The sequence below is a fragment of the Eumetopias jubatus genome, unplaced genomic scaffold (genome assembly GCF_037043125.1).
Source record: "Eumetopias jubatus isolate StellerSeaLion01/CBP00866 unplaced genomic scaffold, mEumJub1_p1.0 scaffold_9, whole genome shotgun sequence".
Taxonomy (NCBI): domain Eukaryota; kingdom Metazoa; phylum Chordata; class Mammalia; order Carnivora; family Otariidae; genus Eumetopias; species Eumetopias jubatus.
Window position 1 is genome coordinate 25414863 of NW_028274815.1, and position 71860 is coordinate 25486722.

A 71860-nucleotide genomic window follows, 5' to 3' on the forward strand; every position below is an offset into this window, starting at 1 on the left:
GAATGTAGATGACATTAGCTAGACAAACTCTCAGCAGAGTGTGACTTACAGTACATTAAATCTCTAGACTTGAAATCAGTTAAGATGAACATAGCCTTAATTCTCCGAGCACCATATGCCAATTAACATTTTTTGAGTATGAACTTGATATTTTAAAACAGTTTTAACATAAACATTGCCTGCAATAGGACAATGGGGGGTACATGCTTCATTCAAAAAAATAGGTATGATGGGAGGGGAGGAAGAGGAGTTGTCTGGTTGCATATTTCTATACCCTAGTTTACTAAGTGAGAGCAGAACGGATGGGTTGAAGATGAGAGAGAGAGGAACAGAAGTGTTCTTCTAATGGGGGTACATGCCAGCTTGCCTGGTGGGTCCAAGAAGACTGATGAGGGGGCTTTAGCAACCCCAGCCTCTGGGGAGAAGCTCACTTAACTCATCTGACAAGGCCTTCACTTGTTCCAGGGACAGCTTCATTGCCCAGAGGGCCAGATGAACAAGGAGGGAATTTTCTGCTGGGTTGGACGTTGGCCAATAGTGAGAGTCTCTTTGCTAACCTGGGAATGACGGAAATCCTGGAAGAAAGTAACTTTGACTTTGCAGTAGCAAAATAAGGGAATGCTGGGCGGAGTTGAAATGTGCCTTGGGCGGGGGGCGCCTGAGTGGCTCAGTTGGTTAAACATCTGCCTTCGGCTCAGGTCAGGATCCCAGGATCTTGGGATGGAGCCCTGCATCAGGCTCCCTTGCTCAGTGGTGGATCTGTTTCTCCCTCTGCCCCCTGCCCCTGCTCATGCTTGCTCTCTTTCTCTCTCTCTCTAACTTTCTCATTCTCACTCTGTCAAATAAATAAATAAATAAAATCATTAAAAAAAAAAAAAAGGAAAAACAAATGTGCCCTGGTCTCAGGAAAGCGGATTTCAAAAGGGTGAAAGGATCAACAGGTCAGACAATAAGCCTTTTATAAAAAAATATAGGTCATGATGTACTAGAGATTATAACAAGATAATGTTAATTATCTGCTTTCCAGTAATCCTGATGGGCAAGAAACTAGAAAAATAGTGGATAGCAGGAAGAACTGGGTTGAAGACAACGTTTACAAAAGTTGGGACAAGAACAAACAAAGGAAGACATGAAGCTGAAAGAGCAGTTTCTCTCAGTCATTTGGGAAACTGTTATTGTGTGGTTCCTCTATGCCAGGCTTTTTCCTACGTGCCAAGGAGATAGCGACAAAAAGACATACTTAAGCTTACAGTCCAGCAGGGAATACTGACATCAAGCAGGTAATTAAAAGTGTGTTGAATCAGCAAACTACAGACAGAGGGGAACTTCTTCAGCTTGACAAATAGTATCTCTGAAAATCCCACAGCTAACATTATCCTTATTGGTATTTTCTCCCAAGATTGGGAACACCAAGCAGACAAGGGGGTCTACTTCCTTCACCTTTAGTCACCATTGTCCTAGAAGTTCTAGCCAAGAAAATTAGATAAGAAAAATAAAAAAGCCATCCAGATTGGAATGGAAGAAATAAAAGTACTTGTAGTTCTATAGATAACATGACTTTGTAGATATAAAATCCTAAGGAATCCCCTAAAAACCATTAGAACTAATAATTGACTTCAGCATGGTGGCAGAATATAAGATCAATGTATGAAAATCATTTTTATTTCTATACGTTAGCAATGAAAAATCTGAAAATGAAATTATAATAGCATCAAAAATATAATACTTAGGAATAAATTTAACAAAGGAAGTGCAGGACACAAACAATAAAACATTGCTCAAAGAATTTAAAGAAGATCGAAAACAATGGAGAGAAATCTCATGTTCATCGCTCAAAAAGCTTTAGATTATGAAGTTGGCAATACTCCCCAAACTGATCTACAGATTTATGTAATTGCTATCAAAAGCTCAGCTACTTTTTGCACAGCAAAAGAAACAGTCCACAAAACCAAAAGACAACCGACAGAATGGGAGAAAATATTTGCAAATGACATATCAGATAAAGGGCTAGTATCCAAAATCTATGAAGAACTTATCAAACTCAACACCCAAAGAACAAATAATCCAATCAAGAAATGGGCAGAAGACATGAACAGACATTTTTCCAAAGAAGACATCCAAATGGCCAACAGACACATGAAAAAGTGCTCAACATCGCTCGGCATCAGGGAAATCCAAATGAAAACCTCAATGAGATACCACCTCCCGCCAGTCAGAATGGCTAAAATGAACAAGTCAGGAAACGACAGATGGTGGCGGGGATGTGGAGAAAGCGGAACCCTCCTACAATGTTGGTGGGAATGCGAGCTGGTGCAGCCACTCTGGAAAACAGTATGGAGGTTCCTCAAACAGTTGAAAATAGAGCTACCATACGATCCAGCAATTGCACTACTGGGTATTTACCACAAAATACAAATGTAGGGATCCGAAGGGGTACGTGCACCCCAATGTTTATAGCAGCAATGTCCACAATAGCCAAACTGTGGAAAGAGCCAAGATGTCCATCGACAGATGAATGGATAAAGAAGCTGTGGTATATATACACAATGGAATATTATGCAGCCATCAAAAGGAATGAGATCTTGCCATTTGCAACGACGTGGATGGAACTGGAGGGTGTTATGCTGAGTGAAATAAGTCAATCAGAGAAAGACATGTATCATATGACCTCACTGATATGAGGAATTCTTAATCTCAGGAAACAAACTGAGTGTTGCTGGAGTGGTGGGGGATGGGAGGGCTGGGGTGGCTGGGTGATAGACATTGGGGAGGGTATGTGCTATGGTGAGTGCTGTGAATTGTGCAAGACTGTTGAATCACAGATCTGTACTTCTGAAACAAATAATGCAACATATGTTAAGAAAAAAGAAAAAGAAGAAGATAGCAGGAGGGGAAGAATGAAGGGGAGTTAGTCAGAGGGGGAGATGAACCATGAGAGACGATGGACTCTGAAAAACAAACCGAGGGTTCTAGAGGGGAGGAGAGTAGGGGGATGGGTTAGCCTGGTGATGGGTATTAAAGAGGGCACATTCTGCATGGAGCACTGGGTGTTATGCACAAACAATGAATCATGAAACACTACATCAAAAACTAATGATGTAATATATGATGATTAACATAACAATAAAAAAACAAAATCTCAGCTACTTTTTTTTTTCTGCAGAATTTGTCAAGCTGATCCTAAAATTCATATGTAAATGCAAGGAACCCGGAATTACCAAAGCAATCTTGAAAAAGAAAACCAAGCTGGAAGACTCAGACTTTCTGATTTCAAGACTTACTACAAAACTATAGTACCCAACACAGTGTGGTACTGGCATAAGGATAGATGTATAGATCATGGAAACAGAACAGAAAATTCAGAAATAAATCCTTACATTATGATAAATGGACTTTTGAAAAGGTTGCTAAGATAATAAGATGGGGCCAAGAAAAGTCTTTTCAACAAGCGGTGCTGGGACAATTGGATATATACTTGCAAAAGAATGAAGTTGGACTCCTATATCACACCACATATAAAAATTACCTCAGAAAGGATCGAAGACCTAAATATAAAAGCTACACTATAAAACTTTAGGAGAAAAACACAGGAGTAAATATTCATGATCTTAGATGAGGCCATGATTTCTTGTATACAACACTGAAAGTGTAAGTGACACAAGAAAAAAGTAGGTAAATTGAGCTTCATCAAAATTAAAAATTTGTGTTCTATAAATGATATAACCAAGAAACTTAACAGACAACCCATAGAATGGAAGAAAATGTGTGCAAATCACATAGGTGATAAGGGACTTGTAACTAGAATGAATATATAATATATACATTATCTATCTATCTATCTATCTTACAAGTGGGTAACAAAGTTAAATAAACCAATTTAAAAATGAACAAAGGACCAGAATAGACATTTCTCCAAAGATGTACAAATGGTCAGTAAGCACTGAAAAGATGCTCAACATCATGAGCAGTCAGGGAACTGCAAACCAAAACCACAATGAGGTATCACTTCACACTCTCTAGGATGGCTATAATAAAAATTACCGACAATAGTAAGTGTTGGCAAGGATGTGGACAAGTCGGAACTCTCATTCCCTGCTGGTGGGAATGTAAAATGGTTCAGTGGCTCTGGAAAACAGTCCCTGAAAATGTTAACATACAGTTACCAAATGACCCGGCAATTCTACTCCTAGGTATACACACAAGTGAAACGAAGGCACACACCCATGAACAAACCTGTATACAAACATTCACAGCAGAATTATCCCCAATAGGCAGAAAGTAGAAACAACCTAAATAAATGTCCATCAACAGATGAATGAATCAAAGATGGTATATTTACAAAATGAAATATTATTTGACACTAAAAAGAAATCAAGTCTTGATACAGACTACCACATGGATGAAAGAAACTGGTTACAAAAGACCACGTGTTGTATGAGTCCAATTATGTAAACTGTCCAGAATAGGCAAATCTATAGATTCAGAAAGCAGATTAGTGGTTTCCCAGGACTCGAGGGGCGGGGCAAACATAGGAACTAACTGCTATTGGGCATGGCTTTCTTTGTGTGGTGATGAAAAATGTTCTAACATTATATTGTGGTGATGGTTGCACAGCTCTGTGACTAGACTGAAAACCACTGAACTCTGTATCTCAAATGGATAACCTGTATGATGTGTGAATTACATTTCAATATGACCCTAAAAAAATGTAAGGAGTAGGCAACAACAACAAAGAGTTTTGAATGTTATGATCAGGGTTTTGTGATAGTGAGTAAATAATACGAGAACCCAGTGGGGTTAAGACACAAGGGATCAGGACTCATGTAACTAACCCCAGGGCTTCGCAGACAATAGGGCCAAAGGACACGAGGTTGGGGAAAGAATGAAACATTGGAGGGAATAAAGGGAATGTTGGCATGGTAGGGATAGAGCGCAGGAAAGAGGAGAGATACAAGGTATGGTTAGGGAAGTGGGCAGCGGCCAGATGAGACCGGCCACGTTCATGACTTCAGACTTTTCCCAAATAGTAATAGGAAGACATTGAAGGGTTTTAACCTGGGGAGTACAGTGATTGGATGTGAATTTTAAAAAGTGTGCTTAGACTGCAGAAATTGACTCAAGCAAAGTGGGTGGATATAGGAGAATCAGATAGGGAGCCAATGCAAAAGTCAGGGAGAGAGACGATGTCTGAAAAATCCAAATTGAAGAAGTTTGAGGGGAATGTGGGAGGTGAGGATGTGGAGACAATTAGCTCTTGTATGAAGTTTGGCTATAAAGGGAGGAGATGGAGTTGTGGCTGGAAGGGAATAGGAGATGGAGGAAATTTAAGAAGATAAGCATGTTTCAATGGGAATTGGAAGACTCCAGAAGAGAGCGAGCGAGAGAGAGAGAAAGAGAGAGAGAGATTTAGTATTCAGAACCCAGAGGACAGAACTCATTCTATCGGGTCCTTGTGAAGGGGGAAGGTAATGAGATCCAGAACATCCTCAGAGACATATGCCCCCTAGCATAACAGGAGAAGGTGGGAGATGGTTATAGATGAAAGTGAGTTTGTAGATTTGGAGGCAGAACTTCTTTACGTCCTGCCTCCAATTCTGCACAGCAACCCATCAGCCAAGAGTGAGTAGATCTGCTTTAAGAGTATGATGTCAGAGGGCCGTAATTAATGAGGAAGACAAGGGAGCACTCTTAGGGATGATGACAGGCATTAGTGAAAGAGACTGAAACACACATAACCATACATCTTTTATTATACTTCCTTCTTACATAATGTTCAGAAAAGGAAGTGTCGAAAAATTAGTTAGGAGGGAATTGGGACCCTGTGTAGGAGAAAGGATAATGAGAAAGAGTCCAGTTATTTCAAAAGTTCAAACTCCAGGTCCTGCATGTTGAATTAGCTTAGAATCATTCCTGACATTAGAAATCGTGCAGATTGGAATAGGAATCAGGCAGAATGGAAATGGGAAATACTCACATGCCCTATTTTTAAAAAGAAATGAAAGGGGAATTCAAGAAAATACAGGTGAATCTAATTAACTTTGATCTCTGCAATGTTTGTTAACCTGTGTTCAGTAAGAAGCACCAAGAGTTCATCAGGAAATATTTATGCTAAAATATTATTTCTTTATGGAGAGAGTGTCTGCCTCTTGATTTCGAGGTACACAGTTGGGAGATTAAACAAATGCTGTTTACAAAAATTACTGGGTCCCTGAATATGCTGATCACAGGACCGCTGCATAGCAGAACTGTGTATTCCAAAGGGACACTGGCATATAGAAATGGTCGCCAATAGGTTTTACACGAGAATCAACAGGACTAAGTAAAAAGAGAGGCCTCGGTGAGACAGCAGAGCTATCTGCAAGAATGTGAAGGTCTGGCTTGTCTAGTCTTTTTTTCTACAGTGGTCCAGAGTAGAACTTGAAGCATGGGGGGAAAGTTTCAGGGAAGTAGATTGTTGCCTCTAGACAAAAAAAAATACCTAGCACCTAGAAATGTCCAATCATGGGGAGCACAAATATTGAGCAGCCCAGTCCTGGGAGATTCTGGCAGACTGTTGGGGCTTCTGCTACAGTAGTGTAGGGGGTGGGCTATGTATCTCTAGGGTCTGTTCCCTGAAAATAAACGCATAGAAGAAATGTGACATGGGCATTAATTTTTCAGCACACTCATGCTAGAGGTATAGATGCTGATGCCTACAGATGTGTGAACAGCTGCATAGTGAGGCAATGGTAGATCTGAGGCTGGACCCAGCTCTCATCTCCCCAGGGTCTTATCATTTCTGTTGCTCCACACATTAGCCTTTCTTGTGATGAGTGATTGCCTTTCCTCTTTGGAATTTCAAATTAGGAATTCTAGAATGAAACTGGGCTGCTATTTTATACCACATACAAAAATCAACTGAAAAAGGATTCAAGACCTGAATGTAAGACCTGAAACCAAAGAACTCCTACAAGAAAACATCGGGAATAAGCTCCTTGACATGGATCTTGGCAATGACTTTTTGGATTTGACACCAAAAGCAAAAACGACAAAAGCAAAAATAATCAAGTAGGACTGATAGACATTTTTCCAAAGAATACATACAAATGGCTAACAGGTACATGAAAAGGTGTGGAACATCATTAGTCATAAGCAAAGTACAAATTGAAACCACAATGAGATATCATCTCACACCTGTTAGAATGGCTGTTATAGAAAAGACGAGAGCTAATGTGTTGGCAAGGATGTAGAGCAAAGGGAACGCTTGTGCACTCTTGGTGGGAATGTAAATTGGTGCAGCCACTCTGGAAAATAGTATGGAGTTTGCATCTGCAGAAGCAAAAAATTAACAATAGAACTATCATATGATCCAGCAACTACTTCTGGGTATTTATCTGAAGGAAACAAAAGCACTAACTCGAAAAGTTATGTGTACCTCATGTTCACTGCAGTGTGACTTACAACAGCCAAGACAAGGAAAGAACCTAAGCATCCATCAGTAGATGGATGGATAATGAAAATGTATTTTATATACAAAGGAATATTACTCAGCCATAGAAAAGAAGGACATCCCGCCATTTGTGACAACATGGAGGGACCTTGAAGGCATTATGCTAAGTGAAATAAATCAGAGAAAGAAAAATACTGTATGATCTTACTTATATGTGGAATCTAAAAACAAAACGAAACTCACAGACACAGAGACTACATTGATGGTTGCCAGAAGTGGGGGGTGGGGGTGGTGGGCAAAATGGCTGAAGGTGGTCCAAAGGTACAAACTTCCAGCTATAAGATAATTAAGTCCTGGGGATGGAACGTACAGCACCGTGGCTACAGTTAACAATGCTATATTGTATTTGAAAGTTGCTAAGAGAGTAAATTATAAAAGTTCTCATCACAAGGGAAAAAATGTGTAACTATGTGTTGTGATGGATGTTACCTAAGCTTATTGTGGTAATCACTCCACAATATATACATATATCAAATCATGATATTGCACACCTAAAACTAATGCATTGTTAAATATCAATTATAGCTCAATAAAAAATAAATGAATTAATAAATAAGAATTCTAAATCCCTCACTCGTGACTTTCAGGCCACACTCTTTCATAAATGTCCACTGGTCATTCCACCCATGGTTTGAATGAAGCCTGCAGCATTGGCCTTGAAATTCAGAGGCCCTGAGACCTTGAGCCCTGGCTCACACAGATAAGGGCTCTGTAACCTCTAGGGAGGCTGCTCCCAGGGCAAGAGTCTTGTGTGCAGTTCCTGAAGGAGACAAGGCGTTGTGCTCCTAGAAGGAAATGATTCTAGAACTGCCATGTCTTACCTGGACTCTGGGGTCTGCTCTACTCCTCGCTTCAGTTGTACATGACCAGGTTCATCCACTGAGAAATAAGCATCATCATTATGACATAGCTTAAAATTTGTTCGCTTAATACAGAGCAGGGCAAATGGTACCCCCTTCCTTGAAAGATCTCAGTCTAGTCTCATCAGACATTTCCAGATAATTCCAACCCAGCGGGGGGGTCTCAAAGCCCCCATCACAGCATATCTTTTGCTACTCCCTGAGTAGCTAGGCAATGAGAGGGATAGCTGAGGTTGACCAGCTGGCTGGGCCAGGAGCCTCTTTCTAAAGCTCACTAGGAGTAAGTTTAATGTACAGCGAGCTCAGCAGGTGTTCTTCATTCCCTCTTGGATTTATGACTCCCACATAATCCTCTGCTTTACTAAGCTATTGGAAAAAAAATAAAATCTGTCTGCCAAGATCCTAAAGCAGCCTTGGCAGCCAGCAATATATAAAGGCAGTAATTGGAGGCGGGCGGGGGGCAGCAGCTTGGCTGGCCTTTGACAGACTATCCAATATCCTCAGGAGAAAAATTCCCCCTGGAATCAGGAGAGGAGAGGTGGCCTGGGACTTTGTCCTGTGTCTGGGAGAGGAAAGTACCTCACCCTCACCTCCATTTCTGTCAGGTAGAGTCGTTTTCCATCCCTGGAGAGGTTCCGGAAAGTCTCTAAAGAGGAGGAGAGGAATCAGGACAGGTCAAGGAAGATAAAAGCAAATACAGTGATTCCATGTAAAGTACTCTCTCACTCTCCACAGTGTGCCTAGCCTCCCTCCTGTCTCTTCCCAGCCACACCCCACACCCGTGGGACAGTTCTCTGTGACCACACTGGCCCACACACGCCTCTCCCTCTTCTCGTAGCCTTGCACTCTGCACCCTTCCACATACAGCTGAGGGGATGTATGGGCCTGTCTTATCAAGTATTCTATGGGCACAGTTTGGGGGAGCCCCCCTCCTTGTCCAGCTGAGAATTTTCTGGAGGTTTATGCCTCACCCTTCTCTTTGATGCTCCCAGGCCTCTGTTCTCTCAGTCTGTATTAACTGCCTGGCTCAGAGCTGTGGGGTTTGCAGAGGTACCTCACGCCAGGGATGGGATGAGGCTTAGGATGAGGCCAGACCCCACTTCTACCCCCAACACAACACTTGAGCTATATTATAGCTTGGCGTTTCACATAGGATTTCACTGGGAAAAAAAAGGGGGGGGGAGGCTGCTAAGAAGTGTCCAAACGTCTGACCTACATAGTTGAACTTCTGGAGCCTTGGGAAAGCTCCCCCTCTGCCCCCACCTATTCACTTGTGTGTGAATTCCTTCAGCAGAGACCCTAATCATTCATTGCAAGACTATAGTGTAGGTTTAAACGGTAAACAACATGAAGAGGGGACGCAGTGTGTTAAATTAACCTTGATCCTAAAAGATGCACTAAATAGGGTGATGAGGAAATGAGAGACCTGGGATAGGGGAATGTCCTGGACAGAAAGAGTACAGAAGGGATGCAGGGGGCCTAGGCCGACTATACCATTACACAGGCTAAGGTTGGCTCTGCCTCTTGGAGCAAGGGCTCCTCATGCAAGACTCCAGCCCACCCCGCTGCTGAGGCCTTGCCTAGGCCTGGGGCAGGAGTGTGTTCCTGATCCCCTCCTATGTTTCTTGGTCATTGTGACGGTCTCCAGGATGTCACCCAGGTGACACTTACTCGCCATGGCTTCAAGTCGCAACAGGAGGCAGACCAGGCTAGGGAAGCTGACCCTGCCGCTGTTGTCACTGTACCGGAGGGTCATGAGATCCAGCAGCTCACTGCTGATGGAGGTCCCTGCAAGGAAGTCTGGGCCAAGGGGTGGGTTAGTGAGCAGGAGAAAGCTGGTAGCAGGTCCGGTCCTCTGACATGCAAAGTCTGACAAACCCGCCTGGAGTGGTGGCCTTCCACCACTGTTTCCTATTTAGTCTGGCCCAGGGGCCCGTTCACTCCACTTCATATTTTTAATGGTTCTCTTGTTGCCTCCTTCTTCTTGGCTGCTGGGCCCCCAGTGACATTGTTGTGGAGTTTGGCCAGATACCAACTCCAGATACTCAAGACACTGACTGCTCTGGGGATACTTCAGCCTTCATAATCATCGGATAATTCCATGTGAACAGGGAGCTTCCAGGACACCTGGAGTTTGCTCCTAGCCCTGCATCCATCAGGCCTCTCTCCGTTGGTGACCTTGTGAAACTACCTTGTTTCCTAACCCCATGACTGCATGTGGGTCTTAGGTGTGAACGCTGCTAGTGTGAGCAAGTGTCGTCCCTGGAAGTGGGAGATTCAGTCCTAAGTTGGGGGATTAGGAAAGAGACTGGTCCTCAGAGAGGAGACCACAGTCAGAAGGTGGCCACAGGTGGGTGAGACACAGGCACCTTGCTCTCTTTGGGACTGGTTGTCCTACATGTCTAGTTATGAGGTCCAGGAGGCACCAACCCCACAGCAGACAAGAGCAAACTGGCAAATGGCTGTGCCTGCAAGCTTTGGGGGGCAAGCAGACCTTGCAAGCCAAACCATCCATCGAGGGGGTGAGCCTGGTGACCTGTGGGCCTCATGCACCAGAGATATTTGGTGTCTCCAGCAGCATTAATAAAATAAGAATTCGAATGCCTTTAGATAGGCCAAGCACTCTCCAGCTCCGCCACATTCAAAAATCACCCTCTTTTCTTATGGTCAGCTCCATGGCCCCTTTCAGTTATCTGCTTGGTCTTTGAAAAGTTTTTAGTCGCATTCCAGCTATTCTCTGTCTCCCTTTTATTATTCTGGAGTCATCAGTGTGGTCTCCTATCAGATTCTGTTTTTTCTGTAGCTATTTGGGGGCTTTCAAAGTGCGGTCCAAAGAGCATTGGCCTCACATAGAAACCTCTTAGAAATACAAATTCTTGAGCCCCACCCAAGCCCTCCTGAATCAGAAGTTTTGGGTGAGGGGTGAGGCTCATCAAGCTGTGCTTTAACAAGCTTCCAGAGGGTTCCGGAGCACACTCAAGTTTGGAGAACCACTGCCCTCTGGTATGAAGGCCCGCGGGAGGGAGAACTGTGGAGCATCTCCTTCCAGTGGTTACCTGGGGGCACTCTGATCTCACATTTTCTCAAGGAAGGTGGCAGTTTTCTGACTTAACCTTTGTGTGATCCATTTCCCCCACCGGTATAGGGCAGATCATGACTCCTGATCACAGAGTAGTTGAGACAATCAAATGAGATGACATGAGTCCAAGTTCTCCCTGAACCCTGAAGCTCTTAGGCATCCTACGGTATCCTTATCATCATCCTAGGACTGAAAGCTCTTGCCTTCTTGAAGCAGACAGATGACATTTGATTTCACTTAGCTACAAACCCTCTGTGAAGAGAGTGCATCCACCTGCTCATGAGGGTTTAACCCTGACAGCCCAGAAGTTGAGATGGAAGTGTCTCTAAGGCAAGCTTAAGTTCTGGGAGGGTATCAATGATGTGAGGTTATTTTCACACAGTTAGAGTTGTTTGGAGACAGAAGGCAATTGGGAAAATTGACTGGCACACAAGAACTCAGGTTGTGGAGAATGGAGTCTGAGTTCTGAGCCCGGAGGCCCAAAGAGGCTGGTGTTCCCCGGGGAGGACACGGAGCCTACTGCTCTGCTCTCTCCTGACCGTCCAGCTTTGCTGCACCAGCCTTGCCTACTGCATGGGAGGCGTGTGCACCTCTCTCTCTCTTACATACACACAGCCCACCATCACCACGGCCCCAGTCATGACGACTCCGAGGGGCCCCTGCTTTACCTGTACGCTTTATAACCTTCCACAAATCCAAACTCAGGAAAACTCCAGAGCGATCCTGGGTGTTCTGGAAAACACTCTGATTTGGGAAAGGAAGCAAGAAGTCCATGTGAGTGCCCTCGCCCATCTTAAAGAGGAAGTCCTGGGGAGAGAGAAGCCCTGGAAATCCCTTTTCCACCCCAGGAAACTGCTTCAATAAACCTTGAGTGGACCCGGCTGAGAGGCAGCTCAGCTAAGGCCCCAGGGAGGCAGCAGTGGGAGGCACCTGGTGAAGCCGACCACCCTGGCCGCCCGCTGTGGGGCTGTGGGTTCCTCTCCCAGGCCTGCACCTTCCTCTCTCCCAACCTCCTTTGTGTCCTTCCCCACCTCCTAGACTGGGCTCCCGACACATGGCAGCTTCCTGCGTCCGGGAGGTGTAGAGCTCTCTCAAGACTTTGCATAGGGTGGTGGTTAAAAGCACAGAATTTGCAACCAAACCACTGGGTTTAAATGCTGGCTTGACTATTTACCAGCTGTGTAACCATGGGCCAGTGACTTCATCTTTCCAGGCCTCAGTTTCCCCACCTGCAGTGCAGTGCCAATTACAGTACCTGCCTCATAGGATTGCTGCTAGGGGTCAATGAGCAAATGGTTAGGAAGAGCTTAGGAGGGTGCCTTGCACGGTAGTGAGTACATGTAGCAGGCAGGTGGGGACCGCGTCCTGGGTCCTGGCCCAGCTGCAGGAGGTAGCAGCCCTAACACAGCCTTGTACAGGGTGGCTCTCCTGCACCCCGGACTTTTCCTGCTCTCCCTGGTTCTCACCCGAGCCCTGATCAGCCCTGCACTTCCCGGGTGAGAAACAGAAGCTTGGGCAGGTGACTTGCTGGGAGGAAGCATGCAGCTGCCCCACGACTGGACTTGGGGCTCCCCGGTTGGGCCTGTGCTCGGCCGCCCCACAGGAATTGTTCCAAGGCAAAATACCCCCAGCAGGTGTGTGACCCACCGATTCCTGGGGGCAGTGACTACTGTGAAATAGCAGCCCAAGAATGTTTTCCGGCCTCATTTGGCTTTTGGTGAGTATATAGAAAGCCCTCCATTGGGAGTCCCTCACTCATTCGGTAATTCATGACTTTGGTCATTTGTTGGGCCTTTTTGAGTGCCTGCTGTGTATGAGACATTAAGAAAGGCGCTGGGGGAAGCAGATGAACATGAGGGCGCCCCTGCTCTGCAATCTAATGGGGTGGGGGGGCAGATCAGCCCTTACAATGCCCTTTGAGACTGCTAAGTCAGGGCCTAGGTGATACACCCTGGGATAGACCCACGAGAGCACCTTATCTTTTACTGCAGGCTCAGGGGGATGTAACCGGGCCTGGGGGCAGGCGAGGCCTCCCAGGGAAGATTCCTGAGGCTGGACAATCAGGGTGCTTTGTCCTGGCGGGGATCCGAGTCTCACAGCTGGGGGCTGAAGGAGCGAGTGGAAGGAGTCCAAGGGCTCCTCCTGGACCCCACACCAGGGTCCCAGCTCCAGGGGCTTGTGTACAGCTCTGATGAGCTTAGACCTTGTCCTGAGAACAATGGGGAGGCCACAGGCCACATCTGTGATCTTGTTGTACCTGGCAGATAGGACAGGAATGAAATGAACAAGTGCGAAGGGGGAATGTCTCAGGGAGCCGGGGGAAAGGGGGCCTGCGGGGGCTGATGCTGGCTGGTGGTCTTAGCTACCGTCCTTGGTGACCCCTCTCTCCTTCAACCTCCTAGAGTACCCTTCACCCTGCCACTTGCTTGGGCATTGCCTCATGTCTTCTAGTAGTACGTGTAGTCTCCCTGAACAAAATGTGAGTCCTCTTGAGGGCAGGGCTGGGTTCCTCTTCTTTCACGCCCCTCAACCTATGCAGGTAGGGCACCCAGTAGAAATTTGCTAAATGGGACACAAAGAGAAAATGCCAGTACCTGGCAGTGGACAAGCCGGCCCCACAGCCTTGCAAACTCCTCTTGATCAAGCTGCCCATTCACTTTCAGCTGGAGGGGAGTTAAGAGTGGACCATGCAGCGCAAGGGGGGCAGAGGCCCTGCCGACAGAGCCAGGAGCAGTTCCATCCATCAACTAGTAGCACCATCAGTCCAGTCTCACCTGGACCTGGCCCCACCACAACTGGCGTCCGCTGTGTCTGCAGGGGCCTGGCTTAGCTTCATTTTACAGAGGAAAATGGGCAACTAGAAGAGGAAAGAAGCCCTGAGAAAAAGGGGCCAGTATCACGTGCATCCAGGGGAAGAGAGAGCCCGAACACAGCCTGCACCGGGTGGAGTGGGGCCCCTGGCAGGGAAGAGTGGGGAGGAGCAGGAAGGGTCACTGCAACCCCTGAAGCAGCATGTGGGTGCAGCTGAGCGGGGAGAAGGCGGTGCAGCTGAGTCGAGGGAAGGCGGTACAGCCAGCCCTGGTCACCCCATAGCAGTACAATGGGTTTAATGAGAGCTAATTTGAGGAAAAGAAGCTATCTCTGAGCTGCTGCTGCAGGGGAGCGGTGGGTGGGCGGGAGGAAGGGTAGAACAGACCTGTCTGCTTTGCAGGGCTCTGACAGACACCACCTCCCCCGGGGTGACCCGCCCTGGGGTTGTGGGGAGCCATGGGGCCCTTCTGATTCATCTGTGGGGGATGGGCAGTGTCTCCAGGTGATTCCAAACCAGGGCCAGCAGAGACAGGGCTTGATTTACGATTTCATCAAGAAGAGCTCTTGTTCGACAATGGTGGGCCTCCCATTCCCAATCGGGCCTTGTTAACAGTGAAGGAGCATGATCGGTCTCACTCCAGGGAGGTTGCATACACTGAGGGGAGGGTCACAGGGTGCAGCTGGGAACCAGTCTCTCCGGGGCTGGGCAGGGTAGAAATAGCTCCTTGGAGGTGGCAGTCAGGACAGGAGTCAGGAGCCCGGGGTTTGATTCCCAGCCTGGCCACTGGTGCCCATGGACAGCTCCCTCCTCCTGCCCTGACCTCCGCCGCCGTGGCATGGTAGCACTAATGGGGTACGGCTCTCTGTAGACCCGGGCATTTTCTCCAAGTTCCAGTGGTTGTTCTCTTTACTGAATTGGGGCTTGTTGAACAAGGGATTTAGGGAAGACTCATCCAGGGTAAGGGGAGGGTGAGAGGAAAACAGCCCCCACTGGCGCTGCCAGGAGGCAGGGCAGAATGATGTTAGGACACAGATTTGGAGGCTGCAAACTCTTCAAATCCAGGCACAACTTTGGACTGGCTGTGGGATTACTTAATAAGCTGCCTAGCCTCTCTGAACTCCTCTCTCACCATGCGATGGATCATACTTCTTACATCATAGGGGTCATTGCAAGGACTACAAGGAAAGTATATATCCCAGGACAATTCTTGGCGTGCCAAGATGCTTGATAAATGATAACCATTGGCATTGTTGCTACGGTTGTTCGGGAGAGGTAGTGAGTTAGCATAGAATCCACAGGAACCCAGGCTCTTGGGTGAGCCCTTAGAACCAAAGAAGAGAAAACACCGCGAGTGAAAAGCGTTCCTAACGTCCTAATGAGACCGCCAGGGAAGCTCAAAGAGCGGACGGGCTCGTAGAGCTGCCAGAGGAGGGGAGGGAGGACTACAAAGGGTACATCCATCAGAGCCACGACGCTCCGGCACTCATCCAAAGAGAACGTGTCCCCTGGAGTTCCTGGGGGTGGAGAATGGGAAGGATGGACATGTCGGGGGTGGGGGTGACACTAGACTGGCTCAGCAGTGGGGATGAGGGTGGGGCTGGTAGGCCTGTGGGGTCTGACCTTACCTTTCAGGAACTCCTGGTTGAGAAGGCTCTGAAGCTGGGTGGCATCCATGTTCAGTCCCTGATCCAAACAAGGGAGGAACGCAGAAATCCCATCAGTGCTCAGGAGCTGAGGGGCACACCTGCCTTCCTCTGTAGAAGTGCTCAGACTTCCAAGCCCTCGGTTCCCACCCAGTGCCCATCTAGCCTGTCATGAAGCCTTTCCCAGTTGCTCCAGGTCATGGCGATGCTCCCTCCCTGAACGTCTGTAGTGCTCATCACTCCTGACATTTGATACCACGTGTGGGTTGCCTTGCATTTCTCTCTTCCTTTACTATTGGACAGAAAGCAGTAGTTGCTTCCTCTCCACCATACCTAGCACTCGGGAACCCCTCGGGAGAAGTGTTGAATGAATTGACTCAGCCCTGTAGGTGTGTTTTCCCATCTGCTTCCAGAAAAGGATGGAGAGAAAATAGGACTATTGAGAGTGTGTGTGTGAGCATGAGCATGTGTGTGCGCACAGAGGAGATGAAAGTGCCAGGAATCTAGGCTAAGAGAAGCTGATCTAATTGAGCACATTACTTAGCATTAGTCTTCCTAGCCACTGAAGCATAAAGGAAGACAAGGTTTCCCTTGGATTAAAAACGGGAAGCAATGGAGGTTGAGGGGAGAGAAACTTTTCCGAGCCTGAACTTCTGAAGTTGTTAACTGCATTCAGTTTTCCCCCAGGGACATTGAGCAGCTTTATGGGGGGGCATCTTCCATGATGATTCCACAGAGAAGCAGAGCTGTGCTGCGCGTGGCCATTTCTCACATGCAGGCTGGTAAAAGCTGAGGGGGTGATGTGACATCAGCACTCTGGGAGAGCTTCACGTGGGGGAAGGAGCCAGAGTGAGGTCCCTCAGCAGGTGGCTTTGCAGAGTGGGACTGGGTCAGGAGGAAGAAGGGCTCTCTTTGGGTCCTTCTGAGAATAGGCACCCCACAGACCCACAGACGTGCTGTCCTCGGGGTTGGTTGGCCTCACCATCTGACTGAAGGCAAAAGCAGCCCCACAGCCTGTCCTCAGGGGAGAACCCCTTTTATTGCCCCTGAGAAAAACATGCTGCCAGTGTTTGAAATGGGCCCTCAGGCCATCCCTCCAACATCTCATTGGCTGGGTTACATCAGGACAGTCACACTGTGTGCCCACTATCAACATGGCACCTAACTTGCAGAACAGTTGGCAAGGAACTCTAACTTATGTGGAGTCACCAACTAGAATATAAGTAGCTTTGGGACATGGACCATGTCTCCCTTCTGCATGTCTCTCCACCCTAGGACAGTCCCTGACCTGGACCACAATGTTTGAGGAAATGAGGATAGGAATGGAGATGAAGATTGCCTTAAACAAATACCCAAAGAATTGCACGTCTGTCTCTACCACCTCAACATAAGATTCCATGAGGACCGATGCTTTGCATTCCCAAAGCTTAGTGTGGTGCTTGGAATATTTGGTACATGTTTGCCAATTGAATAAATGGATAGATGGCCATGACCTGACTCAGAGGCTGAGCACGTCCTTCCTTTCTCCCAGGCAGACCCTGGGTTATAGTACCATCACCACTGTCACGGCTGATGTAGGTAAGTCCCGGTAGTAATAGCGTGTCATTGAGTTCACTTAAGGCTAGTTAAACAGATACAAGAGATCATGAGAGAGGACTCAGTGAGTGCGTGCACAAACATTTTGCTTTCAACTTTCCTTTGAGGATACAGCCTTTGAGGACAGTTCACAGGTTGTGGAAAATGATGCCAGGTTGGCCCTGTTCAAGGGTGCTCAGCCAGGGGGTGAAAAGGGGGTGCAGTCCAGTCTGTTCCACTTCAGAGCTGTGCACCTTCGCACAGAGCTGCATGTGTCTTTTAATTCCTACAAAGGCCCCGTCTAGGCTACCAGTTACCCTCTATGAGGAGACATTTGGTGGTTGTTTGGAAAAACCCTGATTAGAGGGAATCTACCATTTGTCATATGACAAATTATAATTTTTATTTCAGATGTGCAGGAGCATGAACTATGTTGCGGATTTTGCCATCTGCCCCTGAAGGAAGCCGGGTCTCAGGTATCCTCATTAGGTCCTGCTGATTGCCTCGGGGCAGTAAACTTAGTTTGGACATCTGCTCTGGGGAAGCTAATGTGTTTTAATTCAATGCAGATTGACTGAGCACCTTCTCTGGGCCAAGGACAGTGATAGATATTGGGGACAAGGAATGCATATAATGCCATCCCTGCCTTTGGGAGCTCACAGACTGGAGATAATCATCTGGGCATGCCTTGTCTTGCATCAAGTGAAGTGCCTTCTGAATCAGCCCAGATGTGGACCTGAATCCTGGGCCCATGTTGATTTCAAGGAGGTCCATATTGAGTGGCTCCTTAAAACATATTCCCCTCACGACAGGCACATTCTTCATTTCTCCTTGCTTTTCCCTCTGGGACCAGGCTGCCTGAATAATTTCCTTTTAAGCTGCCTCCTAGTTACCCCATTAGCCCTCTGAATGCCTGACATCCTTCCTGTCCTTGGCCTCTGCCTGGCCCAAGACTGGCATGGTCCACATGGTCATATCTATCTATCACTTTGCCCTTCCCAAACCAACATGACTATTAATGGCAAAAGGCCCATTGTGCAGAGCACTTGGCAGCTGTTTTTATCCTGGCAAGTCAAGGAGTTCTTTATAACGGTTTATTAAACCATTAAGAAAATCCTTTGTGCACATAGGTGGCTTGGCAGGAAAAACACCGCTGGTGTTTTCTGAAGCTGGCTGGCTCCCAGGAGGAATGATGCCAAGGAGGTGGCAGAGCAGAAGGAAAGATTTCAGGGGATATTGCCAGTTATTTGTTTAAAGATTTAAAATACCCCCCACCTCCATCATTAGCCCCTCCCTCACCAAGCTCTGCATTCCAGCCCAGATGTCACCCAGTTAGGGTGCCACTTCTATCCAGGGCTTGGTAACCAGATCCTTTCTGGAGACATCCAAGGAGAGAGGTTGACAAAATGACCCACCAAGTCACTTTTCTTCTCTGTATCCTGATAAGGGCCTGGTAGCTCCATCACTCATCCCCGTGCTAAGTACTCTACCTGTTGAGCATATCTGTGGAAGATGCTTTCTTGGGAGCCATTTTCCAGAAGACTTGCCTGGATCAAAGGGAAAAGAGTCAATATCAAATTTCTGCGGAAAGAAGCTATCTGTCTGGCACAGTGAAGGCACAAGAACCACTCCCTGCACCTGGATCTGAGTCAGAGGCTTCACCCAGCAATTGGATAAAACTTGTAGGGGAATGAGAGCACCAAAGTTTGTGGAAGGAAGATGACTGGTTCCAGCCTGACCTTGGAGGCTTGGTCTTTTCCCCCCTGCCCTGCCCCTTTGAGCCATCATCAGCCCATTTATGGTGTCTCTGTTTTCATTGGTCAGTGCTGAGGTAAGAAGGAGACAGAAGTTCTTGGGGATAGGATGTGGCCAATGAAGCTGGCCAATCAAGCCTTCACATACCTACCTTTGGAGCTGTAAGGTTGAAATTGCTGCCCAGATTCCTAGAAAAACAGGGAAATAGTGTGACAAGGATGAATGGCTCACTATTTAAAGGAAGCCTGTATATGGAGGACACCCTAGGTGGCACTGGACATTTACACCAAGGATCTGAGTGAAGGGCCCTCAGCACAGTGGGATGTGACATGGGCAGCTATGACAGTCAGCAGACAGGTAAGCCTCATAACCACTTGTCCAGTCTTTTGACTGGCCACCATCTGGTCTTCAAACTATTTAGCAAATCGTTCCTTTCACAACCAGATACACATGTACAGTGACCCCCATTGCCAAGGCAGCAGATAAGCTTTGTCTTATGTTCCAACCTTGGTGGTACAGTGGCTATCTGGTATGCTGGACTGAGGCACCATCCGTGCTCACCTGTTAAGATGCCATGATTATAGCGATGTCTGCCTCAGGCCCAACAGCGTATCAGGGGCCCAGCAGGATGTGTACTTGTTGATCCCAGTCTTGACCACGGACTTAGCACTCAAGACTCGCCATGACTGTCCTCTGTCTTTCAGTCTCCCCGGTCTTTCGGTCTCCCTGATGTACCCCACCCCACCCCCTGGTCACATTTCAGACGACTGCCATGCATGCCATGTATGATCTTCCTGGGCATATGGCTGACATCGCTTACCTATACTCCCTGTGCATATGGCTGACATCGTGCTCATCCACTTCCCTCATGCTTTTTTTCTTCTACCTGCACTACCTTTTCCTTTAAGCATTAGACTATGTTTTCTATCAAGGACTAGTTCAAATGCCATTTTCTCCAAGAGGCCTTCCTCAACCCCTCTTGCCCGAGGTGGATCCGTCTCCTCTGTCTTCCCATGTGACTTTGCACTTCTGTTGAGCAATGGCTCCATCCTGTTCATGGTCTACTTGTTGGTTCGGACTCTCTCGCCACCCTTTGTGATGAGCTTCTTGCAAGTGAGGCCCATGCCATGTCCCCTACTGACACAGTACCTGCTGCACAGGATGACACAATGTGTTTTTATAAAATTAAGTGGAATCAAACATTTAGAAGCCCAGCGTTTCTCTACCTGTCACCATCGGGCATTTTCAGGAAGATTCGGAGCAAAAACTCAACTGCTTCACTGTGGGCCGAGGTGACCACCACGTAGGTCCCAGTACTCAGACTGAAGTACTTTGTGAGGTTGCTCTTGGTTTTAAAAGCTATGCCCTCGATAGCATTTCTGAATTGAGAAAAGAAGGTGGGTGGCAACCTCTTCCAGAAGGGCTGGAACTGGAGGAAAACATGAAGATGGTCAGAACACCCCCTGTGAGCATGGGCCCAGCCCCCAGAAGAGACCCACCACCTTCCAGACCCCTCTCCATTCATCAGAACAGCATTACAGGCCCTGAAAAGGGAGATAGTGCTTACCTGGATTTTCAAAATGCCACAGAATTCAGACTGTCATTTAATATAGATGCTGACACCACAACGAATGCAAAAAAGATATGGTACATGGTTTTATCTCATTAAGTCCCATAGTATCCTGGGTTTGGGTGTTACTCTCTCTGCTTATAAAGACTTCCATGGAAACCAGTGAAATTGTTCTGACACTGAATTACTTTTGGAGCCCCTGACGCCCCTTCTCTCCTGAACCTTTTACAGTACTCTTTGGACTGTGTAGCTCAGAAGAGTTGGACTCCTCCCTTCCTTCCATTTTGCCTCCCAGCAGAGCCCTGGAATTCCTTCTCATTGGAGAATAATAGGCTTTGATCATTTTCCTTTTATTTCAATATTTTCTTAGAGATAAAACAATAAATATAATGCAGTTCCCATTACCAGATGTCACATACGTATTACATAATAAAAACCCCTTACTAAATAAATTTTCCCCAATACTGTCGAGCACGGGGATTCCATTTAGAGTGGTTACGCAGCATGAAATGATTATTTGTGAGCTCTGCCTTGGGGAGAAACAGGGAGAAAGGGAGAGTTTCTTTTCAGAGGGTGGGAACAAGGCTGGGCTACAAGATGAGACAGGAGATAGGTCACTGTCCCAGGTATGCAGCGAGGGCTGGGTGCAACCTCCAAAGTGACTTTGCTGATGTTAACAGTGGCCCTAGCAGGTTTGGAGCCTGACTTGTGTGAGCCTTCTGGCAAAAGCAACGATGAGAACAATTCTTCTCCAGAAAGCCAGTACTGTCCTGTGTCTCTGGGTATGTATGTGTGTAAACACATGCATGTGCACATGGGGAGACATTATGTACAGAGGATTGTGTGCTTCCTACAGTCCAGAATTTCCCTGCTTCCCTGCTCTCCTGCCCTCCTCTCCACTGAACTCCTGAAGCCTTGTCCAGGCTCCCTATCCTCTAGCACAGACTTGCTCAGTGGCAGCCAGAAGTGTGAGTATGTGGCATGATGGGAGGCTCTTGGTCTAGTGCACAGAGACCTAGCATCAAATTAACACAGGCCTACTTGCACACAGACCTGACCCTGTAGTTCTAGGGATGGGGCTTGTGCCTTTTCTTGGGTCAAATTCCCACTCCTCACTCCAGCTCTGGAGATTTGTTCCTTGCACTTGAGTGCCTCCCTTGAAGCCCTTCCAGAAATTCTACTCCCATGACCAGGGTGCTGGAAATGAAAATCAGATCCTAAACCCAGCTCTGTGGCTGGGCCACTGGTGTCAGTGGCCTCCTTGCTGCCCAATTTCTTCCTGGGCTTCTGAGTATTCCCTGCTTAGAGAACCCCTGTCCTGGCCTCTGTCTACCTACTGGGGGCACCCCTGGAAGGCCCGGAAGAGCTTCCCTGGAACCAGAAGCATGCTAGAGGTACTACCTGTTGGCTGTGGCTACATCCTTGGTCCCCAGGCACATGCACCTCCCCCAGCAGCCACAGCCCCCATCCATTTAAGGGGTCTACATGCTTGCAACTCCATCTGTCCTCCATCCTGACTCTTAAATCACCCTGTACCAACGCCGAGCCAGAATATCTGCTCAGGAGAGGTGGCTATTTGGTTGAAAGAGGAGCTAGATATGCCCTGAAGGTGCATTTGCAGAGCAGGCAACCTGTTTGTGGTGGATTCAGGGGCTGACAAAGAATATGAGGCTAAAGTCCCCCTAAGATGCCATTAGCTCTGCTTCTTACCTTAAATAGGAAAGAACTGGCTGCATCAGTCTTATCTGTCAGAGGCCAGATTCTCGAAGATGGTTTCACGGTTGCAGCCCCTCTTAGATTTCAAACCAAAGAACAGCTCGAGGGGTCCAACATTTAGAACAGCACAGCAAAAATATGTCCTGCACGGTTGATCTATTTGGAGATTCTAAGTTTGTATCTGTTACAGGACAGAGCAAGACTGAATTTGCAGCCGCCGAACAGCAAGAGACGTGCCAAAGTTATAGGTGTTGGAAGAGGCGCGAACAGTTACCAATGCACAGCAACAGAAGCATGAGAAGGTGCTGATTCATACCTGAGGGTCGACCTATAGGGCAGAAAAAGAAAGGCAGGTTCAGGAACTAAACAAAAACACAAAGGCAAGCAGATCCCAGCAGCCCAGCTCAGGGCCTTGCGTTCCTTCTTCCTACGGTCAGCCTGTTCCCTGCACACCCCACTGGATGGGAGCATTACTCATTCCCTGGGCAGAGATGTGAAAAGAAAACCTAACCTGTTGTAGGCTATAGGGAGCTCAAGGGGGAAGGAAACGGAGGAGGAGAGTCTGCGTTTGTCAGCTCGGCCACATGCGGTTACTGTTTGTAGCAATGATGATAAAACCAAGGGCAGGGCGAGATGTCAATAGGGCGGGGGTAAGAGGGAACCTAGATCAAATGTCAGTTTCCCAGCATCAGGCGCTCCAATGCGAGGAAATGTTTTTTATTCCATCATGCCACTGTAAAATATGGCGGGAATTTGTTCTAGGCCTCCCGGTGTTTGTAGGGATGTATGTGTGCATCCAAATAGGGAAATACCTACATTCTGTCTTTCCACGTGGCAAAAGGAAGCACTGAGGATGCAGTTTTTAAGCCACTCTGCCATCTGCAAGGTGCTTCCCTGTAACCCTGAAAGCAGACACTAGGACCCTGTTTTATGGATGTGAAAACGGTCCCAGCAGTCTAAGGAGCAGAGGTCGGAATAAAGCAAGCTGCTTTGCTTCCTTGGTGATTAGGACCCACTGCCCAACACTGTCTTCCACTGTTGGTGTGGGTTTTGGTTCTTTCCCCCTGCTGATCCCCCGGCCCTCTGCAACCATGTGTATAGACCACTTGATTTGCCCAGGCAGATTTTCTGGAGACCAACAGTGAGCTGGAAGGGAGGTGGAAAGTCCCAACCTTGGCAGGGGGGATCTTTGGGGTGAAGATGAAATGGCTTGTCCACCCCCTTGTCCTTTTCCTCTGCCTATTCGGACACCACCCGTGTTTGTTGTGATGGAAGACAGAGCGGTGCTCCCGTAGGAGTTGGGAGTCACAGGACCATGTCAGGGCCAGAGCAAGCACCATACAGAGCGGTCATACAAGCAGCACATACCCACAAACCCCATCAGAGCCCTGCAGACTTTTGAGAATCTGGTGGCTGGCAGGCACATAGCATATCTCTTAGCTGAAGTGTGAAAGGCACCCAAGTGTCTCTTGAGTTGCCATAGTCTGGACAGTTCTTTGGTGTTTAATTCAATCAGGATCCTGAAAGATCCACTGGGACCTCCAGGGAGCCTGAGGAGACCTCGGGTCTTAGTGCCTTTTTAGCAAAGTGTACGGCTGAGAAAAGCATCTCTGGCTGAAAAGTAGATAAATGGGCTCGACAGCATTTAAAAATAGGTAGGATTACAATCGTGCCAGGCTCCTGAACTATAAAAATTGGGGGCAAATCAGTTAACACAAGGCTGCTGTGATGCCCAGCTCTGGGGCGCCAGGCTCATAGATGGCAATGTGAACAGCATCCCCAGTTGTGCCCTGGGGCAGCCCTCTTCCCCTCTCTGGGCTTCTGTCTCTCATCAGAAGAGGGCAGTAGTCTTCATCGGGAGAGAGCAGCAGGACTACCTGGGCTGCTACTCTCTCTTGCTGAGAGACAGAACTAGTCAAACCTGGCTGGGTAGACCAGATGCCTCAATTCCTCCCCAGCCCCTCTCTTCTGTTCTTCTCGGAGGTGAGTTAGTAGACGCCAAGGACAAGAGTCCTCTCAGAAGGCACCTGAATCACTTGGGATTCTTGGCTGGAAGCAAGGAAAACAAATCAGGGTGGGATGAGCAAAAAGCCATTTACGAAAAGTCTAGAGAATGCAGCTGGGAAAGTGGGTGGGAAGCAGTGGGGACAGCTACACAGCTGGATGCCAGCCCAGGATCTGCCTCCACTGCTGCTGCCGGGCCCCAAGATTTGCTGTGGATAATCCCTTGGCTGGTCCTACCTCAAAAGTCCAAACCCAGAGTGACCGAGATTGTGGGGATGGGGGAGGCAGACATGAGAAAAGCATCTGATTGGACAAGCCTGGCTCACACATCTACCTCTTTGCATCCAGGGGCTGCGGAGAGGAAATATTTGGCCTCTTTGGTTGCTGCAGTGGGAAACTAGGCCCTGCCTTCCACTAAGTGGAAGAGTGTTCAGGTGCCTGATGGGGAGGGCAATGACAACAGTCCATTGCTGCATCTTTCAGTGTTCTTTGATGGCCTCAGCAGGTCTCAGGCCCCTCAGAAGTACTGTGCCAAACCCCAACCATTTCTTTCCATTCATTTCACGCAACTGGGAAGTAGAAATGTGCTCAGCCTGTCACACGTGGGCTGACCTATGGTTCTCACTGTTGCTTTAGGCTCAGTGAACAGGAATGAAGATTATTCCTAGAAATGCTAAATTCAGAGCCCCAGCCACAGAGGTGGTGGTTACGTTTGACTGAAGGCTTGGGGGACATCTGGTGCCCAATCCCCAGCTCTGTCATTAACTCTGACCATGTCACTTCACCTCAGTTCCTTCAGTTCCCCCATAAAGACAGGGTCTTTGTTATATCAGTGCAGAGAGGGTGTGGAGCATATGATTTAAGAACCATTCACTTTATCTTTGGGATACATTAAATTATTTGGTAAAGGAGGTGGGAGCAGAGGTATCGGATTTTCTTTTGTAACACTTTTAAATAGTATTTTAAGAAACGAATTCCCTGATTACCTCCTCACAGTGGGGTGTGTGCAGACTTGTGGGTGGAAGGATGGTCCCGCAGGAACTGCAAAGCTTGTTGGGAGTGCCATGGTGGGAGGGGAGGCCAGGTGGAGAGGAAAACCTGACCTTGGATGAAGGGCCAAGCAGATGCTTGCAAGCCAACCACCAAGCTATGACTGGATGTTGGCTTAAATACAAGAGAAAAACATACCTCCTGGTTTTATACCCAGAATTGGTTTTTTTCCTTAAACTCCTTTCAAAGTTTAGCCAATGATTCTCTTTCATGCACATAAGCAGCACCAAGGGAGCTTGTTACAATGTGGATTTTCAGATTCTGTCCATGGAGGTTCAGATTCAGAAGGTTTGGGATGGTCCCAGCAATCTGCATTGTTACAACAGCTGGTCTTGGACCAGACTATTTTTTGAGTAACAAGCATTTGAGCCTGCAGCATACCAGGAAATGCTGACAAGTGACACCGGAAGGAGGTGTGTCCCACTGCGAGCCTGGTCAAGGCTGATCTCCTGTCAGGCCCAGGTTTTCCTGTAAATTTGGAGTTGAACCAGGTGAACTCTAGAGCCCTTTGGGTTTGATTTCCGAGGTAGTTTAGTGAAATCTCCCAGCCTGGTCAGCTGCTCTCTCTGCCCAAGGAACGCACAAATGTCTGAAAGGGTAAGCCGTGATGAAGGCTGCCTTACCTTGAACACCTTGAAGCTTAGTGGAAATTTGTCTTTTGCCTTTAAATTTTGCAGCCTGACATTGACGGATATGATGACATTGTTGCTTTCCATGCCCTCTGGCACAGAGAAGATGTACTGCGTGTCCCTCGGAAGTCCTTCTGCATGAGAAAGAGTGGTCATTGGAGCTCAGCTTCACTTCTATGACTCCTAGACCTGGGCCATACTGGTTCAGAAAGCTCCAGTGGCTTGTGTTGGCAACCCTGGATTCGGAGACCTAAGGCTCGGTCCCAGTTCCCACAATTACTAGTCGTGGCACAAGCTTCTTCATTTTGTGAGCCTCTATCTCTTCCTCTTAAAAACAAGGAGGGGAAGTATATTCCCCACTTGGTGAAAATGTTTCCTTAACTGTAAAGATGAGGGCTATTTTTATCATAATAAGTGGCATGTCAGAATCCTCAGGTATGTATGAGCTTGTGCATTGGTGATAATCATCAGAGCTACTACCCAGGTGTGCTCATCAGAGCCAGAGCAAGAGACAGAAGTAAGATGATTAAGTAAGGTGGATTCAAATATGTAGAAGAATGAAGATAAGTCAAGATAGAGATGAATCAATACACATCAGCAGGGTCGGATCACAGGTTGGGAAGCTCTGAGAGGAGAATGGGGAGACACAGAGGCTCTTCCTTGTGAAGGTTGAACAAGATGATGCATTCAAGTGTACCTAGCAGGGCCCAGCATGTACTTGCTCGCTGGCTCCCTTCCCTCTTTCCCATGCAAGGAATTGCTAAGAATAGCCCCAATATATCATTTTGCTTAGTTCATTGATATGTGCTATATCCAGGGAAGGGGGCTTTGGCCCCACAGTCAGACAGATAGGCTCTGGAAGGTGAATCAGTAAATTTACTGCCCAAGTGTGACTTGGCAGTTCCTTAGAGTCCACCCATGGCCTCCTGGTGCCTAGATTCTCTGACCGGCAGAGTGAAGATCCTGGAGGTTGAAAAGAGGGGTACCTGTGGGTCATTCCAGCAAGCCATTCTCAACAGGTAGGTGCCAAGGAGAGGGAATGGTCATGTCTAGGTGCAAACACACGCACACTCATACACACACACGAACTTGTTTGCATAGCTCCTCCTCTCGAGGATGTGTAAGCATACTCAGGTTCATGTTCACCAGGAGCTATTTCACTCATCTGTGTGGCAAATGGGGAGCAGGAAGTGCAGTGAGAATATGTGACCCTCCCAAGGTCACACTCAACAAAATTCATCTCAGGGGAACCCAAAGACAGGTGCCCGCCTCTGGGATCTCTCTGTGCTGCTGCAGAATACACCAACCAACATGGGGCAGGAGTATTCGCTCTGATGTCTGGATGGTGCTTTATGGGGCAAAGCGATGGTTTAATCCAAGCCCTGACTTTTGTCCAGTGTTCTTTACACAGCTCCCCACTGTCCTGGGTAATTACTGAAGAGCGGTGAGTCTGTCCTCCTCCTGGGGGACAGGTGGAGGTTAGTAGACAGTGGGAGAGCATGACAGGGCAAGGGAGGCACACTTGAGATTCTCCCACCCAGCCCACCAACAACTGTTTCCCTTGGAGAAGAACAGCTGTCCCTTTAGACTGGCAGATTCCTCTCAAGTTCAGGCCAATGGTGTAGAATCAAAGGCCATTGAGACTTGAAGCCAGGACAGGGCTAGGGCTGGCGGCTTCCATCTGGCAGAATTACCAATGTCATAACTACCTGTGGTGTTTCCTGGAGTTGCACGGTTCTTAAACATCATTTGGGACCATATTTTATGAGGCATGTTTCCTTGGTTTAGGCTGACTGGAAATTGGTTACATACAAACAGGCAGGAGAAGTTGTCTTGGAAATCTTGACATGACATCCTGTTATAAACAGATACGCGTCATTTTACTGGTTTTGTTCCCAGGGTGGGGGTTCCCATCACTCCACTGTACCTTTGTCTATCAGTTCCAGTATTCATGGACTTACCCCTGTCCCACCCAAAGACCAGAGCCTCGTTCTGGCTCGCTCACTGTCAAGTATACTTCTCCCTCCTGTGGTCGGGAAGACAGGACTGAATAAAACTCTGGGTTCTGCATGTCCCTCTCATGGCCATGAAGGATGGCTGTCATCTCTCTCTCCTCTGGGTCCTACATGGTGCTAGGAAAACTGCTGTTCCCTTGGATCCTTCGCCAAATTCATTGTTGAGATCCTTATCAGAATAAAATGGCTTCAACATCTAAAATCCCACCTTGTATAACACCCAGTGCTCATTACATTATACGCAACTGATAAATTGCTGGGCACTACATCTGAAACTAACATGTACTTTATTGGCTAATTGAATTTAAATTTTAAAAAAGGGCAGAAAATAAGAAAAAAATAAAATCCCACCTCGTACTGTGATTAAAGTGGAGATATTGGAAATATTTTTCCTTTCTAGTTTACATTTGTCTCTCTGCTTCTTGATTCCTTAGACCCAGCCTCCTTTTCACACATGCTAAATTCATTTAAATATGTTACTAAGTAAACCATACAACCTCTCAGGAACCTTTAAAAAGTGAGCACATGGCTGAGAATGTGTTTTTAAAACATCTAGTCCTACACAGCTGCCAGGCAAGGACACTGATGTCTCACCCAGAGCTCTAGAGTCAGGGCAGGGAGATTAATACCGAATTGCTCTTTTGGAAGACTGTGGAGCTCCAGGGGGATGCTGTGGGTCCTAACAAGATGGTGTGGAAGACACAGATGTGATAATCAGGCATCCTGACTTTCCGGAAACTATTGATTTCAAAGCTTTGGGGCCAATGTTCCCTTTTACCATTAACATTTCCTAGAAGTTCTAGTATTTCAGAACTGAAATACCTTTCACACAAAGAGAAAGCACACAAATAATTTCCCATCCAAAGCTTTTGTGTCTTGGTGGAAAAAAAGAATAGTCTCCTCTACATAGGTCTCTGCAAAGCTAATCTCTAGTCTCACGAAAGTTTAGGGAAAGGGGTAGGGATTGAGGGTGTGGCCAATAGGTAAAATTTTACAAGGTAATTTTAAAAGAAAAATACCAAAACTCTCCATCTTCCTTATTCTCATACAGCAGTCTTTTTTGTTGGTCGTGGGTTTTCTGCCATTCCAGAGACCTGAGCATGGAGAGACAGACCACAGGGTGAGATCTTCCAAAGCACTGTGTCTCAGCAAAATGTGCCCCAGCAGGAGGCCTGTCCTCTATTAGTTCTGGGGGTACACGTGGAGGGTGTCATTCTACGTAGTGACAGAATTCCTCCTTCTCTGTACGCTGGTGGCTTCCGAAATGGTCTCCAGCCAGATCCTCTTCCCCGAAATGGATACACGCTACAGGCCAAGCCATGTCTCCACCAGAGCCCCTGGTGACCTGGAAACCAACCTATCCCACTCTGCACCTCTGCCTTCTCCCAGGGCCTGCGTGGGACTGCGAAGAAGCCACTCCCTTATAACCCTTATAGGCAAGCAACCACCAGAGTGTGATGATCCGTGATTCCACCTCTGAAACCCCTCTCAAAGCCACCCACTAACTTCCGTCCCTCCTGCTGCTCTGCTGGTTCATGAACCCTCATCCCCTTCTTGGACTTCCCACGAGTCTCCCACCACACAGTCCTGCCCACTTCCCCATCCACTCTCCACACTGCCATCGAAATGATCTTTCTTGAACAGAAGTCAGATTCTGACATCTCCCTGCTGAAAACACATCAGGGGTTCCCTTTTCCTCTCAGGATGAAGCTCAAGCCCCTGAAACAGAAACTTGGCCTCTGCCTACCTCTCCAGCTTTACCTGAGCAGCTCCCTACTCCCCCCCACACCCCATCCTTGAATTCTACACTCAGAACATGAATGTCTTCATTTCCTTGGAAATACCTGTCCTGTCCCTGCCTTGGCCTTCACCATGAGGCTCCCTCTGCCTGGGATAGTCTTCTTCATTTCAGTCCTGTAAACTGAGGACGTCACTCATCTTTCCTCCTAAAAGCCACCTCTGTTGAAAACCTTGCTTGTGCCCCTGTGGTGTCCCCACTCCACGTCGAGAGTCAGTGCTCCTCCTTGGGACCCACATGGTGCCCCGGACCACTCCTGTCTCAGCACTTAGGACCCTGTGTTTCTAGTGCTCCTTTATTTCTTGCCATCCCTCACTGGACTCCTAGCTCCACGAGCTCAGTGAGGCTCTCTCACCACTACATCATCACAGAGGTTCACCCACTGCCTTGGCACACGGGCCTGCAATAGTTTTCTGCTTGCTTAATTAATAAAGTTGTTCAGTTCCCTGGGATAATGGATTCCAGAAGCTAGTCCTTGGGTCTGTGGTGGAGGAAGAAGCCCTCGCAGGCAGAAGGGAGCAGCTGTCCCTTCTTTAGCCCGCTCCTCATAGCAGAGACATGCTCATAGGCAACAGGCCCCAGAGGCGCAAACGTGTCATGGATCTCTCTCTAGGAGCGGCCTGCATCTTGCATCGAGGGAGAGTAAGGCAGGGACCACCACTCAGGCTACAGGCCGCAGGCTGGACCAGTCAGATGTGTTATTGTAAAATGGCAATTTTATAATTAAGGGATAATTACGTTTTCTGCAGTGTGTAAGGGAAAATAAATGTAGTGTAAATCAATATGCTATCGATTCATGCAAGTTTGCCTTTAAGTGTGTGCGTCTGAAATTTCAATTATGGCCGAGATTAGACTATCTGGCTCTCTCCATCCATCTCCACTCCTTAGAGAGCAGGGAGGGCATCGACCACCTGCATGGAGATGGTGATCATGTGGCCTTATCACTTTCTTCCGGCCCCGCTTCTGGGGGGATGTGGTGAACGAACCTAAGCACAGCCAGGTGTGTGGCCCTCAGAGTCAGCACTGCTCTGCACGTGTCTCGCCCTGTTGAAGGGCGTTCGGAAATCCCTTGCCCATAGGGTTTAAACCCAGATTCTTAAGCTGGCATTAGTCTCTCTGGCCCCGGCTCCCAGCACTTCTCTCCCGGGCTCCTCTGTTGGCCCTGAACACACTGTAAGCATTCCTGGCTCAGCGCAGTGGTCTACACGGCCCTGCCTACCTGGTGATCTCTTCCCAGCTGAATCATCCTTTTTTTTCCGGCTTGAACTCAGGTTCAACTCTATCCGTGAAGCTTGCCCTGAACATGCCAGCCCACGGGAAGCTTCTCTTCCCTAATGTCTGGTGCCTTGGCTGCCTTCACCAGTCATGCGGTGTTTAGCACGGGAGACGAGGTGGAATCTGTTGCCTCTTCTCCTACCCCAGGCAGATGCATCATTGACATTTGCCCTTCCTGCACTCCAACCCCAGCAGCCAACCCCGAGTCAGGGATTCTGCTAACCACATCACCCGCTGGGCCATATTGGCAGCTTGGGGTAATGACTGAGAAAGAGAACTGGCAAAGGCCAGAAGTTGCTAAGATTTACATCGGAAGAGGCAAAGGGTACCCCTGGGAAGGAAGAAGGAAGACAGGCAAGATAAAAGGAGAAGGGGGAAGAGTGAGTGGAAACACAACACTGTCCATGGTTCATGGTGTTGCAGTTTCATTCCCCTTGTGTGGAGGGATTCAGCTGCTCTGTGCTCCAGGGGGCATCTGAGGTCCCACCAGGATCATTCTATGAATTCACTTTGCTTGCTACCCCCCTTCCACCTGCTCCCCCTTCTCTACCCCCAGCTCCAATGCACGTTCATCTTCCATTTGCCAAGTGCCCACTTTGAGCAGGCACACGCCAGCTGTAGGGGCTCAAAGGGGATCAGAGTGGGCCCTGCCACAGCCTAGCCTGTGGCGTCAGGCCAGGTTCCGGGCAGCCCGGAAGTAGGGCAGGGACGCTGGCCAACTCTGCATTTGCCTTCTCACTTCTCACTGTATTGATTTTCACTGCTGTTGGGTGCTGTTCACCTGTTTGAATGCTTTTGCATTTCTAGTCTTATTCTCTTTCCCACCGTCGCCTCCACCTGACCTGCTGGCTGCCCGAGGAGCAGGTAACCTGTCCCCAGCTGGCCCTCTAGGGACACTCATCTCATTCTTAGTCATCAAGGGATGGGGACCAGGGATCAGTCTTCTTGGCAGCTGGGAACTGGTAGCCCAGCCCCAGGGAACCACCGACCACAGAGCTGCATCCCCACTGACCAGCTGGGGCAGAGAGCAGCTGTGTGGGACATGGCCAAGGGGCCTCTGACACTCACCCAGCTCTGTTCACTCCTTCTATGAGCAAGGTGTGAGTCCAGACACCAGTTATACGTCAGAGTCCAGATCAGTAGGGAGGATGGGCAACCCAGGCGGCCAGATCTTTGCCTCAGTTCCCCAACTCCCCCCACCAAATGAAATCTTTTCCTGATGGTGTCATCAGGATCAAAATCCCATGGGGTCCCTTATGGGATGAGGCTCCTTCTCTCCATCTCTCTCTGCCAAGTAAAACTTAATATCTGTCCCACTCCTTCCCCAGCCCTTTAAAAAACAGCTAATTCTGGATATGTGGGTTCACAGTGCTAAACTGTAGCCTTCTGGGGGCTAGACACTGGGTCTTGTCATCTGTACACACCCCACAGCACCCCTAACACAGTATACTTAGTGCAGAGAGCACACAGTAGGGGTCTAATAGAAGCCCGCTGAATGGCATCATGGGAATGGGAAGTGTGCCGACAGCCACACATAGGTGTGAACTGGACAGTGAGATCCACAGCAGGTGAGACAGATGCCACCCTCCTGCGGCTGGGGCTCTCTGCATACCAGGCTTTCAGTGAAGGCTGGAGAGAGGTTTTCAGAAGCCATACCCATCACTCCAGCGTCCTCTCCATTCGGTGTTGCCCCAGGGGTTCCACAGGCGGATAAGGTCTTCCCAACTCCTCCCGTACTGAATCTGCAAAGAACAGAAAAAGAAACTGTCAGTGCTCGACAGCAAAAGTCAGCAGAAAGAGGGGCTATGAATGCAGCTGCTTTTTACCTCCAAGGACTAATTTAACTTCTCACCTCATTTGGCTGCAGCCAGAAAAAAAAAAAAAAAAAAAAAAAAAAGTTAAAAAAATCAATGTGTCTCTGCTGCCTGCATGGAGTTGGAATGAGAGAGGAGAAAACGGACCCTCTTTCTGCTCAGCACCTCGAAAGGTAGACATAGCTTCATCATGCCGGACGAGCACCTCTTGGAATGTGGGCGAGCTGAGATGTAATGGCTGATGAATAGCGTGCAGCGTTGTTGTGGGCTGCAGAGGGGAGATCTTGATGGGTCCCCAGCCTCCCGCAAGCTCTGTTCCCAGCAGTATCCCTCTTCCACGGACGTAGCTGCTTTCCTGCCCACGGCCCACTGCTACCTGTGCCGGGGTCTCCACAGCGTGGTCATGAGCGAGGATGTGGAGGAGGCGGGTTTGAGCGAGAGTGGGACAGCCTGGGGGGCAAGACAGCCCAGGTCAGCCCTCCTCTACCACACCCCTGTAGGCAAGCAGGGACCCTGATGGCCTGAACTTTTCTTCCTTCCCTAGTTCCCCGATATGGAGGCTGGCTCCTTCAGACCACAGAGGCCAGAGGCCAGGACCAATGGTAAGTTATAACAAGACAAACTCAACCCCTTGAACCCAGGTTCCCAGATCCAGGAGCCCTCAGCCTGGTGAGAGGAATTAAAGCATGGTTGCGTTTAGCTGGACACTGATGAATGCTGAGGTCATCTGTGGAGGCCGAGGCCTTGCAGGGGTGAGGGAAGGGGCCCATTTGCTCTGTGGTTCCAGACCAGGGGCAGCGGAGACAGCCCCGAGTGCAGTACCATCACATGGAAAAGAACCCCGCGTGTGGAGGTGGGGCTTGGAGCCTGGTGCCAGGGGAGTGCATTCCGTCCTTCAAACTGCCTGTGGATGTGTATACAGCCCTTGTCTTGCACAGGAGGAAACTGGACACCAGAGAGGTTAAGCAACTTTCCCAAGGCCACAGTGTAAGTGGCAGAAGAAGAATTCTCATCCCAGCCACTGCTAGTCTCTGAAACCCAGGCTCTTAATTTGGAGAGGAGAGCAGATAAAGGATACAGCTGCTCCAGGGCCCAGACTACTCTGCGGTATGGCCACAATCCTGACCTTGCATCTCACCCCTGGGCCACCTGGCCAAGGCCCATGTCATTACCAGTAGGGCAATATAATGCAGGAACAACGCAGTCAGACAAGGGCCAAAGAACTCGGCTTGGATAAGGTTCTTTTCCATCCACTTCTATCTGGCTGGTACTGTAGGGGAAGGTGCTTTGGCTTTTAATGCTACATGGGATGGGGGGGCTCCTGACACAGACCCGGGTTCCCCACCCCTCCCTGCCCCACCCCTGGGCTCTCCAGGTCTTACACACAGTGTATTTATTAACCGTCAGTGCCTGATGGAGCCCATGGAGCAGGGATGTGAGAAATGGTTGCCCGGTGGCCCAAAAAGCTTAATGAGCCACCCTCAGTGCCTAACATAGTCGGGGCTCAGATGGGCACAAGGGTGAACAACAACCAGTGAGCGAAGGAGCTGAGAGCAGGGCTAAACGAGGCATGCAGATAAACACTCACCCCCTTGCCCAGGGGAGTCACCGACCCAGCCAGGTGCGTAATAAAAAATGCCAATTTCATTTATCTTCCTGTCTGTGTGTCGCCCAGAGGAGGATGAGCAGATTAAGAAACACACTGCATTTAGGGGCTGGTTTAATCTTAGCACTTGTGGTCAGTTGTGACCTTCTCTTTTTGGAGGAGAAGTCTTTAGCCAAGTCAAGTTCCTGGGCCTTGGCAGAGAGGCTCAGGGGTCACAGTCAAGGCCAAGGTCACAACAACCTCTATGAACGCACACTTGCTTGCTTCACCCTCCTGGCTACTCATTGTACCTTGGCCCTGGTCAGCTGAGAAAGGGTACCCCCGGGCAAGGGGTGATCCAGGTTATCTAGTCTAGGATAATATTTCCTCAAATGCATCTCTTAAATGCTAGTCCCGCAGGCTATTAATAATTAGTCCTAGGAGAAGTGGTTTCATGGCTCACAGCAGATTAAAACCAAAGAACTGTGCAAGACTGTTGAATCACAGATCTGTACCTTTGAAACAAATAATACAATATATGTTAAAACAACAAAAAAAGAGTAAGATAGCAGGAGGGGAAGAGTGAAGGTGGGGAAATCGGAGGGGGAGACGAACTATGACGATGGACTCTGAGAAAAAAACTGAGGGTTCTAGAGGGGAGGGGGTGGGGGGATGGGTTAGCCTGGTGATGGGTATTAAAGAGGGTACATTCTACGTGGAGCACTGGGTGTTAGGCACAAACAATGAATCATGGAACACTACATCAAAAACTAATGATGTAATATATGGTGATTAACATAACAATGAAAAATTTAAAAAATTAAAAATAGAAAAACCAAAGGCTGTCTCAATATATAAAGGGCCTTTCCCAGGGATGGCGGAAAGGTCATGCAGGTGCCCTGGCTCCTTCCACGTCCAGCACAGATCACTCATTGATCACAGCTCTTTCCCCAAATCTGGAAGCAGTGCCAGAGTCTTGTCAACACAGTCATCCAAGCAGCATCGCCACTGGATCAAGGTTGGCGCCCAAGGAAACCAATTTGTTATCCCTAGCCCTAGACTTTCCATGTCTGGGATGGGGAGTAGGGGGAAGCAGCATGTCCCTACGTGGCCTGGTGTGATAATGGCACTGGCTGCCCCCATTGAGTATTCTGAGACGGGCTTGGGAGAATTCAGAGAAGAGAGTCTGGGGCCACTGTACCTGGGATCTCTCCTGGCCAGGGTTAATCGGGGTGATTCCTTCCTTGCTCGTGGGAAAGGTATTTTGAGCTCCTCACATCCATTCTGTGATGGAGGTGGGGGTTCAGTTATGTCATCTTCACAGGCCAAAGATGGATGCGTTCATTCACACACAAGCGCACCCATCCGTTAATCCCACGAGCATTTATTAGGTGCCTACTGTCTCCCAGGTACTGTGCAGAGGAAGCATTTTGTTACGCCTTTCCCTAAGGAGAAAAGCAGGAGGCAGAAGATACTATCTCTATTTTTGTGGAAAACTCGCCACAACACAAAACCACAGAGCAAGTGGCCTGAGGTCACCGGACAGGGGACAGACTGATTCAGAGGGAAGGAAGGCAAAGGCGAGATCCCATGCCAGACGCTCTGCATTCTATAGCCCATAAACACCTGCGGGGAGTGGACCCTGGGGCTTGGGACATTGTCTCTCAGGGCCTAGAGGACACGATTAGACCTCAAGAGCTGTGGGAAATACAGAGATGGGGGGACGTGTGGGGGGGATGTGGGAAATCGTCACGAGGCCAGGGGGCATGGTTACCACACAGCTGGTGTCAAGTAGCTGTGCTAACCCCGACCTCCCCCTCTCAGGCCTCAGCGTCTCACTTAGGAAGGGAGGGGGCTGGACTTCAGTCGTGCTTTCCAGACCAAATGATAGTGCACACAATTTTGTCGACCCCAAGTCCGTTCCTGCATCAAGGGAAACACTGTCCTCCTCTCTTCCATGGGAGTGAAGTCTAGCTGGGCACAAGGAGGCCCAGCTAGGCAGGATGTTTCCCAGACTCCCTGGTGCCTCGGTGTGGCACATGATTAAGTTCGGACTAATGGGATCTGAGAGGAAATGCTGTGTGTTTTCTGATGGGTGCCTTCTATAAGAACGTGTAAGTGTCCCTTGGTTTACCTGCTTACCTGAGAGAGAAATGAACTTTATCCTACTTGAGCCCCTGTATTTTGGAGTGCCTCTGTGGTAGCAGTTTAGTTGGTACGTAACTAACAAAACCCTGTCAGGGCTTGCCCCAGTGGATTGGGTGGTTCTTTCTTCTTTCTTTTTGGGCTCATCCCACAGTCTAGCTGGACACTTAGCCTGTCTGAGATCAGGGCAAGCATAGCAAGAACTCTGGTGGGTCCCTGGGGGATGAAGCTGCTGGGCATCAGAGTTTCTGGATGAATAGAAGGAATGAGGCTGAGCGGGGCTAGCCGAAGGCATGTGATGCTGACTCCTGTTTCAAGGAGCAAGAAAGCCCGGCACAACCCACGGAGCCTTACCCGCTCGGCTCCCGTCACGGTGTAGGCATGCTGAGCATGCTGACTGACCAGGCCGTTCTCCATTCTCCTGGCCTCACCTGTCGGCTTCAGAGGAGGAAAGCAGACCAAGCATTACACATTCACAGGTTCCTCAGAGAAACAGAAAAGCACAGCTGAATCAGCAGCTAAGCTGTGGCTGGATGAGAGGCGTCCCACGGACTTACACTATTCTTGGAACTCTTTTCTAGAGGGACAGAGTTTGAAAGCTGCCAGGTGGTTGAGGCCCTGGAGACTACCTCATTACTGACAGAACCCCACTGAGTCCTGAGGCCAACCTGGACTGTTTCCTCCTCCAATCCTTCGTCCTCAATGACACACAGCACAAAAGGCGTCGGCTGGGTATCTTGTAGGAGTTGGGAATACCCTACCACCCCCGTGCTGTGAGCAACTGGGATTTAAAGTGCATATTAGTTTTTGGGTGGCATTTCAGATCAGGGGTATGTGACTCAAAGCCCACATGTTTACAGGGTGCAGGAAATACCCTCCTGGATAGGGAGCTGGCTGTCTCAGAATAGACTCCAAAATAATTTGGAGGGTCGTCCAGGCTTCTCAAAATGGGACACATTGACCTTGGGATGCCGCCTTTGGAGCCAGGGAGAATCAAAGGGCTCCAGTCCCTCTGGACCCCACTGTGCCTGGTCACAAAGGAGTGGTAGGCAAAGGCTTCAGAGTCAGGCAGCAGGCATTTGAACCCGACTCAGCCACTTACTGGCTGGTGTGATGCTGAGCATTTTCCTTAGCCTCTCTGAGCCCATTTCCTCTTCTGCAAGTGAATTCTGCAGCCCCCTATCTCAGAGGGAGGACTGCTGTGAGGATGACATGAGGCACGGCTTGGCCATGCCCCTTACTAACTCAACGGGCTGGTCGCTAGATACTCCTGGGCGAGGAGTAGAGTCTATTCACCTTGGCCAGGGTGGCGCAGGCCATCAGGGAGCCTGCCTTGGCTGCTGTCTTCACCATCGTTACCAGGTCAGAAGGAAAGTGCAGGTCGATGCTGGTGACCACCCCTCCCATGAGGTCCACCAGGGCATCAGGAAGGAAGCCGTAATGCAGGTTGGCATAGGATCCATGAAACCTGGAATGGGGGAAAGTCACATCAACCCCTGTGGGGACTTTGGTGAGACACTCCAGGCAGGGAGGTTGCACACCTGACCTCTGCATGTTGCCCAGTGAAGGACTGCCCAATCTAGTCCTGGACTATGGCTACCTGCCTTCTATTCACCTGGACGAAGGTTCCAGTAAAGTGCCACCATCCTTCCCCTGGTCTCCTGGGGCTGGGCAGCCCCAGAAGCAGCAGTTTTGTGCAGGGGTTAGAGAGCAGGTGCTGGAGCCTCAGGCCAGGGATCAAATCCCAAGCTCTCCACATATTTAGCTGCTTGACTTTGAACAAGTTACTTAACCTGGCATATGGCAAGCCCTTAATAAATAGTGGACATGATGATGATGAATATCCAGTTTCCTGTTCAGTTTAACAATAGTGGTCAGTCCCTGTTGTGTGAGGGGTACTGTGCTAGGCACGGAGTGCTCAAAGATGAGCAAGACCTGCCCTCCAGGAGCTCAGCCAACAACCCCGGTGCCTACTTCGGCCCAAAGCAGCCTCTCTTCTCTTGCAGTGCCAAGCGTGGTCCAGAATCCCCGCTCTCAGAACTAAGCCCCTCATCCCAGGTTCATCAAGGAGGCCACATCTTCCAAGCAAGCCACGTGGAACCCTCATACGTGTCCTCTAAAGCACCTCTTCACAGTCTTGCGTGGGGTTTCTGCCCCATTTCCCCTCCTCCCTGGTCTCCTCCAAACCTGAGCAGCCCCAGTCACTCACTAGGGAGGCCGAAAGATTCCAGGTTCAAGAGCCAAACCACTCTGGTTCGACGCCTGGTTTCCCCTCTCCATGAGCTCTCAAACGTGGGCAGGAGGCTGAGATTTCCTACGGCCCCCTTTGTCGGCTGGGGAAGTGGCATGTGACAGTCCCCGCCTCCATGGGCTGCTGTGACGGGTGTGCCAGTCCTGGCACGTGTGGCCAGCAGTGGCCGTGCTCACGGCTGTCACTGTCGGGCACAGCAAAGCCACACTCCCCCTGCTTCTACCTCCGCAGTTGTCACTCCTTCCCAACCTCACTCTGCCCCTGGGACACTCTCCTTAGAATGAGTCGTCTAGTTTCTTTGCAGCCCTTGGGGGTCTATTTGCTAGGAGGGCCCAGGGGGGCCTCACGGGAGGGGCAACTCTGAGCTGAGTTTATCCAGGCAAGGCCAGTGGGACAGGCATTCCGGGGAGGAAGGGTCCCCAGCCGGGAAGAGCACGGTGGGCCCGGGGCCTAAGACAGTGCTCTTGGGAGAGAGGCTACGTTGACCACTGAAGCAGGGCCAGGCAGGGGCAGATTTGTTTTGAGAACTTGAGTTCCTGTCAGTGGGGTGAACTGGAAAGCCTCCCAGGGAACCCTAAAATACAGACAGGGCAAACCAACAAAGGACTTGAAGCTGAGGCCCGGTGGAGAGAAGACCCTGCCTCCTGGTGTCAAAGCTCCTCCGTGGGGGTCTTCCTCACCACTGTCCTGGTCACTCAGGCTTCTCGCCAGGGGACACTCTCATCTGTCCCACTGTCACAGGCCAGTGGCAGTAGGGAAGCTGCGACCAAGGCTTGCTTTCTGGTAACGCAGATCCGACAGTTCCTCCCTGCTGCTCCTCTAGGGGGCCTGCAACCCTCCCTTCTGGGTCTTTTGCCCCTGGAAACAGCGAGGTTGACTGGGTAAGCTCATGGGGCCCCTCAATCCTTTCTCCCATAGTCCCACCCCTGCCACCCTTTCCGCCCGGGCACCACCTTGAATTCACGTAAATTCACTTGAGCAAATACAGGTCAAACAGCCACTCAAAGCAGGACAACGTCCCAGGCACAAATACCATGGATGCCTTAAATGTCCCTTATAACAGAAAGCTAAGGACACACAGAAGGCCATTCTACAGAAACTGCCACATGACAGATTGATCTCAACTTGTTATAAAACTGGTTCTAAATCTTATCTTCCTGTCTCTCCTTCTCCCTGACCCGGGGTTATGCCTGGTACTAGAATCTTGTCTCTGGGGTATTTACTTAGTCAAAGGCAAAGCCTACCTTTGATAATGGTCATGCCCAGTTGGGTCTGAATGCCTGACTCTTGATTTCCCACAGGTATTCTGGCTCTGGTCTGAGATTAGGAGGGGCTTTGTTGAGGGTCCTGGAAGTTCACAAAGACTGTGGTTCTGGGACCCATTCTAGAGCCCACCAGCATGACCTCAAATACTGCAACAGCCCCTTCTTGGTGAGGCACTCAGGGATCCTCCCTTGGCTTTAAATGGGGCGCACCAGGGCCATTCCAGAAAAGCAGCCAGGCCCTGTCCCGGCACTTCAGGCCCACTGCCTCAGTGTCTAGGGGCCCCATCTGAGGTCTTGCACTCACACCACCCTGCAGTTGCCACAGGGAGACCCAATGCATGGGGAAGGCCAGCAGCGCCTCTCTCACTGTCTCTCCACAATGCCCAGCAAGCCTGTCTCAGCAGCAGCTGGGTATTTTGACAAGGAGCTATCTCTCTGCTTCACAAACACGAGCTCACAAATCCTGCTGATGCTTCAGGAACATGGCAACTATTCTTAGCCCCCTTTGCTAACAGGAAACAGAAAGGGAGGGAAAGAGAGAGAGAACTGTGTTCACCACACCTGTCACTATACCTTGTCACCTGAGCCCAGGAATTCGGAGAGGGCCTTGTTCTCATCTCTGTGCTTCAGCCTCATTTGGGAGAAATGTCTATCTGCCCAGCAATGCTAGGAAAGAGGGAAGGATTCAGACATCTAAATCAGAATCAGAAAGGATGCTAAAATGCTGGGATTCTTTTTTTGTTTGTTTGTTTTTTAAATGCTGGGATTCTTAACTGCCCAGATTCCGTACAGGATGATATGCAGCCTAACAGATTTTGTCCTACGATCTCCTATTTTATGACCTCTGGGGCGGGGGGAACAACTGCCAATGTAGATCTGACTGACTCAACCAATTCATTTCCAGACTTCCCAGTTGCAAGGATATTTGAAAGTTTGGGATGCATGTGTTCACTGGTCTACGTTCTTGGGGGTGAAGTTGGGTTATCTCCATGGGGATGGATGGGTTCTCCATGTTTGTGCTGTGGTTGTTGTGTGCCTGACACTGAGTTCCAAAGAAGCAAAAAGACAAATCTTTTTCCCATAAAACTGACAGCATCAAGGGATGATGGAAAAGCCCAAACAAGGGGAACGGTCCTCATTCCAGCTTGGCCTCGAACACCACGTGACCTAGGGCTACTCATTTCAGTGCTCTTCGTATCAGTTTCTTCATCTTTCAAAGGAGGAGGTAGGACTCGAGGCTGACAGAGGTCCCTTCCAGCCCTGATAGCTCTAATTCCATTACACTCACTCCTGCATTCTATGATCCCCTTCTTTGGATAGAGGGGAAAGCTTTTAAAACAGCTTACTAGTTTGAAACATTTTATCCTCCACTAGATTTCTTTGGGCGGTGGAATGTAGATTCTGGGTCCAGTTTCCCATTTTCTTCTCAAGCTGAATGATTGCTTTAGGTCGACTGTTAACAAAATGGGGTCAAAGTCATCATTTCATTCCACAAGGTTTCTAATTCTCCAAGTGAACTGGCACGCTTCCCCTTTCACAGAAGGAAAAAACGAAGCCCTGAAGTAGTGAGAGCTGAATCCATACTCGAAAGAAATGGCAGTGTTTGGGTAAGTAGCTTAGAAGCAAATTAACCTCCCTGAACATATGGATCGGTTCAACAACCTTGGCTGTTAGCTGGGGTTCCTTCTCAAGTGCTAATGAACAGCTCTTCTTGACACTGGAAATGAGCAATAGCTTCAGTTTTCCACAAATGGGCTCAACAGACAGAATGCAAAAAAATAAAAAAAAAAAAAAGAGCGCGAGCTCTTGCAATGCACGGCTGCTCAGATTGTGACCTCTGGAAGGACAGGGACTGGAGTGTTGGGGTTGTCTGTGGGATTGTTAGCATCCTCAGGGCTCAGGACTGGACCCAGTAGGGTCTTCAGTCTTATTAAATTATGTCCCTAGGTCAAATAACTGAAAACCCCAGCAGATTCAGGCTAGTGATTACTATCACATGACTATTTAGAGTCTTGGCTTCCCAATCTGTAAAATGCAGTTGGTGATGATGATTTTTAGGGAATCTGATTTGGTGAAACTCCACTAACTCATTTTCTCCTAAAAGGGATGGTGCCTTTGTCTCCTAGCATTGATTCCTAGCTCTGATGTGTCCTGCACCTGTGTAGGTCTCTGTGACAGTGACCTCTTCCACATAACCCATATTCTTTCTCACACCCATTTAAGCCAGTCCCAGAGTCTTTATCCCAGTGCCAAGCACAATGCCTGGCCTATGGTTAAATGCTCAATACACATCTTCTGAACAGATGCAACTCAAAGAGTCTAAATAAAACATATGAATTGGGGTGTTTATAAGTCCTTGATCTTGTTAACACTAGAAGGTAGTCCTTGAATCACAGTGCTTGGACCATATAATAACCAGCAACTCCTGCCCTGCTCCCCCCTCCCCAAATACAATCTCATAGTAGCCATACTGGGCCCCCAACTGCCTGATCTCACTCTGAACTCTCCTGTCCCTAGGTCCTCGCTTGAATCATTCCCATGGTTGGGAATAACTCTCCAACATATCCCCTTTCCCCTTGCTGCAATTCTACCCATCCTTCAAGGCCTCACTCAATGCCCCATCCTCTCTATAGCCTCAGCCTGACTCTCTGCGAGTCAGAAAGTCAAGAATGTTCTCTCTCTGTTCTCTCATCAGACTTTGACCATCAACCGTGATATTATATTTTATTTGGGCTCTTAGCCCAGCCTTGCAATAACAGTGTTATTAGTACCTACTTCTTTTCAGTCCTGTCCTGCCCACTCCTTGCTATGTATCTCTGGGTTCCTCCCGTGGCCCCAACACAGCCTTGCATACAGTGATTGTTTATGGGGGATGCCCAGCCTGGTGGCAAAGGCTCTGAGGCTCCCAGGGCATCACTTGCATGCAGAGCTGCCGAAAATCCTAGGGCTAGCTGCTGTGCAGCATCCAACAGGGCAAGCAGCTGGGCAGGCAAGGCGAGCATTGAAGCCCCAGTCAGAGGGGTGGGCCACTCTTACTTGGCATAAGCTTTCTCCAGCAGGCAGGGCCAAAACTCTTGGTTGTTGTTGCGAGGATACACAAAGAGGTACTCCTTATCCAGGACAGGTAGGCGATCATCAACCACCACTTCCACCCATTGGCCACACTGCCAGAACTGGAAGAGAGATGAATATATGCCTTAGTAGAGCCAGGGCAGAAGGGACCCCCAACCCATGCCAAATGATAACCGCTGTCATGATGTGACCTCATCGATATAACAACAAACTCTATCTAGAACAAAATCCCAGCCCCGTCAGTAGACAGGGGCCTGGCATGTCAACTGCACTGGACAGATGAGTCACAGATCAAGTGAGTCAAAGAAAATATAGGCTGGGAGGAAAGAGACTTGGGTTTTAGTTTGACTTTGCTACTAACTCTGGCCTCACTTTGGCAAGTCCTCTAAGAGCTTCACACACACATGAGACTTTCCAAGTATACCTTGTGGACAAAATGGCAATAGAGGGAACAGACGCTGAATAACAAGGAGAATGGTAGATACAGAGTGTTATAATGGGGGACAGGAGAGCCTACTGGGAGCCGAAGGCTCGAGGGAGGAGGCAGGATTTAAACAGGTGGCAAGGAGATAGGAAAGGCATCCCAGATGGCAGGGACAGTGTGGGCAAAGGCCTGGAGGCCAAATGATGAGGATTCCTCAGGACTGAGCAGTGACAGCCTCCTTCTGGTCCTCTTCAGCTCATGTGAAGCTGGCCCTGCCATCAGAGCAGCAGAAATGAAACTGGCTGGCACCGCTACTGCTAAGAGCACAAATGAACCAGATGTTCCTCTCTAAAACAGACTGCTTTAATCTTCGGTGTTCAACTCTTAATGGTTCACCCGGGGACATCACCAAATGAGGAAAATTCATAACAAAGCCGGCCTTTTGGAGTTTCTTTGTTGTTCTCCCCTGTGCTGGATAAGCAGCAGGGCTTCCAGCTTCAGTCTGAGCCTTGATGAAGGCAAGTCTCCGACAGGGGGGCTTGGAGTAAAGCTCGGTGGATGTGATCTCTCATCTGTTTGGCAGTGACAGGAAACCATCCACATGGCCTTTCCCACAGCTGGATATCCCAGATGTTGGGCCGTTGCATCCAGCTGAGGACGCACTTTCCAAGTAGAGATGGGGACTGAGACAGAGATGGCAGTGGAGACAAAGCAAAGAAGAGGTTTTCATGGTCATTAATGAGCTCAGTGCACTGCAGCTGGTTCTGGCACAGCTGTGGATTTGTGTCCCTAACGTAGTAAATTATATAGACAGATGCGGTTAAGAACCAACAAGGGTGTTACTAGGAGGGAGATCATGAAACATGTTTGACACGCCAAGGAAAACTAGAAGTGGGGTACTGGAAAAACAGCCTGATCTGGATAGCAAAGTGTAGTAGACGGTGGCCAGTCACTGGATCTGTGCTTGAGTCCTGGTTTTCCCTTTAGTTACCTGAACAACAGACATTGGGTAAGACACTGAATTCTCTGTGTCTCAGTTTCCTCATCTCTCAAATGGTGATAAAGTAAGAACCTCCTCATAGGGCTGTGATTGGGGTCAGATGAGATTGTCAAAATGAGATCCAGTTTTGAAAGTAGAAACTGTTTTTCAATAGCTTCTTTGTTCAGCACCTAGGATAGTGCCTGATGCAGAGTAGAATATCAGGAATGAGTTGAGTCCTGACTTGAATGAGCTCCTCTGGTTGGTTTCCATTTAGAAGTCACCTTCACCCCAATATTCCCACATGAGTAATGCTGACCAAATTTGCTATCCTTATACAAAGGGAACACAGATTAGATTGTTCCCAGAATGAGGTCAAGAATGAGGCCACCAATCTGCATTTCCTGGTTCACCTCCCTAGGTGAGGAGGGCTGGCATCTGAATAATGTCTGGACCCTCTAAGAAGCATGCTGGTGCCATTTTGTCAGCACCCAAGTGTCCAAGGGAAGCCAGAAGTGTTTTGAGCAAAGGAGCCCTGGGCACTGGGCTCATTCCCAAGAGTAGTGCCCAAGCTCAGAGTGATGAGAACAGATGTACAGAAGTCAACACCTCAGCTCTTTCTGGAGAACTGTGGAACTTTGTCACCATCCAGAAGGGCAGAGAGTGTTCTGCCTGGGCCTCAGTTTCTCCTAACCACGTGTTACTACCAATACTTGTAGCCTGAGTTGAGCTCAGACAGTAAATCTTGCATCTTCTAGCTCACTCCTTAGTTCCTTGGACCACCAGCAACAGCATCCCTTGGGAACTTGTTAGAAGATCTAGTATGCAAATAGTTGGACTTCAGGAAGAGAGAACAAAATAAAGGAGGACACCCAGAAATAATTAAGGGAAATTTAGTTGAGCAGAAAAAGGAGACAGGTCTTCAGAATGAAAGGGCTCACTGAATTCCAGACAAGATTAATTTCAAAAAGGCACACATCTGGAACTATTCCAGAGAAATTTCTGAACACCAAGGAGACAGAGTACCTCTCCTAAACTTGCAGTTTGAAAGAACATGTTGCCAACAAAGCCAAGAGCATAGATTAGCATTGGATTTTTCTTCTGCAACATTGGAAGCTATGAGACAAAGGAATAGTTTACAGATATTTGAGGAAAGAGAATGTGATCCAAGAATCCCAAACCCAACTGACATATTATTCTTAAGTAAGAGCAAATGAAAAACACCAATGTGATGGAGGAAATTATCCAAGGAACTACTTACCTAATGAGGATGAAATTAGAACAAAAATCTTAAGATAAGAGGAAATGAAGGGTGAAAGCAACAATGGTGGGCAGTGAGTTTTAAATATTCTTTGTACAAGAAACATAGTGAAAGTGAAATTGAGAATGAAAGGATGAATAAAGATGTAACAGGAAAACACAAATGACAGGGAGCTGAAGTAGCAATATGAATATCAGGTAAAGAGGAATTCAAAGCCCAACACATTAAATACAAAAAGGAGAGATATTGTGTGATCTTTATTCCAACAACCAGATAGCAAGAACATAAACCTTTAGGTACCACAGAATATAACAGGAAAAGTTTAAAGCTAGAACATCTGAAAACATAAGAGGAACCCTCCGAGGTGTAACTTTGGGGAAGAACTTCAATTCACCTCTTTTAGAATTTGATAAATCAAGCAGACAAAAAATAAACCAAGATAAAAAAGTTAATTGCAGAAACAACAATCTACAAATCAGAAAGCTTGATTACATATGTAAAACTTTTGCCGACTGGGTATTCTCATATGTCCATGAAGCATATGCAAAAACTGTTGCAGACTTGGACATAAACAAAACTTTAATGTTTCCCCCAAATGTAGAGATTTTATGAATATATTCTCTGATCATAATTTAATCTAAAACTCTACAACCAAAACTTAGCCAAAACCAAAAGTATATTATCTTAAAATTAATACATTTTATATCAAAACCTATAGATATAGATAAGATCTCAGAGGAAAATTTATAGTCTTAAAAGCTTTTATTATTAAACAAAAAAGACAGAAAAGTAAACAGTTTCAGAAAACAAAAAACAATAAAATTAACAGAAAAAGTAAAAGGAATTAATAAAAATAAATTGAAAATAATTATATAGGAAAAAAAAACCAAAAGGAAAATAGAAAGAATAATGAAAATCAAAAGTTGATTCGTTAAAAAACCAATAAACAGATTGGTTTGGTTAAGAAAACCTGGCTTAAGAAGAAAAGGAAAAACAAGAATATAGCACAGAGATTGATAAAGTAGATTTAACCATAGATCAGAAGAAATTAAATGAATTTTCAGAGAATCACATAATCAACTTTTGGGCAATAAATTTGAAACCACAGAAGAAATAGTAGGTTTTCCTGGCAAAATATAAATATCAAGAATTAACTCCAGAAGAAATAAGAGACACAAGCATTTCAATAGTTGTTGAACACGCAAGAAGAGTTAAAGAAATCATGTCGAAAAAGGAAGTAGTTCCAGATGATTTAACTATTGCTTGTTTCACTTTCAAAGAACAGATAATCAGTGATTAACAACCATTGTTCAAATTATTTCAGATCAAGATATGTAAAACTCAATGGGTTCATTTTAAAAAGCTAGCATAACTCCAACATGGCCAAAATAACTAGAAACCAACTCTATCTATGATATAGATGCAAAAATTCTAAGAAAATTTTTATCAAATTGAATCCCACAGGCATCAAAAAAAAAATGTCACAGCAGGAGAGCACATCACTAAAATCAGGAGAAGGCAGGACTTTGCTCTTGTCATTCTTATTTAAGATTGTGACATTCTGGGGCACTTGGGTGGCTCAGTCCGTTAGGCATCTGCCTTCAGCTCAGGTCACGATCCCAGGGTCCTGGGATCGAGCCCCACGTCGGGCTCCCTGCACAGCGGGGAGTCTGCTTCTCCCTCTCCCTCTGCCTGCCACTTTGCCTACTTGTGCTCTTTTTCTATCTCTCTGTCAAATAAATAAATAAAACCTTAAAAACAAAAACAAAGTTCTCTACAATCTGCCTCACTATCTCTTGTCATAAAAAAAAAAAGATTGTGACCTTCTAATGCAACAAAGAGCAAAGTAATTTCTAGAAATGTTAAAAATAGAGACAAAGTTATCTTTATTTGCAGAGAATATTAGTTAACTAAAAAACCCATTAGTTAAAAAAATGAAACTAATCAAAGAATTTGGTAAATTGGCTAGATACAATTTAATATATAATAAGGAGTGGCTTTCCTGTCAGCAACATCTAGTTAGAAATGAGGGGGAAAATCTCATACATATTAGCTACAAAATTTTAAAATATTTGAGAATACATTTAACGAGAAGGGTGTCACATCAATAATGGAAGCATAACTATAACATTTTATTGAAGGGCATAAAAACATTTTATTGAAGTTCTGAATAGATAGAAAGATATACCATGTTTCTGGAAAGGAATAATTAAAATAATAAAAATGTAATGTTTCCAAATTAATACATAAATTTAATGCCGCTCCACTCTGCATCACAGTGGCTTTTCTTTTTAATTAGACACAATGATTTTAATATTCTCATGGAAAAATAAATGTGCAAGAATTACCAAGATATTTTTGAGGAAAGAATAAGGAAGGAAAACTTATTCTACCAGATGCTGCAACTGATTCTAAAGCTACTGTATCAAAATAGCAAGATAGGGCATAGGAATCAACACAGACAATGGCTCAATGACGTACAGGGTTCTTGATTAATGACTTTTTTTTTTGCTAATTGTTTCTGCCATTTCTTTTTATTTACATGAAAACATTTTAACTCTTATGTTTCTTATGTGCTGCCAGATGTTGAGCTCAAATTCTTTTAGAGATATGTAAAGTAACTAACACGTAGGTAACTCTTCCATCTGACGCGAGCAGACCATGGGAGTATTCAAGACACTCACCTCCCTGTGCTTTCAGAGAATGCATCCATGTAAGGAATGTCCCAGCAATGTACATACCCGGAAACGGAAGATCCCTGCATACTGGTGTGAAAAGCTTTGGTCCATCAGGATCTTCTGTAGATGCTGTGGGTTCTGTGTCAAGGAGCCCAGCGTTGCCAGGAACCAGCAATCTCCTGCGAGGGGACGTAAGCCATGAAAGGTCTACTGAACACATCTGGAAGCTCCACCCCATACATTTCACAGGTCTCCATATGCCTTCTTCTGAATAATGCCATTTTTTTGTTGTTGTTGTTCTGAGAGGTGAGAACTGGGGAAGGTTTCACTAGGGCCAGTTCCAAGCAAGATAGAGAAGGAGCTGGTGTGGTGGTAGGGGTTAGTGGTGTGGGGCTGATGGGGGTAGTAGTGATAGGGGTGGTGGTGATGGGGCGATGGGGTTGGGGTGGCTGGGATGAAGGTGAAGGGGTTTCGAGGAATGGCAATGGCGATGGTGAGGGAAGTCAAGAGAGCCCCAGCCAGGCTTCAGCAGGGCTGGTGGGCCAACTTGCCTCTGATTCTCATTTTGCCAGAGGTGCCCAGAGCTGAAGTTACAGGAAATTTTGTTGCAGTCCATCCACAGCAGCACCAAGGATGCTGACCTTGCCTCCTCAGAACCTGGGGTAGAACTCTGGGGTCTGGGTGGGCACCACCCTCTGTCCCTCCCTACCTGGAGGCTGACTTCAGGAAGCCTGCTTATTCCAGGGCCAGGAGGAAAGATGTTGAGTCCTTACCGGCCTTTCCTTGTTGGATGTCAAATCTGCTTGCACCTTCCAGGATGAAGTGAGGCTCTGATTTACCCTTTAATATATCCTTAGGCAAGAGGGAGAAAAGCCATAAGCATCCTTCATTCCTCTACGTCCCTATGTGGTACCCAAGATATCACTTACTTTTTCTTTGAGGGGTAGGGGTTAATTCTTAAATAGGTACTTAAAATCTGAGTCAGGAAAGTTCCTCTCATTCTTCAGGTTTGATTGCTATCAGGAAGGCAGGTGTCAAAGGGGTGTGTATGTAACTGACAAAACAGGCAAGACATGCATAAGCAAAATGCATGAGGAGATAAGTATAAATAAGGACTCGGGATCTTTAGATCAAATAGTCAGCCATCCCAGTCTCAATAAGCAGTGTTTCAGTAACAGGTTATAAATGACAGAAAAAAAAAAAAAGAGAGATACATTTATTAGAGGACACTTTTATAAGCATAATAAAGCTTTCCTTGGGGAATGCCCTCTCTCAGAAGTCAGTAGAGGCATTCTGGGCTCCAGGTTCGAGTCTAGCCACGTGCTGTACAGGATGCAAGATGTGTTACTCAGACCTTTGCCCACTCCCTGGCTAACTCACAGACTGATTCTGGAAGACCCTGGGCCCCTTGTCTTGGGTACTGTTACACAGCGCCCAGTGCTGCCCCAAACTCCAACACACAGAGCCCTTGGCAGCCCCAGGAGGGTTCACTAGAGGATTCTGCAGGGCTACCATGTCTGGGGAGAATTTGGGGGAACTCTTAGCAGACACAAGGATTGTGAGAGCTCCTGAAGGGGCTCCCCTGGGGCCAGGGTCCCCAGGGACTCCCCAGCTTTCCCCGACTGGAAGTCTGCAGGATTACCCTCAGCACCCATTCTGCTCAGTGGCTCCTCCTGCATTTCCACTGCATAAATTTGCATTTGCATACTTTGGTAATTGTTCCTGTATCATTTCTTTTCACATTGACAAATAAATCCCCAGAGAACAGGGCCACAAAGTGGAAATGGATTTATTTGCTCAACAGCCGTGAATGTAGAGTCCTGTGCCTTGAAAGACCTACCAGCCCTTCATAAACTGCCAGTTTCTTGGTGGAGACACCAAGAGGCAAACAAAGGTGTGCATGTCTGCAAACAACTCAGCCCAGCTTGCTCGGGAGGTGTAATCACCTCTCTAAGCCTGCTCCCACTGCCTTCTCTACAAATAGCTGGACTCTCGGGTGAGCCAGGAGAGGCACACTCAGGCCCTCCCCGGGTGGAGGTGCCACGCCGCGTGCCACGTACCCACATCTGGGCTCCAAGCTGGGCCCCTGGCGTACCCATGTCTGGGCAGATGTGGGGACCTCCCCCAGCACAAGTGAGCAGGGCAAACCTCTGGAGGGCCATAGAGGGAGCAACTAGCCCAGTTCCAAACAATTTGGGGCACTTCCAATAGCTGTGCCCACCCTTTCTACTACAAAAAGGAAGTGGGGTTTGCTGTCAGAGAGCAGATGCTTAAGATCCTCCACTAGTGGGAATTAGAGTAGAGGCCAGTAGGCTTGGGACTGGGAACAAAGACCGTGTTGCTCAGCTTCCCTGACCTTGCCCGCAGCACCATCTCTCCTCGGCTATTCGCTCCTGGTTTCCCTGCAGTGCCTGCAGAGGGGGAGCGGGTGTGCTGAGAGGCATTCACACAGACCTGGAGTGGCATCCTGCTGTGCGTTCTCCCGGAGTAACCTTGAACAACTCCCTTGACTTTGCTGAGACTCAATTTCCTCGTGTGCAAAATGGAGATGCCAGTGGTAAAGCGATCGAGGCACTGGTTGCCTTGGTCCAGGGGCTTTATTCACCCACTGTCACCCACTAGCCTTGCAAAGCAGGAGTCTTTCCATTTCACAAACAAGGAAGGATGTGAATACTTAGCAGAGCATCAGACAAGGTACATGGTCAATAAATATTGATTCCTTTTTTCTATAATATTTGCAAAATTAAAAAGGCCATACTCACAAACCCAGAGCCTCAAATGCATTCATTATTAAACATGCAATGGATGATGGAATGAAAACATGATGGAATAAAAACACGATGGAATAAAAACATGAATTAAACAGTCAACCCATAGATGCTAGAAAGACGAAAAGAGCCTCAAATATAGGCAGAAAAAAATGATAAAAGAGGACAATTAGCAAATTCTAATATAGAAAAATAGCAAGATCAATAAAGCAAATAACTCATTCCATTTGGGGAAAAAGGTTTACATAGACCCCACCTTTGGCAAATATGGTAAAGAAACCCAACTAAAATTAGAAATACAAATGAGGTTTTAGCAGTATAAAAACATGACATAAAATTCTATACCAATCAATTTAAAAATAGTGATGATTTTCTGACTAAAGTTAACATGACCAAAAATGAATCAAGTTAGTAAATAAAGTGAAAAAAAAATCAATAACCTTGGAATGGTATTTTCAAATGATCAAAGAATATATCCCTAACATATGATTTCCTGTGGAATTCTTTCAAACTTTCAGGGAATAGACAATTCCTGTGTCACTTAGAGTTTCAGTATAAGAAAGGAAGGAGGAAAGAAAGACCCTGCCACCATTTATTTTAAGAAGCCCAGCATAGCCTGGGACAGCAAAAGCATGACACACATACATACACACGCACGACTGATTTAGACTGATTTCCCTTATGGAAATATACCAAAATAAAATACCCAGCAAATGAACTAACAAGAAATTGTTAAGACCAACCCTCTATAATCAAGCAGGGTTTTCCCTAGAAATGAAAAATACCAGCTGGTTTCATATCAGGATATATAATAATATAAAGTAGCATTTACATGGGCCAAAGGAGAAACAATTTATATCCTTCTAACAAATGCACAACTTTCTCTGATTTACCAAAATGATAAAAATTAAAATTTAAAAAAATGTAGCTAATTAGGAGCTGAAAGACATTTTAATGCTATGAAAATTAAATGGCAATTATTGTAAATCAATATTCAATACCAACTTTATGGGCAACCACTGGAATCATCTGCATCTGTGTCTCTTGTCCTCTGAGCTACCTGTTTCTTCCCTAGCCTGGGCTTTAGAGGGATGCTAGATGATCTAACAAGAGCAGAGGTAGGGGCGCCTAGGTGGCTCAGTGGGTTGAACGTCTGACTTTGGCTCAGGTCATGATCCCAGGATCCTGGCATGGAGCCCCTCGTCAGGCTCCCTGCTCAGCAAGGAATCTGTTTGTCCCTCTCCCTCTGCCCCAGCCCCTGCTCATGCTCTCACTTTCTCTCTCAAATGAATAAATGAAATCTTTTTTTTTTTTTAAAGAGAGAAGTAGGGAGAAATGGAAATTATACCCAGAAACATTTTAATCTGCTGGGCTGACTTGCTGAGAGAATAGGTAAAGATGAATGGATAAAGAAGATGTGATACATATTTATGATGGAATATTACTCAGCCATCAAAAAGAATGAAATCTTGCCATCTGCAACAATATGCATGGAGCTAGAGAGTATTATGCTAAGCAAAATAAGTCAGAGAAAAAAAAAGGGGAGGAAAAAAAGAGAGAAGCAAACCAAGAGACAGACTCTTAACTACAGAGAACAAACTGATGGTCACCAGAGGGTAGGTTGGGGGGTGCTGGGTGACACAGGTGATGGGGATGAAAAAGGGCACGTGCTCTGATGAGCACCACAGGGTGTTGTCTGGAAGTGTTGAGTAATTAAATTGTACACCTGAAGTTAATATTACCCTGTGTTAACTAGCTGGAATTTAAATGCAAACCTAAAAAAAAAAAAGAGAGATGGCCATGCTCTGCAGGTGTCACCAGGTGGGATGAGCACACCAGGGCAGTGAAGTGTGACAAGCCTGGCAAAGAGCAGTCTCCACCCTGAGTGTGACTCAGAATCACCCGGGACCTTCGCAGACAGGCAGACTGCCGGGTGCCTCCTCCCACAACCTGGATTTAGTGGATTAGCCAGAGGTGGCATTCAGGATTTACGCGGCAACACCAAGAATTCTGAGGCCCCGCCAGGGTAAGGGGGCAGGTTCAGGAAAGCTGAGCAATTTGTTCCAGCTCCACAGGAATGGGCTGTGAAGCGGCAATGTGGCTCCATAGTGCCTAGCTCTTCCCTGCTGACCACACCAGCAGTGTGGGCCTCTCTGGATCAGTGTTTTCTGATTCTGTGAGGTGGGCTCTTCAGGGGCTCTGAAACATCATTCGTACAGAAAGCAGTTGTAATGGTTAATTTTATGACTTGACTGGATCATGGGGTCCCCAGATATGCAGCTAAACATTATTTCTAAGTGTGTCTGTGTTTCTAGATGAGATTAGCATTTATTTGAATTGGAATTTAGTAAAGCAGATTACAATCCCCAGCGCGTGAGGACCACCCAATCCGCTGGGGACCTGAACAAAACAAAAGGTAGAGGAAGGGAGAATTTGCCCTTTCTCTGCCTGACTGCAAGCTGGGACTTTAGTCTTCTCCTGCCCTTGGACTGGTAATGACACCATCAGCCCCCAGTCAGACTAAACTACACCACAGGCTTGACTGGGTCTCAAGCTTGCAGATGGCAGATGTGTGGGACTTCTCAGCCCTCATCACGTGAGTCGTATCCTCACAGTAAAAACATCAACAGGCTAAATCTATGTATTTGTTATTGGTTATATCCTATCAGATACATAGATATAGAATAGATGCATATACACACACACCTACATATATATCCTATTATTTCTGTTTCTTTGGAGAACCCTGACTAATACAGAAGGCATCAGCAATAGTCCCACTAAGTAATCTTAGCAACTTCTGCATTGAGAAGCCGTTTCTCAAGGCAAACATTTGGGGCAATCTGTGTTATACTAGGCATGTCAGAAGCACATGTAAGGCAAGAACCCCTGGAATTTTAGAAAATACTCACTTAATTGGTACCAAACCAGACACTCTCCTGCAATCATCCCTGGAGATGTCTCTTCCAATGCAACATCACTTTGTATATTTTGGAATGATTATTGCATTCATCAAAGGCTGCTAATGCACTGTTCCAGATGGTGTGCTGCCTCTCAGATGAGGGAACACCAGGTTTAGCATCTTGGCATTCAGACACAGGCTGAATATATCTTTCAGAGGGTGGCCAGAGTTCAGGCTGGGCCAGGTGGCAGTGTCACTCCCTTTCTATTTTTGCTAGAGAGCTTTGTTTTATTGGCATCAAGGTTCTTTGGCTCAATGGCATTTGGCCTGGCATGATCACTTTGTCACCTTCTGTTACCTGTTGCCTTTGTAACCTACACTCATATGTCCATTTTGTTAACCCCTTCCTTTTCTGAAGAACCCATTTTCGTCCCAAGGGGAATCATTTCTAGTGAATGATCCTTTTAGAAACTCCACTCTGGCTACTTAAAAGATGAAAAGTTGTTACATGGGGAGGCAATACTTCATTCTGGGATGGCCACAGGCCAGAATCCACAATGGGGTCGGGTTTGGAGCTCTAAGCACCCATCAGAGAACATGTTTTGGGCCCGCAGCTCATTCTTCAGTTGAGAAGTGAAATGTTTTTCACGAGAGAATGGGGGCAAAAATGAAACTGCAACCTCTCAATCTGATATATATTGGTGGCTCTGCTATGAAGATTGTACCTATAATTCTGTGATGTCAGCCACAAGTCATATGTGACTACTTTAAATTAGATTAAAACTTCAATCCCTCAGTTGCACTAGCCACATTCTAAGTACCCAATAGCCACATATAACTAGTGGCTACTGTACTGAATGATACCAAAAGACTCTGCCATCATGGAAATTCTATTGGACAGGGCCCATCTATTGAATAAGGATAATAATATTATCTACCTCACAGAACTGTTATGGGAATTAAATGAAATGTCATATGTAAAGTGCTTAGATTAATACTTAATGCATGCACATACTTGATAAATGGAATTTATTATTATTTATGAAATTAAAAATCTAAAAGGAAGTCACTCTAACATCAACTTTCATTCAGGGAAATAAACAGATACTCCATGTACAAGTCTAATTCTCAGCATTGTCTCTTGCTGACGTGGGGGGTTGCAGGCAGTGCTGAGGCTGATGAGGAGTTGGGTCCCATCAGTGCCATTTGCTCAGTGCAGGGTCACAGGTTGTTCCAGAACCTGATTGCCTGCCAATGGGGAAAGTGTGAGGGGGTGGGTTGGAAATTTATTAAACAAAGAGAAGCTGAATGAAGCAGGATATGAAGGAGCTTCTATTTCAAATTCCAGCAACAAAATGGATTATGTTGACTGTTGGAGGGAAGGAGGGATGGAAGAAGAGAGTCCGAGAGACAGAGAAAGAGAGGGAGAGGACATTATGGGACATTAAACAACTTTTCTGCACCAGGCATAGAAAACTGAGTCTAGTTTTATGCTCCTGACTCTTGGGCTATTAGTGAATCTACCAAGCCCAAGTGAGTACTCAAGGTAGAATCATATCTGGGCGCCTGGGTGGCTCAGTTGGTTGGGCGACTGCCTTCGGCTCAGGTCATGATCCTGGAGTCCCGGGATCGAGTCCCGCATCGGGCTCCCTGCTCAGCAGAGTCTGCTTCTCCCTCTGACCCTCCCCCCTCTCATGCTCTCTGTCTCATTCTTTCTCTCTCAAATAAATAAATAAATACATCTTTAAAAAAAAAGAAAAAAGGTAGAATCATATCCATGATGGTTTAGCAATTGCCTAGAGGATGGAGGGTCCCCATTGTCTGGAAAAGCCTAGGATGTGAAGATGGCCTCAGAAACCTTGGTGCCACCACAGCCATTGTATAGTTGACCTTTAAGGAGTGCCAGCCAGACCTCTAGACAGTGACTGGGCAAACTCTAGATTGGGAGGCAAGTAGTGACAGGCAGCAGAATGTAAGAAGAAAGTCACTCTCCACACTCCCTGCCAGGCTCCCCTAGACCTAGATGAAATAGTTTCATCTGACCTACATTTCTCCCCTAAAAGTGTTTGTTGAAATTCGTTGAGGGCTGAAGCTGACTTGACTGTGAAAGCCTAAGGGATCCAAAAGGACAGCCCCTGAGGGTGCTACCCTATGCCATCCCTCCAAATTAAATGTAGTAACAATAGCTAGTGTTTAGTAAGTGTTTACAATGTGCTAGACACTCTTCTGAGTATTGTCTTTATTTAGTCCTTAAAATAATCATGTGAGGTATACATACAATATTTCATTTTTACCCTCATTCTTTTTCACCTAAAAAATGGAAAGAAGGACACAACATAGACATTGATTCCTGGTTACCCAGAAAAGCTAGGAGTCTATTGGCGCACAAAACATTTGTGGCAAACAGGAGGCCAGAACACAACATGAGCTTATGATGAGGCCCAACAGAAGACAGGGTATTATGGTGATAGGAGGACAGGTCTTGGAGACAGAGTCCAGGGCTTAAATCTCAGCTGTACCACTTTGGGCCTGTTACTTAAGTCTGTTTCTATTTCACATCTGTACAATGGGGTTAATAACAGTACCTCCTTATAGCATTACTATGAGGATTCAATGAGTCAAAGCCCCTAAAGCCAGGCCTGCCATATAGTCAGCAGTATGTAAGTATTGGCTTTTACAACTAGGATTGAGCCACACTGGCCATGGCTCTTCCTCCAAGGCTCTTTTCAGGAACTATAAGCTTTAGCAGTTGAGGATGTCACCATGTTGAAAGGGTGAATTCACTGGCCTTCTCATCTACCATCCTACTTGTTAAACAAGTCGACCTACAGATTCTCAATTGCACATATGGAGCTTGAAATCCACGTCAAGGACCTGTAGATAGAGTCATTCCTTCATCCATTCACACACTTATTCATTCATTCAAATCCTGACAGAGTCCTATTGGGTACACAATCCCATGTGAAGAAAAGTGCTGCATGTGGAGTCAGGAATCTTAGTTTAAATCCCAGGTCCTTCCCTCACTAACTGCCACCTTATGCAAGTTGCATCACCTGTCTGAATCTGTGTTCTTCTTAATATAACTGGGAAAGAACAAAAGAGACAAAGTAAGAGAAGACACATGGAAAACCCAGGAAAATACGAATGTAAATGTTGTAAGGGACATGAAGACATTTGTCTCAGCTTTTGGCTGAGAAGAAGAATGGGAATAAGACATATCTGCCTCTGGCCACCCCTGTTTCAGGTTCCCGGCAGGATTCTGTGGAAGTCGTCTCATAGCTGTTTGCCTCAGTTTCTCCTTGCCCCCAAAATACAAAATTTGAGATGCTGCTAGAATCAGATAATAAGAAACTCTCAACCCTTCCTCTGAAACCCTTCCATTTCAGCATAGAAATGTTATAAATTCTTTAACACTATAAATATGGTCTCACATCTATTACTCAGCACCTTGAAAAAAAAAAACCACTTTCTAAAAGAATCTCAGCTCCTAAAAATAACAAAGGGAAAAAATATAACCCTTCTACACTTTAAATAGAGTTCTCTGTTCAGCTCTCTGTAGGAGAAGAAAGCCAGAAGAGAATTGTTGCTGGGGACTTAATACCTCTGGCTGGTGAGATGGACCCTAGAAGCCTGGTGTACCACCATCTGATCGTGAGCTCTAGCTGATCCCCACTTAGCCCCCCTACAAATCTGTCCCAGGGTAGGGCAAGACTTGGCACCTCTAGAGTTCAATGTCTTGTATACATCATCAGAAAATGCCCTTTCTGTATAACCTATCCTGGGTTTATTGAAAGTAGAGTGCTTGGCATTTAATCAGTGCTTGGTAACACCTGCTGATATTGTAATTATTAGCTTATTAGACATTATATTATTTTCTCTTGTTCTAGGTTCTGCTGGCTGCTTTTGGAAGCAAGAACAGGAGAGTTGGGCATTAGGGCCCCCGGAGTGGTCCCCACCTGGGTTCTTTGCATCAGTAGTAGCCCTGATGAGATTATAAGAATGTTAAGTGGGCTGAGAAATTTTTCTTGGGGATTCATGCCCTGGAATGACTATAGTTTAGAAAAATCAACAGGGCTTATCTCACCACAAGGCTGAGTTAGTGGCCATCTGCTGTAGTAGTGGAGGAGGGGGTTTTGAATGTTGCCCTGAAATATCTCCCTAATTTTGCAGCTAATGTCTGAAATTCTTTTATAAATGATCAAGCCTTTGCAAGACTGAAAATGCAAGTATAAATGAGAGAGGTGAGGCAATTATTTAAATTTATCCTATTGTATAAGTGACTGACGTGATATCTTCCCTTTGAATAAATTCCAACAGGGAAAAAGAAAAAATAAGGACAGTGATAAGGAAGAGAATAAGGAGTGATGGAGACAGATGGGCTCAACTATGGAGATAAGACCAACTACTGCAATCTTCAAACCCATGGTTTCCCATTTTTCAGATGAGAACATGAGGCATGCAATCTAGTGATGTGCTCAGTGATAGAAATGCGTTAGAACACAGGGGTCCTGGTTCCTGGTACAGGGTCCTTCTGTCCCACTAAAGGTACAACACTGTACCTTTAGTAGCTGAGGGACCAGATAAATCTCATTCTCCTTCCCACTTGGTTTGGGTCATCCTTGAAAAGCAGGGCACAGACCCTTTTTTTTTTTTTTTTTTTTGTTTACAGACCCATTCTTGTTTCAGTTGAGGCACCATGGCCGGCAGCTAGGAGGGCCCTGGAGCTGGGCGTGTTCCTAAGGGGCTCACTCACCTTTGGCCGCATCCACCTCAGCCTGGAGAGGTTTTTTCCCTGGAGCAGCTTCAGACCTATGGAAGAAGTCTCTGCAGGGAATGTCTCATCCTCAAATGGTAGGCCTCTGCTTAGGCAACGATCCCACAAGGAGTTAAAGTCCTGGCCATTGAATTTGATGACAGGGGTCTTGTCTAGAGGCTCCTGGTTGTGTGCCATGATTCTCCTTAGAAGATGTCTAAGGCCTTTTCTTTCTGGTAAGAAAGGGAGGTATTTTTAGGGATAAACTGTCAAGTCCTTTGCATCATTAGATGTGAGCCTTAGAAGGGCACTCAGATGTTCCCCACCCCCTTTTACAAGTGATGGTACTGAGACCCAAAACACTCTGTCCTCAGTGACACAGCCAGTTGGTGGGTGAGCTCAGACTAGAATTCAAGCATTTTTTCTCCCAGTTCAATTTTCAATCTGCTGTACCAAAGAGCTACTCAGTATGCTATTATGTGCATGAGAGACTACGGGGGGTATTTGTATATTAATGAACATTTATTGAGTGCTGACCTTGTGCCAGGCACTTTTCTGAATGCTGGCAATTCAAAGATAAATGCGACATGATCTTTATCCCTTAGGGGCTCATTATCAAGTAGAAAGATAGATGAGACATTTCAACAACTTGCTATCATTCAACAGAAATTGTCTGATTAAAAATGTGTACAAAACCCTGTGAATATAAAGAGGAGGAGCTATGAACTGCCAGGGAAAGTCTGGGATGACTCTCCCACAGACAATGACATTTGAATGGGGCCTTAAAGGAAGAAGACTATGCCAGGTGGAGAACTGGTGGGTGTATATGTATAAATTATTCTCTCTATATATAAATCAGTCCAGGTTCCCTGAGTAGCAAGCGTGTGGAGGCCCAGGAGTTGGATTGGAAAGGTCTTGGGTGTTAGAATTGGGGGGCAGTCTGGCGGGGTCAGTGGGGTAGGGGTTGGGGATAGGCAATGTTGGCAGAGATGGCCAGCAAGGTAGATTGGAAAGTTGGACTGTGACATGCTTTATGCACCGCAGGGCCATTGAAGAGGTAGGTCATGATCAGATCTGTGTAAAGGATTGTGGAGTGAGTTGGAGGCCACATGGAGGGAATGGGTAGGGACTGAGACAGGAAGGAGGTTAGGATGCTGCTACACGTGTTCATGGTAGAGACAGTATTAGACAATTAGTAGTGAAAATGATGGAAAACAGATCCTAGTGTCATTTTATAGGTAGAACCAATAGGATTCCATGATGAATCAAATATGGGGGCAGGGAAAGGAAATGTGGGGCAGGAAAAAGAAAAGGTAGTATAGTGAACAAAAAGTTTTTTTGCCACCACCTTCATACTGGTTCCACAATATGGAGTAGTATTCAAGCCTGTGAACCCACTTCTCCATCTGTACAGATTAATGATACCAACCTCATAGAGTTTGTTGTGGTATTAAATGATAACAATGGCTGGCATACAGTGGGCACTCAGTAAAAGTTGGCATCCTAATTTCCCTAAAGAGAGGTCAAGGGAGTCTGGGATTTCTTGTTCAGGAAGCCATAAGGATATAACTGATGCCATTACCAAAGTGTGTATCACATCCTCCATCCCTCCATCTGTGAGGGAAGCTGACTTGCATCTGAATCATGAATCCACACTTACTGACTGTGGGACTTGAAAAGCTTCCTTAGACCTTAAAGTAGTACATTTCAAGCTTCTTTGACTAGGGCACAGAAGACCCCAAGGTCCATAGGTCCTATCCATTCCCACTTTACAGTGAAAAAGGAATCAGCTGACGATAAAGAACTAAAGAGGGACATAAATGAACAACTCATGAAGAAAGAATATGAGCTTACAATCAAGATCTTGTATCATACAAAAAAACATGCAAACTTAAAATAACTTAGCAATGTTCTTACAGTTAACATATAATAATAGTATGTTTTGAATTAGTTAGATAACACCAATTCATAGGCAGAATATCATCTATAAAGTGTTACTGTACACACATATTTGGAGGGAATTACACACACAAATGTCTAGCAAATGAGGTAAAAATAATTTATATTTGAACTATTAGGTTGGACCATATGAGACTGTCATTTTTTAGGTAAAAAATTATTGAATATAGTCCATTTCATATGGCTTCACCTAAGGTAAAAATGTTTGAATGTAGGCCATTTGGTTTAACCCAATATGTTATATGCATTTCTTCAATCTAGTTCTTAGAAAATAACAGTGAAAATATGTCAATATACCTCATCACTCACTATAGGGTTAAGAGGAGAGCCCACAACAAATTATGGGCTGAAGTAACAGTAAGGTATCATTCAAGAGCAAGAAAACAGTAATAGAAATTGCCAACTCAGGACCAAGGCAACGACACCTGATAACGGAGAGTTGTGAAAATTATGGGTCTCCCAACTCTGCACGTGCTCGTCGACAGTGGAACCAGTACAGCATTGCCATACCATCCACCTTTCAGTAAAATATTGAATTAGAGTGTGTGATAAACTCCAGCAATGAGCTAATTTTAGTTTAGGAAAACCCAATAGTAGTTACTCTTAATAACACAATTATAGGATGTAAGAGGGAGTCTCTATGTAGAAGTGAGTCTGAAGAATTTGGCTTGACTTTTCCATCAGACTCTTGCAAAGGCCTCACTTACCTTTGGGAGTCAGTTCCCAGGCCATCTGTAGGGCCCTCACTGCTCACCAGTGGGTAGTGGACAGTTAGGAATCACCATGTAAGACTCGCTTTCCTCATTTGTGAAATGATGACAATAATGTGCGTGTTGTAGAACTCTTTTAAGACTCAAATGAATCCATGCTTGTCAAGTATTTAGCACTGTGACTGGTACATAGAAAGTGGTCAATAAATAATGGTTATTAGCAGTATTATCATTTTGATTATGAAAGGACTGTGCAGAAAGCCCTACACCTTCTGAGATGATGACTTGTTCTTATGAATGACAGCTAGTCTCAGAAGGGCCTGCAGTGGTGAGGGCTAGGTGTGAGACATCACGTCCATGTCCTCAGTTCTGCTACTGCTCTGCACTCGCTAATTGAGAGCCCAGGAAGGAAAGACTCTGGGGGACAGGTGGGTGTCTGCTGGTGGAGGAGGTGGTCTGCTGTTCTGGGAGAGAAGAGAATCTTGATGGGAGAAAAAGAAGGCAGGCAGGAAGTGGAGGGAGCCTCCCCACTCTATGCACGGACCTCACACCTACCAGGTTCACCCTTTTGCCCCCTGGATTGCTTATAGGTTTGCCAGGAAACAGCCTGCAGACTCACTTTCTCAAGCAGGAAGTGTCTACAGAACTTGACATTTCACTTTTGTGTGCAGCAGAAAAGGCCAACCAACTCTCATATCTGTCCTTTTAGGGAGGGCTTTTTGGCTTATTTATTTTTCTGTCTTGCTTCACTGTGAAAGGTAAACAAAGGCAAGACTCAACTGCCTAGGTAAAAAAAGAGAGAGCGAGATGGAAGATCTTCCTGATATTCAGGATAAAAAGCTGTCTTACTACTGGGGTTTCTCTTGAGTCTAGCAAGAAAAATGGCACAAGAGGAGCTAGAAAAATGGCAAAAAGGGTTTATGTGAAGTTTCTAATGTGAGAGACTGCGTGAGCTAATGCATCAAGCCTCAGAACTAGAATGAGAAGTAGGCAAGAGATGCAGTTGGTGGTTGTAAAATCTGTTCTGCTCCCCGCAATGTCTATAAAGTGAGCTTGATTCAGTCCTTCCTTCTGTCCTCTGCTGAGTTGGGTGACTGTCTTAGTCTGTTCAGCCCACAACAAAATACCATAGAGTGGGGGCTTATGCAACAGACATGTATCTCCTAACTGTTTTGGAGGTTGCCAAATCCAAGATCAGGATGACAGTATGGTCAGGTTCTGGTGAGGACTCTCTTTCTGCCTTATAGACAACTACTGTTTTGATGTGTCCTCCCATGGTAGGGAGAGAGGGAGGAAGGAGAGAAGGAAGAAAGAGAGAAAGAGAGAAAGAGAGAAAGAGAGAGAGAGAGCTCTTTCTCTTCTTATAAGGCCACAGTCCTATTGGGTTAGGGCTTTAGGGCTTTACTCTTATGACCTTATTTAACCTTAGTCACCTCCTTTCTGGGCCTTATCTCCTGAAACAGTCACAGTGGGGGTTAGGGCTTCAAAATATGAATTTGGGGGGAACACAATTCAGTCCATAGCAGTGACTAACCCCATACTGTCCCAACAACTTGTCTAGCCCTGGATGCATATTTTAGGCAGTGTGCAATCAAAAAGGAATGGGCAACTAATGAATCATTGAACACTACCACAAAAACTTATGATATGCTATGTGCTGGCCAACTGAACATAATAAAAAAATAAAAATTAAAAAAAATGGATGAAAACCTAAAAAAAAAAAAAAGGAATGGGGCCATATCAATTAGGACCTCAGAGATTAGATGAAGGAGGTCAGTAAACACAAGTGAAAATGACCCAACAGTGCTGAGTATGTAAACATTACTGAAATTTATGGAGAGATGATGAGGGCTCCTGAACAGCAGAAAAGTCTTAGATACTTAAATGCTAGTAACTTTGGTTTGTCAGCACCTAGTGCCAGACCACATAGTAGATATTCTATAAAATTCTTACAAGTGTTGGTAGGATGAATGCCTCAAATCAGCTCTTTTCAAGTATGTTCTGTGGAGCAGAAGCCTCCATAAATAACAGATTACGAGGTCAAATGGTTTGGAAAATATTTTATATCAAATAGTCCCTATGGAGATTCACAAGAGCTTCCAAGAAGTCCTCAATAAAAAAAAAAAAAAAAACTTAAATAAGTTTGCTTTCAGGGTTTCACACTTATATAACCAGCAAGTCTTTTTATTGAAAAATTCTTATTAACATATGGGAAAGATGCACAGAAGTTAAATGACTCTAGGAAAAAAAGAAAGAAAAGCCCCAAAGTTAAATGGCTTTCAAAGATCACAACTCAAGTCCTCATTCTGCCCCTTATTAGCCACATGATCCTGGGAAAGTTTTCTAAGCACTTAGCCCCTCACAGAAAGTGCACTTGAATGCATAGTCTGAACTTAATCAGATTGAGTCCTGCTTTTTTTTTTTTAAATCAATATTCTCCAGAGGATTATAATAGAACACAGATTCTACATAACATAACACTCACTTTGCCCAGGATATAATCACAAACTACTCAAAATTAAAGAACGATGACACTATGATCTATTCTCAAGAGAAAACACAATTGACAGGTGGCAGCTTTGCAATGATCTAGATGTAGAAATAATCTGAAAAAAAAATTTAAAGCAGCTATTATAAGATAAAGGAAACACACTTGAAATGAATGAGAGGATAGTCTCAATGGAGAAATGGGAGTTATAAAAAAGAAACAAATGGAAACTTTAGAGTCGCAAAATACAAAATTTAAAACAAGAATTCACTGGATGGGCTTAAGAGCAGAGTGAAGATGACAGAGGAAAGAATAAGAAAGTATCCAACTGAAAAGAAAAGAGCCTTAGGTGGATATGTGATACAATACCAAAAGGTATGACGTATGTGTAATTTCAGGCCCAGGAAGAGAAGATCAAGATATTAGAGCAGAAAAAGTATTTGTAGAAATCAAAAACTTCCCAAATCTGGTGACAAATTTATGAATTCAAGAAGCTTGAAAACTCAAGAAAACCATGACTGGCACATCAAAATCAAGCTGTCGAAAACCAAAGATAAAGAAAAAAAAAATCTTGAAAGAAGCTAGAGAAAAATGAAATGTGAAATCAAAGGGAACAATGATGCAAAGGACTACAGATTTGTTACCAGAAGCCATGGAAGACAGAAAAGAGTGGAATAATTTTAAAATTGCTGAAAGTGGAGCACCTACCCAGGCTCAGTTGGCTGGGTGTCAACTCTTGCTTTCAGCTCAGGTCATGATCTCAGGGCATGAGATCAAGCCCTGCTTCGGGCTCTGTGTTTAGCAGGGAGTCTGCTTGAGGATTCTCTCTCTCCCTCTCTCTCTCTGCCTCTCCCCAACTTGTGCTCTCTCTCTCTTTCTAAAATGAATAAATAAACCTTTAAAAAATAATAAAATTGCTGAAAGAAGGACATGTCAAACCAGAATTCTGTATCCAGTGAAAATGTATTTCAGCAATAATAGTGAAATAAAGACATTTCAGATGAACAAAAACTAAGGGAATTCATCTTCCAAAGACATGCTTCAGAAGAAATGATAAAGGAAGTTCTTCAATTTGAAAGGCAATAATAACAGGGAAAACTGAATTTGCAGGAATGGTATATAGTAAATATATGAGTAAATATGTAAGACTAGTTTTTTCCTCTTAAATTCTTTAAAATGCACATATGTGTTTAAAGCAAAAATTATTGTCTGCAGGGGTTTCAAAGTATGCAGATATAATTCATATGACAACTATAACATGAGCAATAGTAGAAGGGAATTAAAGGGAGCTAGATGGCTGCAACTGTTCTGTATTTTACATCAAGTGGAACAATAGAATTAGGAAGATTGCGTATGTGTACTATTATCCCTAGACAACCACTAACAAAATGATAAAAAGAGCTAAAGCCCAAAAGACAATAGAGAAGTTAAAATGGGATACTAAAACATATTCAAGTAATCAAAAGAAGTCAATAAAGGGGAAACAGTGGATAAACATACAAAAAATAGATATATATCCAACTATATCAATAATTATATGTTAAATTCAATTAAAAGGCAGAGATTTACAAAGGAGATAAAATAGCAAAACTCAACTATATGCTGCCCATAAGAGACACTCTAAATAAAGGCACAGATAATGCAACAATAAATGGATAAAAAGAAATGTGCCGTACAAACAGTAAGCATAAGAAGGCTGGGGTAGATATTAGTATTTTGATCAAATAGACTTCATAACAAACAGTATTGCCAGGGATAAAGTGGGGCATTTAATATTGGTAGTTTATCAGGAAGAAAAAAATCATTAATGTGTAGGCACCTAGAAATAGAAACAGAAAATACGTGAACCAAAACTTAACAAAATTAAAGTGAAAAAGAAACAATCCCACAATTATAGTAAATTTTAGCGCTCATGTTTCAGCAATTTCTAGGCCAACTAGACAAAAATTTTAAAAATCAGTGAAAACATAAAAGATCTGGATGACACTATCAACCACTTCGATGTAATTGGTACATATACCACACTATATCTAAAAACTGCAGAGTATACATTCTTTTCAAATATATGAGATGTAGTCACCAAAACAGACAACACACGGGGCCATAAAACCATGTATTTCCAAGGATTGAATCACACAGAATATTCTCTAACAACAAAATTAAAATTAGAAGTTAATACCTATAAGATAGTTAGGAAACTGCCAAATACCTGGAATTAAACACACTTCTAAATAATTCATGAGTCCAAGATGATATCATGAGGGAAATAAGAAAACCCAACACAAGTAGAAGGAAGTAAATGATACAGACGAGAGAAGAAAATCATAACAGAGAAAAACAGTAGAGAAAATTAGCAAAGCAAAAACTACTCCTTTGGGAACATCAAGAAAACAGACAAATCCAGAATCGAGTAATTCAAGGACAAAACAGTGCGAACACAAATCACCAATATCATCAGTGATGAAGGGTTTATCACCACAAACCCTATAAATATTAAGGTGCTCATAAGAGGCTACTATGAAGAAACTAATGTCAAAAAATTTGCTGTGACATGAAATGGATGACTTTCTTGAAAAATACAATGTATCAAAGTTAACATGAGAAACAGAAAATCTGAATAACCCTGTATCTAATCAAGGAATTGAATTTGTTAGTAAAATCTTTCTCCAAAAGAAACCCCCAGACCCAGGGGGTTTCACTGGTGAATTCTCTTACTCTTTCTAGGTTAAAATAGCCCATCTTGCACAAACTTCTTCAGAAATTGGAGGAGAAGGGAAACACTGCTGAACTTACTGTATCAGTTCAACATAACACTAACAACAAAGTCTCATGAAAGAATCCACACCACAGAAAAAAAATTATGGATCACTATCCCTCATGAACAGAGACAGCAAAGATCCTTCACAAAATTTCAGCAAATCAAATTCAACAATGTAAAAAAGAAGAGAAAGAACAGTACATCAAGGTTAAGTGGGATTTATTTCAGGAATATAAGGTTAACACTTAAAAAAATCATCAGTGTAATTAACCATATTAAAAAGATTTTTAAGAAGCCAATAATTAAACCTATTTTGACAAAATCCAACACATATTTATGTTAAAAACTCTCAAAGGAGAGTTACCTAGAAAAAGTAAATAACATTCTCAAACTAATGAAGGGCGTCTATAAAAGAAATCTACAGCTAAAATAATCCTTAGTGATGGAAGAGTATTTTTCCCTCTTATGATCATAGTTAAGGCAAGAATGCCCATTGTCACCTTTTTTTTTTTTAGTGTTATCACTTTTATTTAACATTGTACTGGAGGTCCTAGACAGCTCAATAAGAAAAAATTTCTAGAATTATTTTATATATTTATATTTAGCAAGATACAAGGTTAATATAAAAATCAGTTATATTATTATATACTAGCAGCAAACAATAGGAAAACAATAGCATTCTATTAAAAAAACTTGGGAAAAATATCTAACTAAAGACATCCAAGCTCCCTACAGCAAAAACTACAAATCATTGCTGAGAAAAATTAAAGAAGACCTAAATTAACTGGAAGGCTCTGTATTGCCAAGATGGCAATTCTCTCCAAATGTATCTATAGATTCAATACAATTCCAACCGAAATTGTAGATTGCCTTTTCGTTTTTAAAGAAATTGATAAGCTTATTCTAAAATTTACACTCAAATACAAGGGACCTAGAATAACCAAAGAAGTTTTTTTTAAAAAGAAGATGTTGGGGTGCCTGGGTGGCTCAGTTGGTTAAGCATCTGATGCTTGATCTTGGCTCAGGTCTTGATCTCACGGTCATGGGTTCAAGCCCCGCATTGGGCTCCATGCTGGGTGTGGAGCCTACTTAAAAAAAAAGAAAAGAAAATGTTGGAGGACTTAGCCAACCCGACTTCAGTTGGCAAAAAGATAGACAATTAGATCAATGTGCAGAGTAGAGAATCCAGAAACAGACCACAACATAAATCGTCAATTAATTTTTGACAAAGTTTCCAAGGTGATTCAATGGAGATTCAAACACCTTTCAAAAAACAATGCTGGATCAATTCCATATGGAAAAAGGTACAAAACAAACAAACAAACAAAAAACATGGACCTTTACTTCATAAGATAAACAGAAATCAAGTCAAATGATTACAAATCTAAAAATAAAATTATAACACTTTTAGAAGAAAATACTTGCACAGAGGAAGACATTTTTAGGACAAATGTTTGCAAACTTAGGGGTAGGAAAATGTGTCTTTGACAGGATGGAAAAATATAAACCTTACAAGAAAAAAGAAATGGATCAATTAGACTTCATCCAAAACATGAAAAACACCATTAAGAAAACAAAAATGCAAATCACAGACCAGGAGAAAATATGTGTAACACAAAAATCAGGGAAATGACTTGTGTCCGGAACACATGAAGAACTCTTTTAAATCAATAAGAGAAAAAGAACCCATTAAAAACCATCAAAAGATATGAACACTTTACCAGAAAACAAAAACAGGCAATTACCAACATGAAAAAATGCTTTACATCTTAAGTCACCAGTGAAATGCAAATTATTACTACAATAAGATAATCACCACACCCATTAGAAAGGCTAAAATTTTAAATGCTGACCATACTAAGTGTTGGTAGGGAGATGGAACAATGGAAACTTTCATCTGGTATATTGGTGTGTATGTGAAGCGGTAGAACCACTGAGTAGAATTTCTGGGTTTAGTCTATGCATATTTTCAACTTCATTAAATATATCAGATTATTTTCCAACGTTGTACCAATTTATAATCTCACCAGCAATGCTCTATCTTCTCACTAGTGCTTCGTATTGGCGAGCATCTTTTTTGTACCCATCTGGAGGGAGTAAAATGCCAACTCCTTGCAGTCTTAATTTATGTTTCCCTGATTGGTAAGATTGAATATCTTTCAATATGTTTGTCATTTGTAGTCCCTCTTGTGTGAAATGAATATCCATATCTCATGCCCATTTGTCTACTGCGTTGTCTTTTCTTCTTGATTTGTAGGAATTCTTTATTTACTCTGGATAGTCATCTTTTGTTGGTTGCATATGTTGCAAATATCTTCTAGTTGGTGGCTTATCTTTTTACTTCCTTGACAGATATTGTTTACTTTATACAAAGAGAAATGTGTTATGACTATTTGCTTGGAAGTTTAATTTTTATAAATTGAGCCAAATGTTAATTGTTTTTTAAAATTTTATTTTATTATGTTAATCACCATACATTACATCATTAGTTTTTTTTAATTTTTTATTGTTATGTTAATCACCATATATTACATCATTTGTTTTGGTGTACTGTTCCATGATTCATTGTTTGTTCATAACACCCAGTGCTCCATGCAGAATGTGCCCTCTTTAATACCCATCACCTGGCTAACCCATCCCCCTACCCTCCTCCCCTCTAGAACCCTCAGTTTGTTTTTCAGAGTCCATCATCTCTCCTGGTTCGTCTCCCCCTCTGACTTACTCCCCTTCATTCTTCCTCTCCTGCTATCTTCTTTTTCTTTTTTCTTAAAATATGTTGCGTTATTTGTTTCAGAAGTACAGATCTGTGATTCCACAGTCTTGCACAATTCACAGCGCTCACCGTAGCACATACCCTCCCATCATTAGTTTTTGATGTAGTGTTCCATGATTCATTGTTTGTATATAATGTCCAGTGCTCCATGCGGAACGCGCCCTCTTTAATACCCATCACCAGGCTAACCCACCCCCCCACCCCCTCCCCTCTAGAACCCTCAGTTTGTTTCTCAGAGTCCATAGTCTCTCATGGTTCGTCACCCCCTCTGATTTCTCCCCACCTTCATTCAAATGTTAATTCTTTTGGGAACTTAATATAAGAAACTTTGGGAGAGATTCTCTTTTTAAAACTGGAAGTTTATTTGTAATTAACAGTCATTCTCCTGAAGCATTGATTTAAAAATTGTTTATAACTTTATAATATTTTTAAGAAGTAGGATATTCACAGCAACATTCTGAAATGGACTTGCAAAGAAACACTTTGAACACTTAGGAAATAACGCTTGGGTTTCTAGGAGCAAATATAGCCTTATCAAAACCAATTACTTAACTTTCCTTCTCTTTTTCTTTTTTCCCTTCCAAAAAAAGAGCTCTGACTTTAGAGGAACAGAAGAATGCCACATCTATGTGGTCATGTGTATTGAGATCTATATAGAACATACCTTGATTTTTTGAAAACTATTTGATAAAATTTCCCTTTATTCCCTATATATAAGGTGGTGAAACCAGACCAGACTGCAAGACTGGGTGGGTAGGTTGTATCCTACGTTATGGTTCGGTAGAAATACAGTATAATATATAGTACAGGAAGAGTATACAGAATTCATAGTTTGAGCCAGAGATTATGGATGAGTAATTTTGGATTATCTCAGAATCACTGTACTGTAATAGCCACAGAACTCTGTCCCTTGTCCTGGCCCGTTTGACATTTATATCTTGATCCTGGATGAAGATGTTGAAATGAAAATGAAGATACTTCTCAACTTTTTTTAAAATCATTTTTTTAATGATATAAAGGAAGAACAATTATCCAAGCAGATGGCAGAATTAAAATTCTAAAGGACCTCAAAACCGAGAAGATGGAAGTTACCCAAGGAAACTGCAAATCTGTCTTCTCATTTAAAAGTTAACTGTGCAAGTAAATAGTGAGTGGGATTTGCCTTGGCTCAGTTTCATTTTGAAAAGATTTTGTATGGCTTACTTGGCTTCCTGTTGTAAATGGGGCAACGTGGTGAAAGATGTCCCCGCTCCGAGGTGCGGCCACCACAGGAAGGCACTGCCGTAGACACCACGGGAGCTCCCCCCCGACTGTACAAAGCTGCTCTCAACCCCTGCTGGACATCCAGTCCACTAGTGTTCAGTTCTGGGGGCCACACTGCAAGCAGCACATCAATGGTAGCCAAAGCAGGGTGTTAGGGTAGCACAAGGCATCTGGCCAAGGCAGAGCCTTTTGCATGCAAGCAAGGTTTCCTGGTGAGCAGTTATAGCCTCCAGGGAAAAGTGGGGATTTTTTTCTAATGGCACAAAATGCCATCAACTAAACACACAAGGAACCTAGAGATCACTTTCTGGGAAGTTGGAAATCTAGAAAGGTTTACTGGGAGAAAGACAGACCATGTGACTTACAGTCACTGTCAGACCCAGCTCAGAAGTCCTGTTCCCAGCCCTCCAGAATAGTCCTTGTCTGAGAGAACAGGGATTTAGCCATCCCAAAGGTCCCACAATCAGGCTCCTCCTTGCTGCTTCTCTGACCTCCCAGGGTTATGTTCCTGTTCAGAAAACTGGGCTCTGCCTTGTCCCTTTAAAAATTAAAAATTAAAAAAAAAAAAAAAGACATCATAGGATGGTGGTCAAGAGCATGGGGAATCAACTCGAAACTTTAAACTTAAGTTTGGTATCAGATGTTGCTTAGGGACTGAGTGATCTTGAGCAATGCTCTTACTATCCGAGCCTCCTTTCCTCATAAATAAAATGGGCTGGACGTAGTGGTAATAAACCAGCCT

General features: G+C 45.4%; 1 protein-coding gene across 3 annotated transcripts; it reads right to left on the reverse strand.

Moving 5' to 3' along the window:
* Window positions 1-8341: 8341 nt before the first annotated feature.
* Window positions 8342-59365, reverse strand: CAPN13 (calpain 13). Of its 3 annotated transcripts, none has more exons than XM_088026175.1 (21): window positions 59168-59365; window positions 49518-49596; window positions 48808-48923; window positions 43367-43503; window positions 38111-38282; window positions 37169-37252; window positions 32927-33012; window positions 29217-29291; window positions 27892-28037; window positions 26169-26313; window positions 25688-25691; window positions 20440-20642; window positions 19365-19401; window positions 18949-19005; window positions 15866-15923; window positions 15696-15754; window positions 14023-14091; window positions 12097-12172; window positions 10021-10149; window positions 8940-8995; window positions 8342-8368 (listed from the first exon to the last, which is right to left on the reverse strand). In XM_088026175.1, exons 1-21 carry the CDS (start codon window positions 59363-59365, stop codon window positions 8342-8344), a joined length of 2013 nt encoding a protein of 670 aa, XP_087882301.1. The 3 variants fall into 3 exon arrangements, with proteins under 3 accessions (XP_087882301.1, XP_087882300.1, XP_087882299.1); XM_088026174.1 differs by lacking the exon at window positions 25688-25691 and adding an exon at window positions 22816-22827 and having other exon boundaries at window positions 26177-26316; XM_088026173.1 differs by lacking the exon at window positions 25688-25691 and adding an exon at window positions 22816-22827 and having other exon boundaries at window positions 18949-19052; window positions 19361-19401; window positions 26177-26316.
* Between the last annotated feature and the right edge of the window lie 12495 nt (window positions 59366-71860).

Bases quoted from the DNA above. Each gene is read 5' to 3' on its own strand.
- CAPN13 (XM_088026173.1), bottom strand. From the start codon at position 59,365: ATGGCACACAACCAGGAGCCTCTAGACAAGACCCCTGTCATCAAATTC. The intron at 28,038-29,216 runs GTATTTTTCTTT...TGTTTATAACAG, and splicing joins AAGGAAGATGGAGAGTTTTG to GATGTCATGTCAAGATTTCC. The intron at 12,173-14,022 runs GTACTGGCATTT...TTCCCAAATCAG, and splicing joins GCCGGCTTGTCCACTGCCAG to AGTGTTTTCCAGAACACCCA.